This window comes from Vigna umbellata, chromosome 5 (assembly GCF_029865625.1).
Source record: "Vigna umbellata cultivar VRB3 chromosome 5, Vumbellata_1.0, whole genome shotgun sequence".
Lineage (NCBI taxonomy): Eukaryota > Viridiplantae > Streptophyta > Magnoliopsida > Fabales > Fabaceae > Vigna > Vigna umbellata.
Window position 1 is genome coordinate 9,512,397 of NC_142169.1, and position 60,948 is coordinate 9,573,344.

General features: G+C 34.7%; 2 protein-coding genes and 1 pseudogene across 2 annotated transcripts in view; 2 read left to right on the forward strand and 1 right to left on the reverse strand.

The window, feature by feature from the left end:
- LOC124819835 (tropinone reductase homolog At5g06060-like) overlaps positions 1–590 on the reverse strand; it is a 2,689-nt gene extending 2,099 nt beyond the window's left edge. Inside the window, exons 1-2 of the mRNA XM_047291423.2 lie at positions 430–590; positions 143–350 (exon numbers count right to left, since the gene is read on the reverse strand). Coding sequence (XP_047147379.1) covers positions 143–350; positions 430–521 — 300 coding nt within the window. The 5' untranslated portion in view covers positions 522–590. The remainder of the gene's footprint in view (positions 1–142; positions 351–429) is intronic.
- A 32,232-nt stretch (positions 591–32,822) lies between these two features.
- On the forward strand, positions 32,823–39,453 carry LOC124844058 (tropinone reductase homolog At5g06060-like). The gene is made up of 5 exons (XM_088116096.1): positions 32,823–32,980; positions 33,059–33,266; positions 38,145–38,361; positions 38,449–38,561; positions 39,079–39,453. The coding sequence occupies exons 1-5, from the start codon at positions 32,889–32,891 to the stop codon at positions 39,244–39,246; spliced, it is 798 nt and encodes a 265-aa protein (XP_087972222.1). The 5' UTR covers positions 32,823–32,888; the 3' UTR covers positions 39,247–39,453.
- Positions 39,454–41,841: 2,388 nt separating this feature from the next.
- LOC148197653 (uncharacterized) lies at positions 41,842–45,733 on the forward strand (annotated as a pseudogene).
- The last annotated feature ends 15,215 nt before the right edge of the window (positions 45,734–60,948 follow it).

Below are 60,948 nucleotides of genomic sequence, written 5' to 3' on the forward strand. Positions count from 1 at the left end.
ACCCCTTCATTAATAGACTACAACTAAGATTTACCAGCCTCGTTGTATATGTCCAACAAATATACTAATCTTAATTATAATTTCTTAATCTTGCTTCAGAGTTTTTCTTTGGATGAATTTATGATGAGTGGTTCAATATTACCAGAATGTTAAGCCTTCCCTGGAAGACTGAGGAAACAGTTTCCATGAGCTTGAGGCGTTGGTCGCGATGTTTGACATCACAGACTGAACCGGTGACGTTGAATCCCTTCTTTTTCCACTCTTCCAAACACTTATCAATGTCATCTTGCTTCCGTGAACAAACATGAATGGCTGCTCCAAACTCTGCCAATTCCTGAACGATGGCATGCCTAAGACATCGGAAAGGAAGAAGAAAGATGAGAGAATAAAAGGAAAAAGATAAAAGGATGATATGATGAGATGACGAACCCAATGCCTCGAGAGCCTCCTGTCACAAGCGCCGTCATGCCATGGAGTGACCACCTATTGTCCTTTATGCCGCTCAGCTTTGCTTCGGCCATTTTTGCTTCTAATCGAAGACTTCCACAAATAAAGAAACACAGTTTTCACTGAAACAAGAGCTGCAAGTACCTCTCTTTATATATATACTTTTGAAACCCTTTGTGGCTGTGAATGATTTTAATCTTATCGCCAATTACAAGGAGCCATTACCCTGGGTCCGGAAAGTGAGACCATAAACCAAAAAATCTGTTGAAATTTTGACACACTCTCAAGATAGATCATTACCGTGTGAACCAACTGATCAACGTAATCACTAAGAGAATGATTGATTATTCTGTTCTGAAAATTAATTTGATTAGTAACAATTATTAATAGAGAGTTAATGAAAATAATAGTTATTAATTGACAATTAATATGAATAATGTCATTTATAGACAGTAAATGGATTAGACCTAACGGTAAACTCAATATAGTATTTATAAATATATGTATAAAAGGGGAGGTCAGGTGATTAACTCTAATTACTAATCTTTATTACAAGATTATTATGCAAAGTCACTGACTTGAACGTTGGAGTGACTCTGACAGGTACCCTCCCACGTGGCTTGGGCACGAAGGAGAGAGACCAAACAACATAACTTGGATGATAGAGGACCCTCAGACAACTTTAAGTAGATAACTTTGAGTAAGGGATCTCAACCCTACCCGAAACCATATTTAAGCTCTTCAATCGATTAACATGTGTATTGTCGAATGTTAAATTTTTTAAACCTTTACAATTGTCAAAATACTAAAGGATAATGAAAGAGAAAATAAGAAACACCAAGTTTTATACTGATTTAATTCTTTAAGAATCTACATCCACTTTCTAGCAATCTTAACTAGTATTCCACTAGAATATCAATATATAGGATTACAAAATTCACATATATAAAATTTACATTCTAGATATATACAAACACTTCAAATATTTCAAGATTTTCAACCAAGGTAATGTTTCACACAATTACTTTAACCTATCACTTACACTATGAAATAAATATAGAAAAACAATAAACAAAATATATTAAATGAATACACTTGTATGATATGCAGATTTTATCAACCAAACATGACTCAACAAGCAACTAATATACTCTAGCAACTATTTTATCAACCAAACATAACACTAACTATTACAGGCTTGTACCAATCTTTGCTTTGGGCATCATCGAAAACAATAATTTTATCTTCTTTGACATATTAACAACAACTCGATCAATTTTCTAGTGGTGGGCTTGCCTGTTTTGTCACACTTGTATTTACTTACTTCTTCTCTTTATACAAAAACAAATACACACTTTATTTGGTTTTTTTTGTGTATTTATTCGAGAGAATATAAAATGGGTACAAAGAAGATCTGAAAACTCGTAATAAAACTTTTCTTTTTCAAAGATAAAGTCTAGACGGCATGAGCTTAAGAGAGAAAACAACGGCTTAAGAGTTAACAATAATGTTTCTTGATTCTTGTTCTTCTTTTCATGCAATCCTTTTTATATAGACTACATCGGAAAAAAATATTACTCAGAGAATTGACTTTCGCGTAGTGATGTAGCCTTTTAGTACGAGGTCAGATGTTATGTTGCGTCTTATAGAAGCAACTATGTTTCTTGTACAAAAGAGACAGGCAAAAGGACTAATGAAAATATTTCCAAAATGTATTTCTATCTCTTAACATTCTTTTAATCTGATGTAGAACTTTTGAATAAAATTTTGTACTAATTTGATTTACATAGAAAAATAGAGCATAGCACAACAAATAAGTACTATTTCGTACATGCATTAAGAATGTTGGACGTTTCTTAATTATTTAGGAATTGTACGTATGTATGCATTTAGGCATTCTGATGGAGTAACGTTCGACGTTTAGGATATCATTTATACATATAACGTTTAATGAACTTATCTTAGATTATTTATTTGATTAAACGTGATTTCGTTAGATGTTTTTGTTAAACTTTAAAACAAGATTTGCTTGGACGATCTTGTCTTAACCAGTATGAAGGTGTCTAAAGCTCTCAGATTGAGTGAAGGTATGTGAAGCCGATGTTATTGTTAGAGGTGAGATTTCATAAGCTAATAACAGGGAATATGTTCTCATATGCCATAATTAAGTGGATAATCAATTTTTTTCACTACTCTTTCAATGATAATATATAGAGGTGCATGTGAGTGAATAATTTATTCTCCTATTTTTGTTTTACTAAAAAATTGATTTTTCTTATTATGGTGGTATAATATGAACATTGATATCTTCTTTTAGTGAAATTTCTACACTTAAAGAGGAAGAGATCGCTAAAGACCTATACTGCGATCATAAACTGAACAAATTAATAATAATAAGAATTTCATTTTATTTTAATATGATTTCATCAATTAAATTTGTTTTATTTTAAATAATAACTCACATCTCATTTCATATTTAAAGCATTATTAAATGTGAAAGTAAAGTTATAATCTAACCAATTTATCAATTAAAATATATATTTTCTTAATTTATCAAAATAATCAAATCATTCACAAATTTTATTTTTATTTTTATTTATTTCTTATTGTCTTTCTTCTAATACGAATAATATGTCAATTTTTACTCCCAAATCTATTTATTTTCACATTTCTTTAAATTCGTCTTCAAACCCTTATGTAAGCTAAGGAAAGAGAACTCACGATTACAAGTATTTTGACATTTAAAAAGTTAGCTTTTGTATTTATAATTAGAGATAGAAGAATAAAATAATGAATATAAAATATATGTAAAGATTTATTAGGTGTTAAAATGATAATACTCACTACAAAATTGTGGTTGAGATGAATAAGGATGACAAAAATTCATAATGAAATCTTTGTATCTTCATATAAAATTCATAATAAATAATTAGTATTTGTAAATATTTATTATCAACTAATATTGAATAATAAATATATTAATATCGATTTTTTAATAAGTTAATTATAGGAACTATATTATCTATATTTAAAAAGTATCTTTTATTAGAAAAAAATTAAAAAAAAATTACATTTTATTAATTTAAATTTTAATTAAAATTAATATTTAATTTATATTTAATTTAAAATTTAATATTTTATATATCTTTTAATTTATTTTGATTTTAGTTTGAAAAGTTTATTAATTTTTTTTTAAATATCTGCAAATATATACATATGTTTGTAAGTTTTAAAATGTATTTTTTAAATGAATATTCAATAATAATTAAACGAATTATTTTTTTTTTTTCAAAAAGTAAGGGATAGATCGACTCCAACCCAACTTTACGTTTTTGGCGCGTGGACAAGTGAGCTGCAGTGTCAAGTTGCTCTTTCAGAACTCTTCCTTTTGTTTGTATTAAGATAGGTGACGGAAGAAACAGTGTAGAGATAGGAAATTAGGATAACATATTTTAAATTATTTTTAACCAATTAGATTTTATTTTAATAAAAAGATATAATTATAATTTTATAATTTTAAAATCAATTTTTTATTCATCATATTTATTAAATCATTCATAAATAAAAATTATGATTTTTTATTTTGTTATCTTTTAATTCAAATAATATTATCTTTTACTTCAAAGGAAAACAAGTACAATTATTTTGATCTTAATGCAAGTACAACGCGCAACCACTCCTACCTACCCATTTACTACTGCTTCAGAGGAAACAAAACTCGTTGGTCCATATCCCAAGAAATTTGGGGGAAATTTGGATACGGTATCCGTTTAATCAGATTAATCACATATATTAATAAATTGATTAAATCGAATACAAAACACATTAATATTAACATAGGGGGCAAAATCATCTAACACGAAATTAACGTGACACATCTAAAAAACGAAAAAGAAAATTAAAAATACTACAAATTGGCATATAATATATACAAATTGTAAATTTCAATTTAAGAAAATGACCTAATTGTATATTTTTCTAAAAACAAGAAAACTGAATTGCAAAAAAGAAATTTACATGTCTAGTTTCCAAATAAATTATATATTTTTAGAATGAATAAAATTGAATATAATAAATAATGTAGTAAACTTCAGAAAGAACTATTATAATTTTGCTAATATCTCATTTCGATCCAAAAGTTTAATAATTGAAAATTTGTAAACATATTTAAACTTAAATTTTTATGGCATTTATTTTCAAAAGTTATAGTAATAAACTATTTAATGGCATTCTTTACTATAAACAAGTATGATAATCATATATGTGGTATTTTATTAAAGATTTAATATATTATTTTATCTTTTTAAAATTAATATAAGTTTCTTGCTCTGAAAAATAGATTTAGTGGAAGCTAAATTTGAAAAGTCCACTTAATTTAACGTGTAATGCCAATCACCCATATCTAGTAAATCTAATAGATTAAATATTTAAATATAAATCTTAAAATATTAAATTTAAATTATATTGAATCCAAGAAATTATATGCAAATTTAACATAACATCCCCATGTTTGATCTATTTCTAATTTTATTTATATTTTTTTATCAATATTATCTATATTGTTTTGGTACAAATTTATCAACTAATATGTATAATCAACTTTGATGGATTATACGTTAACATTTTACTAATATTTAATGTTTTACTATAATAAAATTAATTAATTAAGATAATAATACTAAAACAAAAAGTGATTAATGAATAAATAAAGTTTAAATTGATTTATTTTCATTTTTATTTAACTTAAATAACCTTTTTTATATTTTTTTTTCGTTCCTTTTATATTTTTAATTTCAATCATCGATCTAAACAACTATTAACATGCATTATTTGCATTATTACAAGAAAATCTCTAAGAAATTAATTTAGTAACCAATCCTTTAATAGTCAAAATTTTAATAATTAATGTAAATGATTAATTTAAACATCAATTTAAGAATTAATTATAAATTTGTATTCATAGTAAAAATTATTTCAGTTTGTTTATAAATTAATATTTAAATTATTAATTATTTTTATTATTAAAATTAATCATTATAAAAAATAGGATTTTATTTTTACATCTAAACCTTCCTCTCCCCTGTATATGTATATTAACTTTTAAATAATACCTCGAAAAAGTCATCGATAAAAGAGTAAGAATATAAATGGATTCCAAATTGGTATCCATTGTGGTTGATATATCTTCTGCAGCGTAACATATCATTTTGCATTATGAGTGATGCTGACAACAGGAAACTACTTAGTTAATGAAGTGACAGAAAAATGAATCAGAAGGAATATGTCGGCTAATAATTGGACATAAGAGATCACACGAGCTTTAAGAAGTAAAATTATCTCGTGCCATTTTAGTAGTGTTTTTCTGTTTACCTATAATTAAACCTGTCTTTCAAAATCAAAAATAAAATATACCGAACCTTAATTGAATTTGACGTGAAAGTTAGAGTAAAAACACAAAACAAATCAGCGATGTGAGAGAAATGATATTTTTATAACAGTTGACAAGTGCTGCACATGGAAAATAATTTTAAATGTTGAGAATGATGTGCAATGGAATTGGGCAGGTTTTTTATTTTTGGATTCATTTTCTCTTTTTTAGATTTTGAATATGAGGAAGCTTCGAGAGAGAATTGAGAGTACGAAACCTAGAGAGAGAGTCTCTTTTTTCCTTTACCCAGCCACCCATTGTCGCCGGAGTGCCGTCATAGTGTCGCCGTGTCAAAGGCGAACCTTTCCTCCACCCAACCACCCATTATCGTCGGAGTGTCGTCGTTCGTAGGCGAGACCTACAAAGTCTCCTCTTCCCTCCACCTACCCACCCATTGTCGTCGTAGTGCTGCCAAAGTACCGTCGGAGTGTCGTCGTTCCTAGGGAGAGTGCCGCTTCCTCCCACCCACCCATTTTCGTTGTTCGTCGGAGTGTCGCCTGAGGAAGTATTGTCTATTCCGGTGACCGACGTCATTGGAAGCTTTGATTGCAACAGCCACCAAAAAAGAGGCGTTTTCGCAAGTGTTCCTCCCACCCACACATCTTGCTCCGTGCCACCCACCGAGAGGTGTAGTGTGTTGCAGGTATCATTATTGATTGTATCAATTAAAAGTGGAGGCAATATTTCAGGATTAGCACTTGTGTTAGAGTAGTTTGTTTATAGTAATGCATGTACCTTATACTTGTGATTACTATGTTGCAGTGAAAACTATCACTTCCATAAATATTCTGTTTTTGTATATTACTATTGTGATAAAGTAAAACTAACTTCACGACTTGCATGTTCTCATGGTAAGAAACACTTTCACATGTCATTAAATGTTTTGTTAATCTGTGTGTTGCTTTGTTGCATTGTCTTGGTGAAAGAAAAATTGGAAATGAATAAAAACATTTTTGTTGTCAAAACTATCTTATGTAGATTGTCAGGTTGTTTGTGGACATTACTCACCGTATATTCATTTCGGGATTTATCCGAATGGTGTATAAGTCAACCTTAACCCATACCGTCATGACCTCTCCCATGTGTGTTAATATTAAAAGCCATTGTCTTTATGTTAACTATGAAAATAAAAGATGACTGGTATAGATTACAGATTCATTTGAACAAGCAGAAAGTTATCCTTCCAGTTTACTTTGTACTTTTTAGTTATTGTTTGTTGTTTATCTTTGTTTGGTTTTGGTTTAGTGTCATGGAGGAATTCAGAGAACACAGTAAAACTTCTCATATGAGGAAGAAGGTATGTAGGGTTGTATTTGATTTGCATAGATTTAGTGTTGTATTGTAATGTATTTAAATAGTAAGCATGTCTTTGTATGTAGTTAGTGTTTAGACACTTCTGTAAGACCAACTTCATAGGTGCTTTGAATGAACGGTTGAATACTGAACACAAGGGTTACATTGAGAAGACTTTTTTTTGTTGGTTGTTATGTTTGCCAGAGTGTATTAAGATAGGTAGGAATTTGTTATCTGAGTTATGTGCTTGATGGGTAGATAACATGAGTGGATTTTATTTTGGAGACAAAGTTATTGAGTTTAGTGAATTTGATGTATGTTTGTCGTTAGGGTTGCCTGTTGTTGGTGAAGTGATAGATTTAAATAAAGTTGGGCATCGTAGTGTTTGTAGGGACTACTTCTGTGATGGGAAAGTAGATGTGAAAATGGTATATGACTTGTTAGAGGAACATGAAAATGTTCCAATAGAACATTTTTGTAGCTTGTATATATTGGTAGGGATATCGGAGTTCTTGCTTCCCAATAGAAATGAAGTAGTATTTCCAATTATTTTTTACCTTGTTTCGGAGTTGGGGTGTGTGGGTAACTACAATTGGGGCAATTTAGTTTTTAAGTACTTTGTTCAAAGTGTGTCTACTGCTTGAACAACAATGAAGAATGAAACAACCAGAAGCCATTTTCATCTTGAAGGATGTGCTTACCTATTGCAAGTAGATGTTTGTTATGTAATTGTTAATGAAAGACAATGATTTCTTATTGTTTTCCATCATTTTTAATGTGAATGTTGTTTGATTTATAATTTGCAGGTTTGGTTTTGTCACCATTTTGTGACATCAAACTCAACGATGTAAAGGTAATACCGTGTAGCCATTAACAATTCGTAAATTTTTGGTTTGTTACGTATGTGCGACGTAAGTAAATATTATCTTAACCAATGTGTAGGTCTTCAAAGCTAACATAGGTCCTCACTCTGAGGAACTACTTAACACTTCCTCAAGACCTGAGATTCGACCCCATCCATCTGCCCAAAACAACAACAACAACAAAGATGTTGGTCCATCTTAAAAGGCTTGTACTTCCACCTCTAATAATGCAACCACAACCCCCATGGAAGATTAATGACCATTTAAAAAATTATGATATGTTTCTATTTGAATCATTAGTAACCATTAATATTAGTCATGTTTTGTATCGTATTGTATGCACTAATTTCAATAGCATTGTAGCCTAACGTTGAAGGTACCAAATTTTGTGTGGATGGAAACCATTCTGTTTTTATATGGTTGGGGTGATTGAGAATGCAAAGAAAAGAACATTTATTACACAACTAAGTAATCCACTGAATTGGTGGACGACCACCATTAATGGGTTTTAAATTGACCATCATTGATGCCAATAAAAATTTAAATTGACCATCATTTATGTTGAACATAGTTTTCATGGTCTAGTAACAAAATTGGTACCAAAGGCAAAATAAGTGGGTACATCATGTGAAGTTTTTGCACAGGAAGGTAAACTATGAACATGAAACTCATTTTGGAGTGTCTAATTTTTTGGTCATCATTTTTTGCACTGATAACTAATGTAGAACCAATTTTTATACAACATATGAAGAAATTGGTGGCAAAGGAACCATATTTACTAAGTCATGGTGCAGGAACAAAACTAGTACCAAAGGAAAAATAAGTGGGTACTTCAGGTGAAGGTTTTGCATAGCAAGGTCAACTATGAACATGAAACTCATTTTGGACTGCCTAATTTTTTTGTCATCATTTTTTGCACTTGTAACTAATGTGGAAAATTTTTTTATACAATTTATGAAGAAATTGGTGGCAAAGGAACCATATTTACTAAAAGTCATGGTGCAGAAACAAAACTGGTACCAAAGGCAAAATAAGTGGGTACCTGAAATGAAGTTTTTGCACAACAAGGTCAACTATGAACATGAAACTCATTTTAGAGTGTCTAAATTGTTTGTCATCATTTTTTCAACTTAAAACTAATGTGGAAATAATTATTATACAATTTATAAAGAAATTGGTGGCAAAGGAACCATATTTACTAAAAGTCATGGTCGAGGAATAGAACTAGTACCAAAGGCAAAATAAGTGGGTACTTCAGGTGATGTTTTTGCACAACAAGGTCAATTATGAACATGAAACTCATTTTAGAGTGTCTAAATTCTTTGTCATAATTTTTTCAACTTAAAACTAATGTGGAAATAATTATTATACAATTTATAAAGAAATTGGTGGCAAAGGAACCATATTTACTAAAAGTCATGGTCGAGGAATAAAACTGGTACCAAAGGGAAAATAAGTGGGTACTTCAAGTGAAGTTTTTGCACAACAAGGTCAACTATGAACATGAAACTCATTTTGGAGTGCCTAATTTCTTTGTCATCATTTTTTCAACTTAAAAGTGATGTGGAAATAATTATTATACAATTTATAAAGAAATTGGTGGGAAAGGAACCATATTTACTAAAAGTCATGGTCCAGGAACAGAACTGGTACCAAAGGCAAAATGAGTGGGTACTTTAGGTGATGTTTTTGCACAGCAAGGTCAACTATCAACATGAAACTCATTTTGGAGTGCCTAATTTTTTTGTCATCATTTTTTGCACTTGTAATTAATGTGGAACCAATTTTTGTACAATTTATGAAGCAATTTGTGGCAAAGGAACTATATTTACTAAAAGTCATGGTGCAGAAACAGAACTGGTACCAAAGGCAAAATAAGTGGGTACTGAAGGTGAATTTTTTGCACAACAAGGTCAACTATGAAATGAAACTCATTTTAGAGTGCCTAATTTCTTTGTAATCATTTTTTCAACTTAAAAGTGATGTGGAAACAATTATTTTCATCAATGCCACTTAAGTGAATTTATTTTCATCATTCTTTGTACATACAACCATATACATACAATATTTCATAAATCCTGAGATCCAAATTTAATGGGGACTGTAGTGCAAACATTTTAAACATTGATCATTGTGATCTTCTAATTTCATTAACAATAAATGTAACAACTACTTTTCTTTCAACATTTTTAAGAACAAATATGTACAGTCAGCATCAATACATATTGAAAAAGTTCTAAACAAACCATAAATAACATTGCAAAAATCATTATTCCCCAACATTCTACACAAAGCCTAAATGGTACCATTCTTTGATTCAAAACAAAACATTCATTACGGCCAACCCAACGTCTAACCATTTCCTTGACCAGAGGAGTGCATAACTCAATTGGGCTGTTCATATAAAGACACCACTTGAATGGAGTCTCCCTGATACATGTCTTATCAATTTGTCGTAGTATACCATTAATGTCGACTATCGGTTTTGTGTTGCTTCATGCCCACAATCACAACTACAATTCATTTTCAAACAAAAAACCATCAAAAAACTCTTTTCAAACAAACAAATCAATTTTCAAAACATTAAATCTACTTACATTGTTATAACCTTCTTCTTCTGTGCAATCCATCACTGCCAATCCAACCAAAGTACAAAAGCAATGTAAAATTAACCAAACAACAACTAAAAAAAATAAAAATATTCCAAAATGCAATACACTGAAATTATATGTCAAATTATAAAGGATAAACAAGAGATGGACAAACAGACAGAGAGTATCAATAATTCTGTCAAACGACCTTCTAAAAAGCCATTGTCATCCGACTGGATTTCTTTCATGTATTATCCTATCAAATATCTATATTCGAAGTCAAACAACGATGGGTAATATAACATTATTTTCGGAGGTCCTGTATTCCTTGAAAGTTGGCACTTGGGAGACAAATTTTGAGTATTGTCAAAGCAAGGGTGTTTATGTTCTCATGTCATAGTACCAATCAGCGCAGATTTTATCTGTTCAATAAATTATATTAACAAACCAACAAAGGCATTGGAGACTAAAAGGTTATAATCTGGAAGGCCTAACTACAGATTCATAAGCTTCCAGTGCCATCTAGCACAATACTTATGCACACCATTGTTCTTATCATATTTATAGTAATAAGGAGCATATCCAACATAATCAACATCATACATCTATTATAGATTCATTTCTCTCAATACAAATAAACCAACCTTTAATGAACACAACGCCTCTCAGTGGGTGGCACGGAGCAAGATGTGTGGGTGGGAGGAACACTCGCGAAAACGCCTCTTTTTTTGTGGTCGTTGCAATCAAAGCTTCCAACAATGTCGGTCACCGGAATGGACAATACTTCCTCAGGTGGCACTCTGGCGGACAACGAAAATGGGTGGGTGGGAGGAAGCGACACTCTCTCTAGGAACGACGACATTCTGGCGGCACTCCGGCGGCAATGGGTGGGTGGGAGGAAGCTCTAGGTTTCGTGTACGAATGACGGCACTATGGCGGCACTCTAGCGGCAATGGGTGGGTGGGTGAAGGGAAGAGGAGACTCTGTAGGTTTCGCCTACAAACGGTGGCTGGATGGAGGGAAGAGGAGACTCTCTAGGTTTTGCCTTTGACACGACGACACTACAGTGGCAATGGGTGGCTGCGTGGAGGGAAGATGAGACTCTCTCTCTAGATTTCGCGCTCTCGGTTCTCTCTCGAAGATTCCTCAGATTCGAAATCTGAAAAGAGAAAATGAACCCAAAAGTAAAAAACCCTGCCCTCAATTCCAGTGCCACGTCATTCTCAGCTTTAAAAATATTTTCCACGTGCACCACTCACATTTTGACACGTGGCCCGTGTCAAAATGTTGTCAAATGTTGTTGTCAAAATATCATTTCCCAATTTATATATATCTAGATCACCATATCAGTAATGTGTGAAAACCTTATCAATATCAAATTTGTTTGATAACTATATCTAGATGCCTGCCCCAATTTCTATTGATTCCTTCACTATGCCGAATGAATTTCAGCATCAAAAATACAAAAAGTGAGAGAAACCAAATATATATATATATATATATATATATATATATATATATATATATATTGTAAAAATGTTGACAATAAATCTGAAAAAAAATTTCTTCAAGAGTATAGATTCTTTATTTTTAGAAACTTATCTGAGTTGTTTTATACAAGTCTTCTTGTAAGATTTGGAGAAATAAGGGTTTTAAAAATAAAGTAGTTTTAAGATTTTGAATTTTTGTTTAAAAATTAGTGCTTTTGAGCATATATTTTGGTAGAACATAATTGTTATGTTATTTTTTTTATTTATATATTTTTGTCTAAGGACAAAATGATCTTTTACCTTTATTTAATTGGAGTAGAAATTAATTAAGGGATGATTTGGTGTTTAAAAACCCTAGAAACTCTAATACAAAGAGAGAAAATAGAGGAAAAAAAAGGAGATTGACGTTTTGGGAGAAGAAGAAAGAGAGCGACGGGAAACTCTTATGATTGTATGTTATATGTGTTCTTAATTATCTTGATTAGTAATCCTTCTTTTGATACATGTGTATATGATTATCTGTGGTTATTGTTTGGTAAGAGTTTATATGAATGAGCATATGGTTTATGTAATATTTGTGATGAGTTTTCCCTATGAATGCATTATGTATGTTTTGTTGGGTTATCCCAACAAAGTGTTTGATGATAAGAGTGAACAAAGTTATGATGCTCTGGATTTTCTATGGAAATAAATATATGTTGTAAGTGTTGGGTTATTTGGATCCTATTATGTGGAGAATAGGCCAAACAATGTGGACCATTATGTCTCACTTTGTAGAGATGGGTCAGATTAGTAGGGCACATTAAAGTCATTTGAAGAGAGAGAAAATACAAGTGAGATAGAAAGGATGAGAAGAAGTCATTCTCGCACAACATAAAACCTACACTGGTGTTTTTATCGTTATGAAGTCGTTCACTGTTGGAGTAGACTAATGTTTAGACAGTGGGTTCCAGAAGTATGGTTTTTCATTCTGACTGTTCGGATCATCAATTGGAGGTCTAGTTTGGGATCAAATAGTCTCGCATCAACAGCTTTGTTTTAGAGAATTTCATAAAATTTGCACTGGTGTTTTCGTCGTTTTGAAGTTGTTGACCGTTAGATCGGGCTAATGTTTAGACAGTGGGTTCTAGGCGTATGGTTCTTCATTCTGACCATTCGGATCGTCAATTGGAGGTCTAGTTTAGGAGAAAACAGCCTCACATCAGCAACTCTGTTTTGGAGAATTTTCATCTTCTTGGTTCACATTTGTAAGCATTATGCTTAGTTAGTTTGGCTAATTGAAAACCCTGTTTGGTGTTTTTATCAGATGCTCTCTTATTATTGGGGGTATAACATGTCAATAATTGAATCTGGATTATTCAAGTGATGTATTATATGTGTTTGAGTATGTTTACATGGGTATGTGATGCTTGAATGTAAGTATGATGTGTTAACTATATTTCCACGTGATCTAGGGTTGAAGTATGTATGTTTGAATGCTTGAATCATGTCTAGGATGTGTTTCGATTTGGCAATAATCGATTATCATTAATTATAATCGATTATCTGCGTGTTGGTTTTGAGTGTGGTTTTGGGAATAATCAATTATTTGATGATAATCGATTATCCCTTTCTATGTGATGTTTTTGGGTAAATTTCACTTAGACAATAGATTATCCTAAGTGATAATCGATTATCACAGTGCATTTTGGTGAAATATGGCGAATTTGATGAAGAATGGACGTTAACCAAGCCTAAGGAGTTGTGGAACATGATGATAATCAGAGATTGAGGTTAGTGGTTATGTTGAGGGTCATTTTGACTTGTGGTTAAGAGTGGAGCATGAGCGAGTGTTGGGATGTACGTGAGTATGTGATTCATGGGCATGAAAGTGAAGGCTAAGTCTACTTGTTGTACCTCATAAATCTTGGTTCTATCTGCTGATAGGTGCTTCCTTTTGCCTTGTGTGCATTGGAAGGAACAATGTGAAGGCTAATCCAAATTCTCATGTGTTTGGGCTTTTATGATGGTAACACACATATATGTTACCATGACAACAACAAAAATGTGTCTTTATGTTTTATACATATGTTGCTAAAACTGATTGTCTGCATACTCACTATAATCATAAATGTGTTTACATCTGTTGTATGCATTCTCATGTTTTAATATATTAAAACCACTTGCACAATGCAAATTTGTATGAAATAATCGATTACACTGGTTTACTAATCAATTAAGTTCATCATATAACTTTTGCTTAAAATTGTGGCAAACTACACAAGTTTCAATCAATTACAATAATTGTAAATCGATTAAAACTTGTGTCCTTGCAAATACCTTTTTGAAAATGTGCAGTGATGATTTTTGAGAAGAAAATTTTTTCAAAACTGTCTAAGTGTAGGACTTAACCGATTACACTAATTATGTAATCAATTAAGTCTAATATTCTTTGAAAATTATTTTCAAGCTAAGTCATAATTGTTATAACGGTTATATTTTTAAATGTTTTGACTTACTGTTACATGTAATCGATTACATTATTTGTGTATTCAATTAAATTTGTTTCAATGTAATCCTGGTATAAACTCTGTTAAAGCATAACCGATTACATTATTTTTGTAATCGATTAAAGTGCGTCTGATATGAGAAATTCTATATAATAACATGTTGCGTGTTGTATTGATAACTTTTGACACTTTGATCATTTCAGAATTTTCGTATCTGATATCACTAAGTTTAGAAAGAGATTGTAGATGCGTCTAGTACTCCAAGAATCAAGATTCCAAGGTTTTAAGATTTTGAAGAATTCTTGAAGGCTACCAATGAACTTGTATTGGTTGATCACTTCTGCACAATTCAAGTGTATTCTTTACTGACCATAATTTGTTTTGCAATCAAGAGAAGATTGTTGTTTCTCTATGCATGTTGCCAGGAAGAAGAACTTGGTGTTCTTGGTACTTTTAGAGGGGTCTCAAAGGGATACTGCATTGAAGAGGATTGTTCTTCTGCATGGTGTTTTGTATGATATATTAGATTGGTGTGAGTTAGAGAGGAGATTTATATTTTGACAGTGGGTCGCTGTAATTCCTTGTTGTAAAAACTCAATCTTTATAGTAGAAAGTCTTTCAATCTAAGGTTGATTGAAAAAGACTGGATGTAGGCATTGAGGCCGAACCAGGATAAAAATACTGTGTTTTTTTTCTACCCTTAATCTCTCTATTGCACTATTTTTATAATTGTATTGTGTACATTTAAGTGATGACATCAAGGGTTAGAGATCAAGGATTGATTACATCAAGGGTTAGAGATCAAGGATTGATGATCGAAGTTCAAAGATCGGGGATCGAGAATCGAGTAATTCAGTATGATTGAATTGTTTATGTTAGATGATTATGAATCTTATTGTTATTACTACTATGTGTAGCGTGTTTGTTTATGATTGATATAATTAGAAGGTATGTATCTTGTTGTGTGTTTAATTATGGTTGGTATAATTCGAAGGTATGTATCTTATTGTGTGTTTGATTATGGTTGATATAATCAGTATGTAATCTTGTGGTTATGATTGTTTTATCGGTAGCTTATCTCATACATGTTTGTGTTTTTGTGTTTGTGAATGAAATTATCGGCGATGGTCGTATAATGTTACAGATGTTCTAGAGGCGTGATTGACTCGAGAGAAGATGAGGAATAACCTTGGGATTCATATAAAGTTATTTTGTTTTACAGGTTAAGACAATATAATTAGAGTAATTCCTTCGTTATTTTATTACTCGAAATAATTTAATTGGATAAGGTTTTATTTAAGTACGTTCCCGCGCTATCATAAATTTTGAATTTTACCAATTTTTAATAACCCGTGACATCTCAAAAAATCAGGGTGTTACACTTCCAAAATATAACAAGAAATTCTTAAAAATTGCGAGAAGACAAAACTAGCAAGAGTTTTGTTTTTGAGAAGAGTGAAGCACGTGATAAAAAGGATAAGAGAAAAAAGAAGAACCGAGAGGGGAAGCTTGTGGAATAATATTTCTTTGAAAGGAGAAGAGAGAACTTATTTTCTTTTTGTATGTTTGGTGGAATGACTGAGGTGTTCTATTTATAGAGTTAGAAACACATGAGGAACGACCAAAGTCCAAGACTTGCTGACGACCTCACTCCTTATGGTTTTGACAAAAACTGTTCAAATAAAACCTTTTCCTAAGCCTTACGGTGAAGAATTTACCATGGAAGGCAACGTTCATCAAGAAAGAACATTCATCCGCTAAAATCAGAAGTCGTATTTTGCAATATAAGTCACAAATTTTGCAACAATCCCCCACATATTGCAAAAACGAAAAAGAAAGATTGTAAGAAAGAGAAAGAAAAGAATTATCATGGGTTTTATAGGATGTAATCCATCAGAGCTAGTATAGCAAGTCAAAAGAACCAGTCCAAGATCGATAAACTTAACACATAATGTAGTTGGTATAACAAGCTATATGAACCAACATTCATCCGGTAAAATTGAAATCAGTATTTTACAATATAAGCCATAAAATTTACAACAATGTGTGGGTGGGTGTGTGTATGTGTGTGTGTGCATTAGCTTCCACTGAAAATGAGCATGTAATGCTTGGGCTTCTAGTGAGGTATCTTCGAGGTCTTGTTGGATCTTTTTGGCCATTCTACGAGTAATGGGCCCTTGGATAAATGTCGATTAAAAGATTTTCAAAAGTAAAGGTTGGGATCAAGAAATGAGAATCATTAATGAAAGGATAAGAGTTCAAAGTTTGGAAAACTTCCTTTAGAACTCTTGACTCAATTATAATTGTGGGAGTGAGAGGTGCCTTGAGCAACACTTCTTCTTTGACTAGGAGTTCCTCCCTCTCCTTTTCTCTTCTCTTATTCTCTCTTTTTCTCTCTTTTATCTCTCCTCCCTTTCTCTTCTAGATTCCTCATCTCTAGCTCTTATAATTTATTTTTCTCTAGCTAGTAGAGATTCTTTCTCTTGCTTTTTCCTAGCTAGGTGCATTTTCTCCTCTTTTTCTCTTGCTCGTCTAGCTAATTGTATTTGCTCCTTTTTCTTTCTTTCAATATCTCTCCTCTTCTTATCCCTTAAGAGCTTCTCAACTTTCTCTTTAAACACCATCTCTTTTTTTAAGGAAATTGTTAACAACATTTTTTATCCCCGGCAACGGTGCAAAAAACTTGTTGTTGGATTGGCAAGTGTACCAAATCGCACAAGTAATATAAAATGGTAAGATCAAGTATCCCAGAAGACTCTCGGCACTAAACAGTTGTGTGGTGACTCGATTAATTAAGACTTAAATAAAATGAAATCATTGGTTTAAGATGCAAGAACATAAAATTAAATATGAATGCAGTTTGATCACTAGTAGAGTAACACAAAGATGAACAGATGTTGTTTATAATGAGATGAGTATGTTGTTGGGGTTAGATTTCACCAAGTTCCCTCTCATGTATGTAAGAATTCTTCTTTATGCATTAATGTTAACGTCACTCACTAAATCACCTAAACCCGATCCCTCGGCGAATAAGCCTGTCTTTAACCACCAGTTCATGCAATTCCTAATTAAATGTGAAGATCAAGAGCTTAAGACGGCCAAGACTCATACCTTCATCCCTGAGAAATATTACTCTTGGGAGAATTCAACAAGAACCTCAATTGTAAGGAACCTCCCGGCACTCATGCAATTCATAAATCATGCAATGAATGAGTTAAACAAAGCATGTAATAGGCACAGATGAATTACTCTAACAACTAATGAAAAAGCATATGGAATTAAGAATCAATCCAAATACATGAGAGTTCACAAGGTTACATCATTCCCCAACAACAAATAGAGTTTAGTTCCCCATAGACATGGAGAAACTAGATGAATAATGGAAAAGCATGAGATAGAAAAACCCTAAAAGTAGAGGATGGAGGCTTCCGCATCCAAATCCGCCTTTAGAGAGTGGAAGAGTGTGGTGTTGTGCTGCTCCAGCCAGAGATTCAAAACCTAGATGCCTAGGTCCTTTAAATAGAACGGAAGCAGAACAGAAACAAAGCCCAAGCCCGGGAGAATGGTGCTCAAGCACCCTAAGTGGGACGCCTGGGCGGTGTGTGGTACCTTCTGGCGCTCAAGCCCTCCCTGAGGGTCGCCCAAGCCTCGCGGAATTTTTCAGCACTGCGTTTTTTTTCACTTTTTCTGTAGTTTTGCTCGCTCCTTGAGTTCTGACTCCTTCATACTTTGACTCCTCTTCCAAATTACTTCATTAACCTACTAAAACAAGGGAATTTAGTCATAAAATCATTAAGTTCAACCTCAACTCTCTTATTCACAAAACTAAAGCAAAAACATGATTCCAAGCAAGTTTCTAAGTAGAAAAGGGTGCATTTAGTGTCAAAATTACATCATAGATAACAGTATTTTCAACCGTTATCAAAAATCCTTTTCACTTCTAATATTTCCTTTATCTCTCTCCATGAGTTCTCCCATTTCATGTTTAAGTTATTGATTTTTCTTGAAAGAAGGTGGAACAAATTTTCTTCTCATACATGCTATCAGATAATCCCAATCTCAAATTTGTGATTTTCTTCCGTTTTCAACATCATATATGTTTTTTATGCCACCGATCACATGCATGCTCTATAAACTTAAAAGAACACAACCAAACTATATGAAACTTACTACACTTAATAATAAATGGACGAAGATTTTCAACCTTTTTTTCCCAAGGTAAGTATGACTTTGGATCAACTTCACTACCAAAATCTGGAATGTCATTCTCAACTCTTAAATGTAACTCATCCTCATTATACCTATAATGCAAATGATCATGATCCCAAAACCTATCATGCATACTAAAATGGTAGAAGTCATGATTGTGATGACTACTATAAAGCTCATTTCTACCAGGAAATGAGGATGTTTCTCTACCTTTTTTTCCTATGTAAGGTTTCCTCTTTCCGTTTTTTTCATGTAATGTGCAAACATATTCTTCAAATCACTTATTTCACTCCTTTTTTGTTGGAGTTCATCTCTAATGTGTAAGCCTTCTTGGCTATCCCTAACTGATAGCTTTGTCCATAGGCATGACTATGCAGAGATCAGCGAGAATGGCACAATGGAGGATAAGATCAAATCTGGCAGCAGAATTCATGGAGATTGGTGATTGTTTGGGATGAAGGAGTGCTTCTATGGTACGACTCTAGCTCAAGCGGCCTACCATCTATGGGAGGAAGCTAGGAGGGTGGAGGAGGAAGCAGTGAGAGTGACTCTCGGTGCAAAGAAAGGCTAGAAATGCATCAACATGATTTCTCTATATACCCAAAAGTGCTTTTACAAGTGAAGCAAAGGTGAATTTATAAGAGATTCCTAGCTTTGTACGGTGCTGATCGTTAGACTATAATTGTGGATCACAAGCCACATGGCAATGCAAGGAAAGTGTGTTGAAACTCTAGAAAAGCACTAAATACACGTGCAGATAAAAAGGAGCTAGAAACGTTGTCGTTGAGCAATAGAGAGGGTTGGTGCTCAACGCCACCCGGTCAACTTATTTCTACAAGTTGGACTTCTTCTACCCTTCTCCATGTGCTGGTATGGGCCTTGTTGGATCATTTGGTTGAGCTTCTGGCTTTCATTCAAAGTGTGCAAAGAGCACTTAGCCTTCTTGAGAGAGATTTTCAAGAGCTTGTTGTATCTTCTTGGTCATTCCACGGGTGATGAGTCCTTGATTTGGCATTGAGCTTGGACCCGTCTATCACTAACACTCTTATATATACTAAAATGATGTGAACGGTCACTCATGTTGTAAAGTAAAACATAGTTTACAAAAGTTTTCAAAACACTTCACAATTATGAATGAAAATGTTTTCACAAATAAAGTTTTTTTTTTATAATATTAATCTCTACTTTCATATAAATCCTCACATGATATCATTTGTTCAAATTTATAGTATTGTAAAATGGAAACAAAACTTTGAAATGATATTTTATTTCATTATAAGAAAATACAATCACATTACAAATTACAATGGAAAATACGTAATAGTTAAACATAATTGTTTATAATATAAAGTATAATTGATTAGGTTGAAAAACATGCCAAGTTAATAATTTTTAAATATTTTGGAAACTTAAAAATAATTCAAATAAATAATTTTCCAATTTTAGAATATATGTTTGATTTAATATGAAAAATCTTGATGGACAATATCTTACAATTTCCTCACGTTACATCTTCTTTGCACATTATACAAATCGATAAATAAATAAAAGAATATTCACACATCTCAAATCTCAGTACATCTTCACATATTAAGAGAAGACAGTCAAACAATTAATCAAATATTTATCTCTTAATCAGGCGTTAATATTAAACACTATATAAAGTATATTAAAAGTGAATTTCATCATTTATCACTCATTCAAATATCACTCGACCCTTAGTCACCAATAATACTTTGTTGGTTTTATTAAAATCACGTTCTTAAAAATCAAAATCATCTATGACACATGAGATATTTATGTTTTGTGAATGAGAGTAAATACTTATATATATGGTATAATAATTAATAAATCAATAATGAGTGTGATACCACAAACGGGTTTTCTTGGACTGGAAGGTGTGACCCTTAAACTTTTAAAATTCTATGAATGTATACAGTGAAAGTTGATGAGAACTAAATTACATAGATTTTTAATTTTTTTTATAAAGTATAAATATAATAAATAATGGTATCGCACTAGTAAAAAATTGGGTTTTTACAGCGCACATTATGCCACGGTTCAACGGAAACCGCAGCATAATGGTGCGCGGTGGCAGTTTTGTAAATAAATCGAACATATATGCCGCGGTTCTACTCCCAACCGCGGCATATACTCCAGTCAACCATTGCCTTTGACGCCACGTATGAATAAAAAATTAAATAACAGAGTATATGTCGCGGTTCTCTGGACAACCGCGACATATACCCCTGCCAATTTATTGCAGGTGCTGACTGGGTCAGAGAATTTGAAAAGTTACAAGGGTATATGCCGCGGTTCTCTAGACAACCGCGGCATATACCACTTGTAACTTCTCAACTTCTCTGCCAGTCAGAGAATTTCAGAAGTTACAGGGGGTATATGCCGCAGGTCTCTGAACAACCGCGGCATATACCCCCTGTAACTTCTGAAATTCCCCATAAGGCAGTTGGGGAGACAGTTGTGTTCAGCACGTTACAGGGGTATATGCCGCGGTTCTACGAGCAACCGCGACATATTCTCTTATCTGAAATTAGTTTAATATATATTTGAAATATTTCGATGTATATGCCGCGGTTGCCCGCTGAACCGCGGCATATAGTTTGAAAATAATTTCAAAAATGCCATTTAGGATAATTTTTTAAAGGTTTAATTGCTTCCTTTGTCCCCAGTTTGGTTGAATTGTGTCAAATTCATCCTCATTTTTAAAAAAGTTTCATTGTCTTCCTCACGTGGTGTAAAAGTTTCATTGTCGTCCTCACGTGGTGTAAAAGTGTCAATTGAATCCAAACATAGAAAAAATTTGTGTCAAAGTAGTCATTTTTCCTATATCTCTGTGTTCCTTTCATACAATCAAGTACAGATATTCATTTTACCTTATCCAATTTAAGGCTTTTCATAGCTCCAGAGAAGTGACATATGAAAGGAAGACACAAATATATAGGAAAAATGACTACTTTGACACAAATTTTTTCTATGTTTGGATTCAATTGACACTTTTATACCACGTGAGGACGACAATGAAACTTTTTTAAAAATGAGGATGAATTTGACACAATTCAACCAAACTGGGGACAAAGGAAGCAATTAAACCTTTTTTAAATTAGTATATGCCGCGGTTGGGGGTTAAACCGCGGCATATACCCCTCTTATACCGCGGTTAAGTATTGAACCGCGGTAGATTCCCCCGTTCAGAGTTAAAAATTAAAACTTGGAACAGTGTCGTCTTCCTCGCGTCTCTGTTTCGCGTTTTCGCTCCCTCCGTCTCTGTTCATCTCCGTTTGCTCATTTTTCACCGTTTAAACCTTATATTGTTCGGTCATTATTCATTTTTGACGAGAAAAAACAGTTTTAGCCGATCAAAATCGTTTGAAACGTGTCATTCCCTCTCCGCTGCGATTTCGTTTTCTTTGCACCAAGCGTTTTCGCCGTTCGTCTTCGAGGTATTTATGCCCCTTTGCATTCTTAACGTGATTTCTTCATTAGTTTTTGCATAATGCTATAGTTTTGGTAATGTATGAAGTTTGTATAGTTTTGGTAAACTTTAATTTTGGTAATGCATGAAATTGCTATAGTTTTGGTAATGTATGGTATGGTTTTTGCTATAGTTTTGGTAATGTGTGTTGTAGTTCTTGTATTATTTATAAACCTTAAAATATTATTCACTAAGTTCCAATGATATGTATGAAATTGTAAGTTTGATTTTTAGTAGTTTATCTTTTTATGTAATATTTAGGAATATGGATCGAAATTGGATTAATTTACCACGTATTAGTGCTGAGTACGAGAGAGGTGTAGAGGAATTTATACAATTTGCGCAACGTAATGAGGGGAGAACCGATGATGAAGTGAAGTTTAGATGTCCTTGTGTGAACTGTTTGAATGGGAGAAAGTTGAACGCAACTCAAATTAGAGAACATCTTATATGTGATGGTTTTCTAAGATGCTATACAACATGGATCTGGCACGGCGAAGAAATGGATTTTCCCACTGACTCTCAAAGTGTAAATGTTACTGATTCCGCCATGGAAGAAGATCGACCGGATGAAGACAAATTGGAGGACATGATCCGCGATGTTGGAGCAGAAAATTTTGCCAAAGCTCATGTGTATGACACGATGTCGACTGATGCAGAAACACCTTTGTATGTCGGTTCAACTAAGTTCACACGTTTATCAGCGGTGTTAAGGCTCATCGATTTGAAGGCGAGCAATGGATGAACTGATAAGAGTTTTACAGAACTGTTGACGTTGTTGAATGAAATGTTGCCAGATGGAAATACACTGCCCACTCGTAATTATGATGCGAAGAAAATTCTTTGTCCAATGGGTATGGAGTATAAAAGGATACATGTTTGTCCCAATGACTGCATTTTGTATAGGAAAGAGTTTGAATTTTTGACAAAGTGTCCAAAATGTGGCTTATCACGATACAAGTCAAAAAATAATAGTGAAGATATATAATGGTCAGATAGAAAAAAATGGATCTGCTTTGAAAGTAGTTTGGTACCTTCCAATAGTGCCCAGACTTAAGCGTTTGTTTGCGAATCCCAAAGATGCTAAAAATCTTAGATGGCATGCAGATGAGAGAAAAATTGACGGGCTGCTTCGTCATCCAACTGATTCAAAGCAATGGAAAAATATTAATCGACAATTCCCCGAATTTGGTAAAGAGTGTAGAAATCTTAGGCTTGGTTTAGCCACTGATGGAATGAACCCATTTGGTAATCTGAGTACCAATCACAGTTGTTGGCCAGTTATATTGATAATTTACAACTTATCTCCTGCATTGTGCATGAAGAGGAAGTACATGATGTTGTCTATGATGATATCTGGTCCAAAGCAGCCTGGAAATGACATAGATGTTTATCTAAGCCCACTAGTTGAAGACTTGAAGGTTTTGTGGGTTGATGGGGTTGAAATATTTGATGCATTCGCTTCAGAGACTTTTATGATGCGTGCAATGTTATTTTGCACCATTAATGACTTTCCTGCTTATGGTAATTTGTCAGGATACAATGTCAAGGGTCATAAAGCGTGTCCTATATGTGAAGAAAACACTGCAGCTCATCAATTGAAACATGGAAGAAAGACTGTGTATCTGCGTCATCGGAGATTTCTAAATCGTAATCATCCATATCGAAGGTTAAAAAAAGCATTCAATGGAGATCAAGAGAGGGACGAAGCACCAAATCCACTTACTGGCCTTGAAGTTCTTGAAAAAGTTAATAAAATACATCATGTATTTGGGAAAACATCGAAGAAGTCATCTGTAACGACCCCTTGGAAGAAGAAATCAATATTCTTTGATCTTCCATATTGGTCAAAGTTAGATGTTCGACATTGCATAGATGTGATGCATGTAGAAAAGAATGTGTGTGATAGCTTGATTGGTACATTACTCAACATTCAGGGAAAGACAAAAGATGGAGTGAATGCTCGTTTGGATTTGGTTGACATGAATATCCGAGAAGAGTTGGCACCCAAGGAGATTGGTAAACGTACTTATTTGCCCCCTGCATGTTACACAATGTCTAGACAAGAGAAGATAAGTTTTTGTGTATGTTTAAAGAGTATCAAAGTACCACAAGGATACTCTTCAAATATGAAGAGTTTAGTGTCAATGCAGGACTTAAAGCTTGTTGGCATGAAGTCTCACGATTGTCACGTCTTAATGCAACAGTTGTTACCGGTGGCTATTCGTGGAATTTTGCCCAAAAATGTTAGGCACACCATAAACAGGTTGTGTTCATTTTTCTCGTCAATATGTAGTAAAGCCATCGATCCTACAAAGTTAGATGAACTTCAAGGCGAGATTGTTATCATCTTGTGTCAACTAGAGATGTTTTTCCCTCCATCTTTTTTTGACATCATGGTACATTTACTTGTTCATTTGGTTAGAGAAATCAAGTTGTGCGGACCGGTATACTTAAGATGGATGTATCCTATTGAGCGTTATATGAAGATTTTGAAAGGGTACGTTAAAAATCCATATCGTCCTGAAGGTTCGATGATTGAAAGGTATATTGCTGAAGAAAGTATCAAGTTTTGTTCAGATTACATGACATCAACGAATCCAATAGGAGTTCCTCGCACAGCATGGTTGAATAAATTTTCTACAAGTAAAAGCATCCGAGGTGTCAATGTGGTGACAAAAGATCGCGAAGAATTGTTGCAAGCGCATCTTTATATATTGAACAACACAGATGAGGTGATCCCTTTTTTGGAAGCACACAAAGCCATTGTTAAGAATAAAAATCCAAGACAATCAGAGAAATGGCAATTGATGGAGCATAACAAAACATTTATGTCTTGGTTCAAATCTGAAATTGACAAAGAGCCACATTCTTCTGAAACTTTATTGTGGCTTGCAAATGGTTTGAAGTTTGATGTCGTGTGTTGTACAGGTTATGAAGTCAATAATTGCACATTCTATACGAAGACTTTGGATGATAAAAGCACAGTACAAAATAGTGGAGTCAGTTTAGAAGCTGAGTCACTTCAATTTTCCACATCAAAAGATCAATCTCCTGTACTTGGATCAATGAGATATTATGGTATAATAGAAGAGATATGGGAGGTTGATTACACCAAGTTTTCTGTTCCATTGTTCAAGTGTAAGTGGTTTGACAATAAGAGTGGTGTGAAAATAGATGACTCGGGTATGACACTGGTTGATTTTCGCAAGGTGGGTTATCGAGACGAACCGTTTATCATGGTACATCAAGCATCTCAAGTTTTTTATGTCAAAGATCCTGCGTCTGACCATTGGTATGTTGCTCTTCAAGGCAAAAAACAAATTGAAGTTAACAAAGACAATCTGATTAATATTGATATTGCTGACAACCATTCATTTCAAACTACAACAAATTTGGATGACCAATCTGTAGTTGACGATGATGTACATGCAATTCGGTCAGATCATGATGAGGGAATATACATATGATGAATCCATATCTTTATGTATGAATTTTCAATTTCTGTACTATTACATGTTTTGTTAATTTATATGATATTACATAAGTCTTGAAAGAAAATTTAATGTTGTTATTTATTTTGACAGATATATGGCTGATCATCCACATTCTTCAGGGGATGAGGCTCCCCCAACCAGATCCACTAGAGGACCCACTAGGATGAAACAACTATTAATCAGGAAAAATAGTGGTGAAAGAACTCCGGTGAATGTGAATGTCACCACGGGTGTGGCAACTGGCCCCCATGCAGATGACTTCCGATCATACCTTGGAGTAGTGGCACGTGATAGGATTAGCATTCTCATTCCATCTTTTGATCATGTGTCCGAGGGTGATCGGAACATTATTTGGCAAGATATATTGGTAAGTTAGTTAATAGCATTTGAATTAAAATTTGTTTGTATTGATAATTTTGTACTAATACAAATTTATTATGTTTTTTTCAGATGACATTTGACATTCCAAATGTCCCAACACTTAGAAATAAGTGTTTGTCAACTGTTGCAGAAAATTTCAGAAACTTTAAAAGCAAGTTGACATCGAGGTACATCTTTGGACACCTTAAACATAAAAGTCCATGTAGTTCATATAAGTCCATTGATGAGGAGACTTGGCGGCTTTTTAAAGAGAGTCGGATGTCAGAGGAATGGCAGGTTAGTGTAGTTCATATTATTCAATTCCTCATTAACAAATATATATCATATGAACTGATTAATTAATGTGTATGTGACAGGCAATTAGAAGCAAAGCACAAGGAACAAGTGCTCAGAACAAAAACCCCCACCTATTATCTCGTGGTGGGTATAGGAAGCTTGAGGAGAAAATCCTCAAGCAAAAGGCAGATGCTATACCACCATCTCAGAGTGGTAGCCCTCCTCAGCCTCCTTCTCCACCGTCTAGACATAAGAAATGGAAGTTGGCCCGTATGCGACCATCGGGCACCTACTCTTCCGACACTGCACAAGAGATTTCTGAAAAAATTGTAAGTTATCACTGTTCCTAAAATAATAAATATTGTCATTATACATACTACATTAAACTATTTAAAGAATAATGGTGTTTTGTAATGTTACAGGACGCCTTGGTTGAGCAGAGCTCCCAAGGCCAATTCACTCCAGAGGGTCGCCAGGATATTCTTGCTGCTGCAATTGGACGACCTGAGCACCCTGGACGTGTACGTGCTGCAGGTCCTGGAGTAGGAATTACAGATTATTTTGGGAGCTCTTCTCGTCAGCCTTCATATTCATACAGCGATACACAAAGGATGACAGAAGAGATCACAAAAAAGGTCCGACAAGACCTTATACAGGAGATCAGGGCCGAGGTGAGGGCTGAATTCCAGATGCTATACCAGGAGCAGTTTCAGAGCATGCGCCCGGTGCAGTCTCCTATAGAGGAACATGTTATCCCTCCCCCTCCCACAGGTAAACTTAATAAACATTTATATGCAATTATTTCTATCTCTTGTATAATCTAACATTTACTCTGACAGGAAGAAGCGGCAAAGGAAGTTGTTCCGCATCAGCCATCCCAGAGGATGACATGGACGATGGTAGTCCATGTCTGCTATACATTTTAGAAGATACTGAGATGGTGCTGGTAGCTCGTGGAACAGAGTTTAGGTCAGCGACTGTATGTCATGGTATGCAACTATTAGAGGATGAGGTGAAGGTCTCAGTGGATGAAATGATCATACCAGATGCCTCGGTTCCACTGTCCATGGAAGAGATTTTCACTGTGGAACAAGCATATAAGTCGTTTATCACTTGGCCTAAATTTTTGGTTAAACCAGTTTCTGACCCCTCGGTATAAAATTCTTCTTTACACTTCTCAATTTTAAAGGTTTTTGATGTCAAAACTTATCTTATCTTTTCATGTAACAACAGACGCAGGCACAACAGAAGATTCCTCTATCTGAGGATGACCCTCTTTCTTCATTGCATCTACTTGCTGACATCCTTGATGATAATCCTTTGGAGGTTGGGTATGATGCTAATGTATTTGGGCATGGCTCTGAGGTCCCAATATACCTTAATAGCCAAGATGTCCGTGAGCTTGCGTCGGGAACACAAGAGTTGAATATTTCAATTATTCAACTATGGACGATGTAAGTCTATGACCAATTATTTATATATAAAATTGATTTATATATCAAGTATCCTTATATCAAAGTTAATTTTTGATTTCAGGTATATGTCTGGGGTCAGTAACAAGTTGGGGCGTTCTGATGATTATGGATTCATTGATCCCCAATCAATTCATGAATCAAATGATTTTGAGCATATCAACATGAGTCTGATAAGGAGTTTTGGAAGGGGCAAGAAAATATACTTTTTGCCTTATATATCCGGGTAAGTGAACTTTGTTAACATAATAATGTTCCATATGTGATTTTAATATTTAATAGTTACGTTATTATGAATTTCAGGCGCCATTGGCAACTTCTTGTTATGTCTATGCAAGACAACTATGCTTTGTGGTTCTGCTCATTGCACAGGCCTCCTCCCCCACAACTCAAACAAGCAATTGATTGGTAAGAACCTCAATGTTTGGACTTTCTTTGTTATATAACTGAATGCTAAAACCTTTTTTTATATACAGTTCTATTCCAGCAACTATGATGATGGGTGGGAGATCAATTGTTAATAGTAGAAAGATTGCTTGGATTTCTCTCAAGGTTTGACATATGCTAAAGTCATACTTTGTTATAATTGTTTTATAACAAATGTTATTCACTAACTATTATCAACTGTGATGATATATTGTAGTGTAACAGACAAAATGGGTCATATGAGTGTGGATACTATGTAATGTATTGGATGACCCATATTGTTCGTTCTCACATCACAAGTCGCTGGGAAACGGTAATATTTAACTTTAACAAATTTTGATTTTTTAACAAATGTTGAATTCATATACACTAATTAAAATGAATTGTCTTTTGCAGAGATTCAAGACTACCACACCAGTTCCTGAGAAGTCACTATTATTCATTAGGAACGCTGCTGCGAAGTATATAGTTAGATTATACAATAGCTCTTAGATTTAGATTTAAACAATGCATTTGATTAGATAGAATTTTCTTAGACTTTGTACTTTATTTGATGTTGAAATACATTTGAACATGTGTTTGTTATGTTGAAATTGAATTTGTGTACATGTTTTTATATGCAGGTCTGTTTTTGTGGTAGTGGATATCACAAAAACAGACATGCAATTTTAAAAAACTGCAGGGGAATATGCCGCGGTTCTAACCACAACCGCGGCATATAGTGATTCGTTTTTTTTAAAAACGAGATATATGGCCGCGGTTTTGACACTAACCGCGGCATATTCTTCGGTCTATATGCCGCGGTTCAACCGCGGCATATAGTGTATTTTTTAATTTTTTTTTAAAAAAATGAATTTACGTAGCGGTTTCCTAGACAACCGCGGCATATTCCTCAAGTTATATACCGCGGTTATAACCGCGGCCTAAAGTGTCTGACTTACTACCGCGGCTGAATATGCCGCGGTTCTTAAACCGCGACGTATAGTGAAAATGAACCGTGGTAAAAGCCCCTCGCTGCACTAGTGTCGTCCTCGACGGCCCCAATGGATTCCTATTGGAACACTCCCTGATATTCAAGTTCAAAGTATCCAACAATCAGGCCGAGTATGAGGCCCTAGTGGCCGGCCTCGAGCTGGCAAAGGACATGGGGGCGAGGAGGATAACCTGCCGGACGGACTCAGAGCTAGTAGTAGGCCAAATGAATGGCAACTTCCAAGTCCGGGAGGAGCGTTTAGGGCGGTATTTCCAATGAGCAACGGAGCTCGCAAAAGCGTTCGACAAGGTTGACATACAACACATCCCAGAGAACAAAACACGAGGGCCGACATACTATCTAAACTCAGTTCGGGAAAAGAAAAGGGACAGTTAACTACTGTCGTACGGCAAGTCCTACTCCAACCTTCAGTAGAGTGCTCGGCAGTGTCCGGCGGAGGACAAGATTGGCGCACAGAAATCAGAGAAGTCATGACTCGCCAGGACGAGGGACGGACGGTTGGCCCGAGCGAAGCTAAGAAGGTCGCCCGTTATCTTATGGTGGGGGACGACCTGTACCGAAGAGGATTCTCCTCCCCCTTTCTTAAGTGCCTGGGGGAGGTAGAGGCACGTTACGTTATGGATGAACTCCACAATGGCATCTGTGGTCTCCATACGGGTTGGCGGACGCTAAGAGCCCGGCTACTCAGAGTCGGATATTATTGGCCCAGCATGGAAGCAGATGCAAAGGCGTTCGTCCAAAAATGCATCCGTTGCCAAGAACACTCCAACGACTCCCATTTACCTCCGCACGCCCTACATTCAATATCATCCCCCTGGCCGTTCGCCCAATGGGGCATGGACATTGTAGGACCGTTCCCAGTAGGACGGGCCCAGAAGAAGTTCCTCCTGGTGGCGGTTGATTACTTCACCAAATGGGTAGAGGCCGAGCCCCTGGCAACCATCCCAGCCGCCCAGGTCCAGAAGTTCTGCTGGAAATTGGTATGCCGCTTCGGCCTCCCTCGATCTATCATTACGGATAACGACCGGCAGTTTATTTACAAGAAACTCGCCGAGTTCTTCAAGGGATTGGGGATTAAGCATGTTACTAGCTTTGTAGAACACCCCCAGACGAACGGGCAAGCAGAAGCGATGAATAAAACCATAATCTCGGAGCTTAAGCGACGTTTAGGAGAAAGGAAGGGAGCGTGGGTGGACGAGTTACCCGAAGTCCTATGGGCGTATAGATGCACACCTCATGGGACCACAGGCGAAACCCCTTTCAACTTAACTTATGGTACGGATGCCATGTTGCCGGTCGAACTGGGGGAACCGTCACTGAGGCGACAGGTTGAAGACCTGAACCTCAACGACCAAGAGCTGAGGATCGAATTAGACTCCCTGGACGAACGACGAGACCGAGCGTCATTGAGGGCCGAAGCATGCAAGCGCATGGTTGAAAGAAAATACAACTCCAAAGTCCGGTCAAGGAGCTTCCAGGAGGGAGACCTAGTATGGAGAAAAGCTGGTGACGCCCGCCGAAACCCAGCACATGGAAAGTTTGCTGCCAAATGGGAAGGGTCTTTCCGCATAGTGGAGGCCCCAGGAAACGGGGCGTATAGGCTGGAGCGCATGGACGGACGTCCCATCCCCAATACTTGGAACGCCACACATCTAAAGTTTTACTTTAGCTAATTTCTATGACTTGATTGCATGTACTCTTACAATTAATGAATCAGGATATTTCTTTTCCACTACGAAGGTCAACTCTCAGCTTGGTTGGGTCACGAAGCGAAGGACCGTCCGCCCCATTAAGACCAAGCTGGCGAAAAAGAGTGTTCCTCCGAGAACAACTCTCAGCTTGGTTGGGCCACGAAGCGAAGGACCGTCCGCCCCATTAAGACCAAGCTGGCGAAAAAGAGTGTTCCTCCGAGAACAACTCTCAGCTTGGTTGGGCCACGAAGCGAAGGACCGTCCGCCCCATTAAGACCAAGCTGGCGAAAAAGAGTGTTCCTCCGAGAACAACTCTCAGCTTGGTTGGGCCACGAAGCGAAGGACCGTCCGCCCCATTACGACCAAGCTGGCGAAAAAGAGTGTTCCCCTGAGAAAAACTCTCAGCATTGGTTGGACCACGAAGCGAAGGACCGTCCACCCCATTACGACCAAGCTGGCGAAAAAGTGTTCCTCCGAGAACAACTCTCAGCATTGGTTGGACCATGAAGCGAAGGACCGTCCGCCACATAAGGGCCGGACCATGAATAAAATTTCAATTAATTTCAAGGGGAACGCCCCCACTAAAAGGATTAGATGCACAAATAAGGAGATACGAAATTAAAAAAGGTAGCTGTGTATTAATCACTTGCGTTAAAACGCATCTAGATTTACAAAAAGACCGTTCGGCCAACCTCTGGACAATCCAAGACGTTGGACGAACGACCACATGATACACATCAAAAATAGAAATAAAAGGAATTAAAAACCTAACTATCTCCCCCAGCCCCGGCCTCCACGGTCGGCTCATCTTCCTCGGCGGCATTCAGATCGACCAGGACGCCATAAAAAACGTCCTTCTCGATATCCACGCCAAGAGAGTATGGATCTTGGACGCCCGCCAGGAGAGTCACTTGGCGAAGGGCTTTGTTGAAACCTTCCTCATGCTCAAACATGATTGTCGACTCCAACTCAGCGATTTTCTCATTGGCCTTGGCAACATCAAGAGTAAGCGCCTCGTTTGCTTTGGTGCGCTCGGCCTCGGCCTCCCTTAGGCGGGTTACCTCCGCCTTCAGCTGGCGCCCTTCCTCGGTCAACCGGTCTCGCTCAACCTGGGCGGCTGTCAAGCTTTCAGCAGCCTCGTCCCGGGAACTCTCGAGGTCGGCCTCCAGCTTCTCAATCCTCTTATCGTAATCTTCTTGAGCCAGGACCATCTGCTCCAAGGTTAGCTGAAGGAGGGCCGAGTTTTTCTTTTCTGCGTCGAGCTCGGCGCGAACCTCCGCCACTCCGGGGCGTTCAGCAAACTCCTTTAGATACCAGGCCAGGGCGGACGTCCGGGTAGACATGTATACAATGAGTAATTTTTTGTTGTTGTGGAATTGTAAGGTAAGTTTAACATGTATACAAGCTATTTGATTCTGTTTCACATCACATTTATTTGTGTAAACGCGTATCGAGAGAGCATTGTGTTTCCGTTTTCTGAGGTCGTTCTGAAAGCGACTATACTATTAGTACCTTACGAAAAGGTGTCCATGTAAAATTTTCCATGTGCAAAATTATAATCTTCATTTCGAAAGTGATTATTATTATATAATTTTATTTATCCAATATTTATCATTCATCAGATCTAAACTGAGAGTGTGTCAAAATTTCCACAGATTTTTTGGTTTATGGTCCTACGAGTTTCCAGACCCAGAGAGTAATTGCTCACTGTAATTTGCGATAAGATTAAAATCATTCACAGCCACAAAGGGTTTCAAAAGTATATATATATAAAGAGATACCTTGCAGCTCTTGTTTCAGTAAAACTGTGTTTCCTTATTTTGTGTAGGTCTTTGATTAGAAGCAAAAATGGCCGAAGCAAAGCTGAGCGGCATAAAGGACAATAGGTGGTCACTCCATGGCATGACGGCGCTTGTGACAGGAGGCTCTCGAGGCATCGGGTTCGTCATCTCATCATATCATCCTTTTATCTTTTTCCTTTTATTTCTCATCTTTCTTCTTCCTTTCCAATGTCTTAGGCATGCCATCGTTGAAGAATTGGCAGAGTTTGGAGCAGCCATTCATGTTTGTTCACGGAAGCAAGATGACATTGATAAGTGTTTGGAAGAGTGGAAAAAGAAGGGATTCAACGTCACCGGTTCAGTCTGTGATGTCAAACATCGCGACCAACGCCTCAAGCTCATGGAAACGGTTTCCTCTATCTTCCACGGAAAGCTTAACATTCTGGTAAGATTCAACCACCCTTCATAATGAGATTAGTTGTAGTCTGAAGCAAGATGAAAAAATTATAATTAAGATCAGTTGGACATATATAATGAGAGTGGTAAATCTTAGTTGTAGTCTATTATTAATAGGGTGGTAGTTCATCTGAAATTCGTTTCCTTTCAAGTACTCTAGTCTATTACTTGTGTTGTTTTAGGAAAACGTTTCTTTAACAACTATATTTTGCCAACTTTTTGACAGTCAGTCTTGTTTCATTCGTTGGTTTTAAAATGTTTTTTTAAAAAAGTGAAATTTGTTTAGAAGAGCAATTTTGGAAAGAATTTGGATAAAAACTCCTTTTGGCAGTTTTTTGTTTCAGATTCACTCTTTTTCGCAACTTAGTTTTCTCAACTCTCTCTCCACAATTGAAGCTTCCATCTCTCTCCACCATTGAAGCATCTATCTCTCTCCATCGTTTCGATCTTCTTCGTTCCTTGATTTTCTTCACTCTCTGTCCACCATTGAAATGTTGTTTCTCTCTCCCCTTTGAGTTTGAGTTCGACTCTTCTTATTTCGTTTCTTGGGTCATTTGGTCACTATCGAGGATTTCGTCTCTCTCTTTACCCATTTTCCCTTTTTTTGATGGTGTGATCGTGGGCTCGTTGGCGGTATATATCTCCCGTTATGGAATTTTGTTGATTTTGACGTGCATTATCGTTGGCGGCATTTCCGTGGTTGTGTAAGTCTTTGGTTTTTGTCTCCCATTGTGGTTGGCGGTATTTCTCTCAAGGTTTGGGCTTTTTCGCATACACCGTCGAGGTTGGTATCACCAAGGTTTGGGCTTTTTCGCACACACCATTGATTCATTACTAAACTTCACATTACAAGTTGTGGAAACCATCAACCATGACCAACAAGGGTTCTTCATTCATAAAATCTTAAAAACACACTCATAACAAACAAAAAAAAATCATGGGGAGCGTGGTTGCCACACCTGCGTAGCACAGATCAACTTTCAGTAGAAAACTACAAATTTAACCTGGTAATCGATTACAACCTTTCTTAAGCGATTACAAGTGCATGTCTTCAGTGCGTATGGTGCAAGACCTGACCTGCATTACTAAGATCACCCAGGATTGGTCTTCCCTACATAGAAGACTTACCAAACTTCACACTACAAGTTGTGGAAACCATCAACCATGACCAATAAGGGTCCTTCATTGACAATATCTTAAAAAGACACTCATAACAAACAAAAAACAATCATGGGGAGCGCAATTGCCACATTTGGGTAGCGTAGATCAACTTTAAGTACAAAACTGCAATTTTAACCTGGTAATCGATTACAGCCTCTCTATAAGCGATTACAAGTGCATGTGTCCAGTGTGTATGGTGTAGTAATATGTTAGGTCATTGAATTGTTGAGAAAAAATGTCAGTTAGGTGCTTTCATGTAAGTTAGATGAGCTCCATAAGCATTTCTGGCCAATTTCTGCCCTGGTAATCGATTACTAGAGGAAAAATGGTCATTTGTACAGAAACTTCAACTATACTCCCCACCTGGATGAACAACACTCTTTAACTTTGTTTTTTTGATCTTTGCTACTTGTTTTGTTCTTAACTTTCTCCATCGAACTCCAAATGACTTGATTCTTGTTTTGTTGGAATCTATACTCAAAGAGCTTTCAAATAGGTGTCAAGTGCACCAAAACAATTTACCCCACTCAATTATGGACAAAATAGTTCATATAGGTGTTTAAACCAAGGTAGGTGAAGTCCATATAAGTGTTTGGCTTGTGCTATTAGAATCACATTACACCTTAATTATACTACTATTTTACCTTGAACTATGGACATTTTATAAAGAAATAAAATAAATTAGAATAATATAAGAAACATGAGACAATAACGTGAAAGTAAACTAATTTATGAAGCTTATAAAAACGTTGCTTTTGGGAAATTAACTGCATCTACTAAAGTGGTCTAAAAATTATGAGTTAGTAATCATTTGAAAGATCTTTGAGTCTACATTCCAACAAAACAAGAATCAACTCATTTGGAGTTCGGTGGAGAAAGTTATGAGCAAAACAACCAACAAAGGTCAGAGGTGGTAGAAATATATAAAACGTTAACTTTAAGGAATTAAATGCACCTACTCAGATGTCCAAAAATTATAAATTAGTAGTCATTGGAAAGATTTTGGAGTCTACTTTATAATAAAAAAGAATCACATCATTTAGAGGTATGTGGAAAAAGTTATGATTAAAATAGTCAGGAAAGGTCAAAGTTAACAACATGTTATCTTATACGTGTATTTTTCCCTCTTGTTAACAGATCTATTATTTATTGAAAATGCCTTTTAAAATTTGTGCATTGTAACAACATTAGATGACATATTTATTAATTAATAAAATGAAAAATTTTCCTATGAGACTTCGAGAAAGGGTGTTACAAAAATGGTCATGCACCCCACCTCAATTAGAGAAAACCAACTAAATGGAATTTTTTTTTTTTGAAGAAATTAATGACCTAACCTCATTATTGGTGCAGGGAGCATACCCAATAACATTAAACTCACTCACCCATCTCAAAAAAATGAAAAATTCAACAAAAATAGAGCATGGGGAGTAGTGTTCATCTAGCTGGAGAGTACAGTTGAAGTTTTTGTACAAATGACCATTTTTCCTCTAGTAATCGATTACAAGACCCCTGTAATCGATTACTAGAGGAAAAATGGTCATTTGTATAGAAACTTCAATTGTACTCCCTAGGGTTATTTTTATGTCCTTATAGGTGATTTTTTCCAGTTTTTGCATGGATGTCTCATGTTGTTGATCATTGATGGTGTCAAGTGCATCAAAACATAATTTATCCCACTCAATTGTGGCAAAATAGTTCATATAGGTGTTTAAACCAAGGTAGGTGAAGTCCATATAAGTGTTTAGCTTGTGCTAGTAGAATCACATCATACCTTAGTTATACTACTATTTTACCTTGATTACAAGTGCATAATTCTTGTGTCAATGGTGCATGACCTCACCTCTCAACCTATAAACACCCTTAGTGGGTCTTCCATCCACATAGGACTCACCAAACTTTAAATTGCTTGTTGTGGACACCTTAAACCATGGCCAACAGGGGGATCAATCCACAAAACTTTGAAAACACATTCGTCAGGACTTCTAGTGAGTGCTTAAGCCATGTGTGGGTAGCAATCCTCAACTTTTGGTGCAAATGGGGATTTTTCCGCTGGTATGTAATCGATTACCAGTGCATCATTCCTGTGTCAATGGTGCAGGACCTAATCTCTCAAACTATAAACACCCTTAGTGGGTCTTCCCTTCACATAGGGGTGACAGAACTTGACATTTCTTATAACATTCACAAAGGTTGAATCTTAAATAATACTATCAAACAACAAATGGAATGAATATAACAATGACAATTCAAATAACCACTTTCTTTATTAACATTCAAAATAATTGTTGCAATACATATACAACTATATCTATACTTGAACATCTACCAATATTGCATTATTCACAAATTACATAAATCAGTCATGTTTGGGACTATTCCTACCAATCTTAAGGTTATCATTAGTTCTAAAAACCATCCAAACTGCGTCTTCAAAATAATGGACTTGTGCTCCTCACTCAAAATTCCATTCAAAGTAGCAACACACTTCGTTTTCAATGAATGACGAACAAACAACTGCAAAAAAAAAATTAATATTTCTTGTTACAAATAACCAACAAAGGTCACAACCCAAAAGTAAAAACCAACAAAGGCCAAAAGCAAAAACCCAACCCCAAAATACGAATACGGAAAAGTGAAAAACTGCATACCCATTCGAAGAACCAATGTCAGCGGACGAACCCATTGCACAAAAAAGCTCAGAACTTCGACACAATCGACACTAAACGAGACACTTTGATCAGACCAACCATAGAGATCGTTGAACGTAAATCATTGAAATCACGAACTCGAGAGAGAAAGAGAGACTTCGAGGCCAGCAACGACGAAACTTCCTCAACGTCGAGAGAGATTGTTGAACGTCCACTTCAAGGCCTTCACCAAATGGAGAGAGAAGTTGAAATGAAAACTAAAAACCTAAAATGGAGAGAGGAGAGAGTACTGAACGAAGAAGGTGGTTTCGGAATTTTCAAATATGAAACACTGTCCCCTTTTCAAAATCAGATTTCTTTAAAAAAAATTATTTAAAATGACCCAATACAACGCTGACACATGTCAGTTATCAAATTGTTGTCAAATAACGTTGTCAACATATCGCGATCCGTTTTTTTAATCACATCACCGTTAAATGTTTCTTTTTTCAAACAGGGTATATGAGTAATTCTCGATGTGAAGGTCTCAATGGAAGAAATTGTCATCAAACAAAATAATATTATCTTTGAGATCTAGTACTAAGGATAGATACATAAGTTAAGTGTTTTTTTTTTAAATTTATCGTGTGAAATTGACTTAAACTTATATACGTGGATCAATCTTTTTAAAAGTTTAATTATAATTTTTTTTATAATTAAATATCTTGAATAGATTACAAAATTATTGAAGTTTTAATTATTTTAAAAATATAAACTCAATTGAATTTTTATTAAAAGTTTTGTGCTATTAAATGTTTAAAATACTTTTTTATTTTTGTCTAAATATTCTAACATTTAATTTGGTCTAAATATTAATGAGGAGATTACTGTTATTTTCATTTTCTTGATAACTTGTTAATCAGCTCACTTCTTTCTTCTCTATAATTTCTTGCTCAGTTAACTAGTTCTTAGAATGAAAAGAAGTGAGATGACCTAGAAGCCTCCATTATTGTTGATTTTGTGATTCATTTTTCATTGTTATATTTGAGGTGATTTGATATGTGGTTGTCTCTTAGGTGAACAATGCAGCGGTAGAAATAACAAAGAACATAGTAGATTACACTGCTGAAGATGTATCGACTATAATGGCTACCAATTTTGAGTCTGCTTTTCATTTGACTCAACTTGCACATCCACTTCTTAAACAATCTGGATATGGGAGCATAGTATTCATTTCATCCATTGCAGGTGCAAAAGCTATTCCAGGTTTATCTGCTTATGCAGCCGCTAAAGGTATCATACTAATTTCTTTTTCTAATTTTCCTCATATATTTGCGAATCTAACTTGTTGATCTGAACGAAATATATAATTGGATTCAGGAGCCATGGATCAATTCACCAGGAACGTAGCATTGGAGTGGGCAAAAGATAACATTCGTGCAAATGCTGTAGCACCTGGACCAACTTGGACTTCAATCTTTGAATCTTTCAGGGTATGTTTGATATATGAAATAGATATTCTTTCCCAATTAAAATTAAGAGCAAGATTCAAATTAGTATTGAATCACGTCCAGATGTATTTTATGTTGGAATGCATGATTACCACAAAGAAACTTGACATAGATTTGACACCATAAACTCTGATTAAAATTATATAAAATATTACATTCAAGCCAAATTTAATAGCTATAAAATAATTCCTAGTAAATAAGCAATTATAGAAGAGCTAGTTTACAACATTGGAGTAAATTGCACCTTCTTCAACGTGTTTATACCCTTATGCTAATGATTTATTCATTAGGTAACTAAACTGAAATATAACCATGAGATTAGATTTATTAGTATATTCCTTCATTAGTTAATAAACTTCGTAAATTATGGAGCATCGATCATTAGGGTACTTGTGGAACTCTGTCTTACGTTTGAAAATGGCATTAACTGTGTGTAATTTCGAATTCCACACATATGTTATGTTTTTGTTTGCTCATATAATAATTGCTATTCTTACAGGAAAATATTGGACCGAAAGAGTGTGATGCTATTGTTACATCCACGATAATTTTGGGTCGTGTAGGAGAAACCAACGAAATATCACCACTCGTTGCTTTCCTTTGTCTTCCAGCTGCATCATACATCACTGGGCAGATTTTCTATGTTGATGGCGGTTTCACATCTTAAATTTCAATTAGTGACTTCGGAATTAAATAAGAGTCACTTTCTGGTGTTCAACTTTCATTCTCCATATTTCATATATGTATCGTTTGAATCTTGCTCATTGGTTCGCCATCTTTTCCATTTATCTTAAGTTCTTAAGCATTAGTAAAAAACTATTATGAAGATATATATTAGTGATTATTATATGTCATGGGTGTTTATATTTTTGTATATTTATTTGTAAACTTCCTTCCGATACTTTTAATTATGAAAAAATATTGTTACGAAACTGCTTATATATATATATATATATATATATATATATATATATATATATATATATATATATATATATATATATATATATATATATATATATATATATATATATATATATAGAACATCACATTCTCAAACACAAAAACAATTTAAGTGGAAATGTAATTATAATTTAATTTATAATTACTCAAAATTCATAATTGAATAAATATATTTTCATTATAAAAATACATAATTGATACGCACGATTAATATTTATTATTCATGTTTATTTTTAATCTTTAATTTGTATTTATTCATGTATGATTTGTTTGTATGATTTGTTTTCCTATGATTTGTTTTCCTATAGGAAGATGTAATATTAATTTTTTGTTTAAATTAAGCTAACTGTTATGTGTTTTTTTTTAGATTATTGAGTAGGAAAATGATATTTAAAGAGCATTGGAGTTTATTGCTAGAACCCTTTCGCTCAGTCATAGTTCTTTTGTCCAGCGAAAAAGAAAGATACTCGCCTAGCGAGTATATGGTCTCACTTAGCAAGACATATAAGTTAAAAGCGAAACAAAAGTTAATTCTCACCCAACAAAAGTGTTTTCTTGCTCATCGAGAGGTTAATTTCTAAAAGTGATTATTTAGTCATGAATGAAAGAAAGAAAGACAGTTTTGGTTGATGGATGCACAAAGAATCTCGTAAATTGGTCGAAAGCTACTATGGGCATCAAGACTACATGCATCCATCAAATTTGTATGTTCTAGATGACTAGGAATAGTTAAACTCCATTTTATTTAGGATTGGATGTAATGTACTCAAAGTGATGTAAATTTCCTGTGCAATAGAATATTTGTTACTTCATATGCTCTATCTCAATTTTAATGTATATGTTTGAAAATTTCATTCATTTGAATGTTAGTAATTACTAGGAAGTAATATGGAACGTAGACATAAATAGAGCACCCAAGAGAATTGGTTTTAGGAATGGCTTTAATCTCTGTTGGTCATTCTAGATATTTGGATTTAATGCAAATTGTATGTTAAATGAAATAAGGAATTAGTAATTTAGCATATCGATTTAGAACTTGCTCGTAAAGAATTAGGATTAGTAAGCTTTTGATATGAATGTTTGAATGAGATAAGAGATAATTTCTATAGAGTATTATGATTCATGAAATCCAATCCTAATGAAGCTTTGACTGAATCACTTTACAATTCTTATAATTTTGATGTTTGCAATCATTTTATCATTATAATTTCAATTACAACTTGTATTAAGGTTGTAATTGGTAAATTAAAATAATTAGACAAACAAGTGTAAATCCTTTGGGAAACAATACTTGGAACTTCCATTTACTATTTGTAACGAATTTGTATACTTGCCAAATTGTTAACAAGCTTTTAGTAGGTTGGGTCCATTTTTAGCTTATATTGAAATTTGCAAAAAAGGTTTAACCCAACCCAGTTTAAACCTGTGGTGGATCGGGTTGGCTTATGGATTTTAACTCGTTTTGACAGCTCTAGTTCTATTTGGATGGTGAACTAACTTCTTAAGATAACATCCTAGGAAATGGAGAGTTGGAAGGAGTACTACTCTTTGGTGACTCTACAAGGAAGGTATGCAAGAGAGGTCAAATAGATGAGAGAAAGAGCAAGGATTACAAAAGTAAAACACCAGGATAGGATTTCGATCTAGTTAGGTATTTTGAAAGAGCCTATGATGTTTTTTCATCTCCTAACTAGTAATCCTTTGTTTTAAATAAAAATGTTTAAAGTCTCGGTAGGTTCCTATTTTCGGCGTGAATCTCAAATAAGTCCCTTTTTTTCGACGTCTCAATGGGGTCCTTTTTTTGTAAAATTGTATCAATTAGAGGTCTGTCGTCAAATTGGACAAATGGAAGTTTAAGTTTGGGTTACGTGGCACGATCAGTGTATTCATTAATCTCACGTGGCATTAAAAACGAGTCTTGTATTAAAAATTTGAATTGTACATATGTGAAATCAGATTTAGAGAAGGGTAAAGTGGGCAAAATCTAAAAATTTAAGTGCAGCCCCCTGCAATTCAGAAATGCAAATGAGATTGGGAAAAAAAATTGAGACTATGGTTAGCGTTCTTTTTTCGATTCGATTCAAAGAGCAGGGTTCTTGGGTGAAAAACATGAAATGCAGAAGTCGCAAGGAAGTTATATATATATGTGTGTGTGTGTGTGTGTGTGTGTGTGTGTTTTCTTAAATTTAACCATGGAAAAGGCAAAAATGAAAATTGGTCCAAAACTCTGCTTCGATAGCAAAAGTTATGTACAATAGTAATTGTGTGTGTGGGTCCAGTGTCATAGATCTATGGGGAAATGCGCAAGTTGACATTCACTAATCTTCTGTTCCAGACGACAAAATCAAAACTCGCTGGAGAGGACTTGCCGCTACCTCCCAACCGCTTCGTTGAAATCCAACTCTGGCAGCAGATCAGGGCAATTGGGGTAGGTAAACCACCGCAATAGCAGTAAAATGGAGAACGAACCTGTAAAATTAAATTGAAAAAAAATCAAAGATCATGGCCTTGTTCATAATAGAGAGACGGTTGGGCCTTGGCTCGAAGGCCGCTCTCCTCCTTTGCTGATGAGAACTGGGTCGAATAAGCGCGGTTAGGGCACGTTTCACCCACTCATCCTTCACGCCTCCGATCCTCACAAGCGAGTTCTTCATCGCGGGTCTGCGCATATTGAGGCGATTTGAGGGGTAGGAATCTGCGTGGTGGTTGTTGCTGGCAGTGTTCTTGTGTAGGCTGCATCGGAAGGAGTCGGGATGTGTAGTAGGGGAACACATGCAGATTTTTCATTATCCATCTCTTCTAACCCAATGTTCTTCACCCATGAACCCTGTGCTTCAAATCGAATAGAAGAAAGAACACAAGAACGCAGGTTTTTCCCCAATCTCATTTGCAAAAGGAGCTGCACTTAAATTTTTAGATTTTGCCCACTTTGCCCTTTCTTAAATCTGAATCCAATTTGTACAATCCAAATTTTTAATACAAAATTCATTTTTAATGCCACATAACCCAAACTTAAACAGTCTTTTGTCCAATTTGATGGCAGACCTTTAATTGCTACAATTTTACAAAAAAAATGACCCAATTGAAACGCCGAAAAGAAAAGGTACCTATTTAATATTCATGCTAAAAATAGGGACCTACCGAGACATTAAACCAAATAAAAATGTTTTAGACGGTGAATGTGTGTTGATTAAGACATTCTTTAGTTTAAGTTTATCTTGTCTTATATTTTAGTTTTGTTGTTTGTATTTTTTTTTCTGATAATCAAATCTTTCTTTTTCAATTAATTTTCAATTGAGAAAAGTTGTGCGAGGAGTATTGAGATAAGTTATGGCCATGAAAGACTTAGTAGTTAAGAAGTCTTAATAACTTATCTCTTTTTCTTTAAAGTGAACTTGTAAACTTATTCACTATTCCTTTTAGAAAACTTTTTTTTGAAAGAAAACAACATTATGTTTAAACATCCTTCTCACAATTACGATAGTGACTCAAATTATTAACCACGTTTAAATCATATTGTACAATAACTAAGTCATTAAAATTATAAAAAAAAAAAGCAAGAAACCTTACATAAAAAAATTAAAAGGAAAGACTCAACTTACTTGAGGATAAACTTAAGATTAAAAAAAAAGTAACAAAATAAAATAAAAATTAAGAGTCACTCTCGGAGGAATTCCAAGTAAGAAATTTAAATACATCCTCATTAGAACAATTCAAATATCATTATTTAATTTATATAATTAAAATCTTATTTTAAATTATAATTATATTTTTATAAACTTGAATTAATATAATAAATAATATAATAATCTTTAAAAGTCTCGTTTCACGGGAATGAATATAATTGCATATTTTTTATCATTTGTTTATTTTATTTTTTATTATTCAATTTTATGGTTTATGTTTGCAAACATACCGTGTTTTCGTTAGATATTTTTTTAGGTTTAATCATTCCATTAGATATTTTTTTGTTAAAATCTTTTATCTTTTGACAAATTGAAATAATCAAATGTTTTTCGTTAATATCATATTAACACCATTAAAGAAGATATCATCATTAAATTTTTTACTTTCTCTCATATTAATAACACTATGATAAATGTCATATGTCACAACATGTATCATGGTATTAGTTTCAGTTTACTTACTGTATTATTTTATCTTTATTTTATTTTATTTTATTTTTTTTAAATTAAATAATTTGTTACTCTTTAGTTAAAACAAAATTTAATTTGTATATAAATGTAATATAAATGTTTTTATTAAAATTGATATTTTTATTAAATATTTTAAACAATATTAATTTTATTTATATTTATATTTGATTAATTATATAAATATTAATTATGTTCTTTAAAAGTAAATAAGAGTTAAAAAATAGTAATATAGAATATTAGTGTAAATTTTTCAAATAACATATTCAGTGAACAAATTAATGACATAAAATTTTTTAAAAGTAAAAAATTAGAGAAAATCATCATTTTAACCCTTATAAATATATTTAAAAAACATATTTAACGTTTACATAATTAACTAAATATAAATATAAATAAATTTAATTTTATTAAAAGTATTTAATAAAAATATCAATTTTGATAAAAATATTTATATATAAATTTAATTTTGTTTGAATTTTAAAAAATGATAAAATGATTTAATTTAAAAAGTTAAGACAAAATAAAAATATATAAAAAAAATTAAGATTAATGCAATAACATCTGTCACACGCTGTTATTTATTGTCAGGTGGGAATATTTTTATTTTAAAAAATTATTAAAATAATAATAATAATAATAATAAGGTTTAATCATTCCGGAGGTTCCTATTTTCGCAGAATCTCAATTTGGTCTTTTTCTTTCTCGGCGTCTCAATTGGGTTCTATTTTTGTAAAAATTGCAACAATTCAGCCCTTACCGTTAAATTGAACACAACGACGTCAGTGTCTTGTTGACGTGGCACGCTGGAAAGAGTTTTTAATTGATGTGTAGGGACTATTCTGTCTGACGTGTATATTTATATTTTCGAAAAAACAAACAAATGGAAAGTAGGATTTTGGTATTTTTGATGATGGTGCTAAAGACGGGAATGGTAGCCGCAGGGGTGGCGGCTGGGGAGAAACCCACTGACCCTGGCGGTGGTCGTCGATAGAGTCTAGAGGAGGCAGAGCTCTTACCTTTTTCCATGGCAGCTTTAATGGCATCCGAGAGATCGGGCGAGACGTTCAACATGTTAATTGGGGATTGGAATTGGGAGAAGTTTGTCCTGACATTGGGGGGGTTCTTGTAGGGTTCGTGCAAAGTTCAATCAATTTCACAAATTAGGGGATGAATTTGGGGATTTAGGTTTTAATTGAAGTTGCGTTGACAGAGAGCATGCAGTTGTCGTCTTCGTCGGAGTTGTGGGAAGAGTGGAGGCAGCGGAGGACAGCGATGCGGACATCGAAACCCAACCTGCCATTTAAAATCCCTCCCTCAAACATATTAGAAAACACAAACCCTTGTCGTTCCACCTTTGTTTTCCGTCTTCCCTCGCTTTTTTCACTCTTCTTCTCTACGCACCACAACAGAGTTTCTCAATTCCCATGTTCTTCAATTCTTAATCGGTAAAACACAGACATCGGTTGCCAACGATCCCAGGCAAAACGAAGCCCAAGTGACGCTAATTCTCGGCCCGAATTCTACTCATCTCGAATCCCTAATTTCACACTTGATGTCCTCCTTCAACGACTAGCGTTCTCAGCCTGACTCTCTCTTCAACCTCTGTAAACCCGGCCAGAATCCCTCCTCCTTGGCCTGGCCCACCTCCTCCACACCGCCCCCAAACCGGAGACCCGAACCATGTCCGTTATCCTCCTCCGCCGCCACCTCACGCGCCACCACAACTCTTTCCTCTCGCCACTCCTCTCCCCAACCGCTCGCTCCTCCCTCCACTTTGTCCTCCTCTCCTCGCTCCAACAAGAGCCCATCAAATCCATCCTCAAGAAGCTTTGTGACACCATCTCCGAACTCACCGCCACAATTCTCCTCGACGACCCCTCCGCCTGGTCCAACCTCCTCCCCCTCATCTTCCAGTGAGTCACTTATCCCGAGCCTAGGCTCCAAGAAGTCTCCCTCCTAATATTCGCCCAATTAGTGCACTACATCGGTCAAACCCTACTTCCTCAATTGTCCACTTTCCACGCTGTCCTTTAACTTTTCTCCTAATTTTACAAAGTTTTTAATCTTAAAACTATCTTAATACACATCATTTATCCACGTCAAGCAAAAAAAATCAGTACAGCGTGCCACGTTTATAAGATACTGACGCTGTTTGGCTCAATTTAACGGCAAGGGCCGAATTGTTGGAATTTTCACAAAAATAAAGTCCAATTGAGACGCCGAGAAAGAAAAAGACAAATTGAGATTCTGCCCTAAAAATAGGGACCTCCGGAATGATTAAATCTAATAATAATAATTAAACAAAATATTTAGAAAGAGGTAAAAAAAATTATGATACGTGTCACTCTCTTTAATTACATTACATTAGTAATGAACTAACATAATAATTTAATTGCTTCAAAAAAATTAAAAAAAACTCGGAAAAAGAAAGCACTGGAATGATTAAATATAATTTTTGAAAATTCAGCTCTTGTGATAACAAATGGTTCCATCATGTCGTTCATCACGCGTTCAAATTCTCTAACACCCGACAGTTTCAAATGGAGTGGAGTTGTTCTCTCTATATTTCACCACTCTCATCTCTCTATTTTTTTTATTCCCCTTGTTAGAACATAGAAAATATTTTGACTACTTTTATTTCTATTGACCCATTCAACATTCACCACTTAAAAGCAACTATCCACTCCTTCTGCCGCATTTCATTGAAATCCTATACGCCTTTCTTTCCTTTCGTCCATTTTTTCCCTGCTGTAGCATGCAGTCCTTCTCTCATCCTCCCCTGCTCCTTGACTTTAGTTTTGTCGCCCCTCCTCCATCAGTTTACTTGTTGCTGCGCATAGAGTTCTTGCGATGGTGGTATCGTGAGTGTCTTGTTAGTTGTTCTTTTCTGTTATTTCTTTAAGTTTGTTTGTATGTAATATTTGTATGTACTGACTGGATGAATTGCATTTCTGAGATGAATGCTTTAACCGTACTGGTTGAGAGCATGTTGTAAGGTTGAAAGCACACCGTCGTTGAAAGAGGGTTAGAAGAGTGGTTGTACAGTTATCCGCATTTGGAAATGCGACTACAGTTTGAAATGCAATCTAACTACAATTTGAAATGCAATCTAACCACAATTCGAAGTGCAGTTAACACTGTGCCGTAAATCGTACTTGGAAGTATGATTCATACCGCGACCTAGGTGAATGTGCGGTGAAGCTTTTTTGGATTCCCCCAAAGCTCACGTATTACTGTTTTAGCATCATTTATTCTCCCAACCTAAGTAGAAATGTAAAAGATTGTATAAAGTGCAACATTATATTTACCAATAATTAAATAATAAGCTACTACCTTACAAAGCCACCGTGGACTATCAACGGTAAATTGCATACCAATCGCAACTAGAATACCTCGGATGCTAGCAATATACAGCATTGTCCTCCACTTGAAATATGTTTTGTGGTTCAAAATTATTATATTTAATTGTTTTTGAATTCTATTTGGTTTTTATATTTTTATATTAGTTTATTTAAATATTAAGCAATTAATATTTTGTAATTTGTATTTTATTATTGTATTTCATATTTATTTAAATATTATTTTGAATATAATTAATTTTTCTGAATTTCGTAAATTTAATTTGTTTTCTAAATTTTTTGAATCTATAATTATTTATTGATATTTTATTTTTTAATATGAATTATTATTTAATTATTTGTTGTATATTTTTTTGTTTTTATTCGTTTATTAATTCAAATTTAATTTGTTGTGTTTTTGTGGTTTTTAAAAAAATTTATATTGAATTGTTAACATTTTTATAATTTTTAATTTTTATTATATTTGATATTTATTTAAATATTATTTATAATGTTATTAATTTAAAATTTATATTTGTTTGTTAATGTGTAATGTTGTTCAAATTCTTTCTTAAACTTAGTTTATGTTTAACATGTAAATATTTTGTTAAGTAACAAATAGTGCAGAAACAAGAACACCAAAATCATAACAAAAAAATCACAAAAAATCGTAACATCAAAAAATTATAGCCAGGCACAGTGAAAATAAAGATGGAAGTGTAGCACCCTAAATAGCAGTTTGAAGTGCGGCATCCCAAAACCGTAGTTTGGAGTGAGTTGGTGTTAGCCGAAATTTGATGTGCGACATTATACAATCGGCGTTCGGCAACTCCAACGCCGGTTAAGTGTTTAATTGAAATATTACCTCTCAAAGAACTCTTTGTTACCATGTTCTTCCTCGTTTTTCCTCCTTTAATATGCACAACACCCCCATGGATCACAACCATCACATTACTGTATACCGTCACCCCATAGACGTCTGTCCTCAACAGTCCCAACGTAAATAATTGACCGGTGGCATATCCGTAAATAAGTGAAATTATCGACGTTCGTTGTGGGGGGACGGACGTCTACATAATTATAGATGTCCGTCCCCCCCTACGGACGTCTAAGAGGCTGGACAATCACCTCTTCAACTCCCCTTTGCCAGCCCCTTAAACGTCCGTTGTGGAGGGGGACGGGCGTCTATAATTATATAGACGTCCGTCCCCCAATATCGGACGTTTCGGGTGCTGACAGGGTGGTTGAAGAATTAATTGTCTTCAGCCCCTTAAACGTCCGTTGTGGCCCTCCACAACGGACTTTTAAGGGGCTGAAGACAATTAACTCTTCAACCCCCTGTCAGCACTCAAAACGTCCGTTGTGGAGGGGGACGGACGTCTACAATTATATAGACGTCCGTCCCCCCATATCGGACTTTTCGGGTGCTGACTTGGTGGTTGAAGAATTATTTGTCTTCAGCCCCTTAAACGTCCATTGTGGAGGGGGACAGACGTCTACAATTATATAGACGTCCGTCCCCCCATATCGGACTTTTCGGGTGCTGACAGGGTGGTTGAAGAATTAATTATCTTCAGAACCTTAAACGTCCGTTGTGGAGGGGGCCGGACGTCTATAATATTATAGACGTCCGGCCCCCTCCACAACGGACGTTTAAGGTGCTGAGAGAGGGGAGTTGAAGAGGTGATTGTCCAGCCTCTTAGACGTCTGTCCCCCCCCCACAACGGACGTCGAGAGTTTCACTTATTTAGATGACAGCACCCTTTTCCTCTCTTCCTTACCGGGAGGGCAATCTTATGGCTTTCACCTCCCGCCCGGCCCGGAAATAGAACTCAGCCCCCCTTCTGATCCATTCATTTCTGCAAGCAGGGGGGATCTTCGATGCTGTCATTTCGAAATGTCCGCTTCAACCGGAGTTTCACCTCCCAAAAAGCAAAGTTGGCTTGACGAGCGCAGATGCGAGGAAGCGGGAGCAAGATAAGCGCTTTTGTTATTGAGAAAGCGAACGTGCGACGGTTCAAGACTTAGCCGAGCGTTAGCGAAGCTAGATTTACCGAGAGGCTTCGAGTTAGCGAAGCGATGTAGTAGCGCCGGCCGAAGAACGAACGTCTAAAGCCCTTTCTGTACTAGTGATTACCTCTCAAAGAACTCTTTGTTACCATGTTCTTCCTCGTTTTTCCTCCTTCAATATGCACAACACCCCATGGATCACAACCATCACACCACTGTATAACCTCTCAACTCTCAACTCAAGAAACAATCAGTAAAAATAAACAAATGCGACGATAAAAGATACTGTAATGCAAGTGTACAAATTGGAAGGAGGAAGGGGGTGCATGTAGGGCTAGGTTTATACAATCAAAATAGAAGTTGATTGTTAGGAGGGTTGTTGGTGGTTAGAACATCATTAAGTCATCATTAATTTTCTATTAACTTTAATAAATGAAAAACAAATATATTAAATGGGAGGTGAGAGGTGAAATATGGGAGGTGCAGGGAGCCTCGCTCAATAGAGCGTCAGCGTATGAGTGGTTTTATGATACCCATGTCAGTCAAAATTGGAGACAAAGAAAAAGGTTAAGGCTTCCACCACATGAAATTCTCACTAGTTCTCTAGGTTGACGGTTGTTTCGGGTCGGTTTAGATAATTGCCGCAATTACCAAGCACAAACACAAATATGATGAGAAAATATGAATGTGATATTTATAATCTACAACCTAAATACATCAATAAATATATATATATATATATATATATATATATATATATATATATATATATATATATATTTTGATATATATATATATATATATATATATATATATATATATATATCAATATATATATATCAATATATTTAATTAAAATTTGATAGATGAATAGTTTTAAATATATAAACTTTTATTACCAATTTGAATTTTATAATAACATTAAGGGCTTAAATGTTTACTTCGTCTATGTTAAGAGGTGAATTTCTGTTTAGTATTCGGTTTTGAAAATGAAGACATTGAGCCCCTATGTTATGAAAAGTGTATGAATAAGGTCCTGTCCGTTAAGTTGATAGCAACGACGTTAAGTCCATGTTGATGTGGCCGTACTTTTTTTCTTTTCTCTTCTGCTGTCCATCTTTTTCTCTCTTTTGTTCAACTTTTTCTCTGATGATTTGTTGAACTTGTTCTTTCTTTGTGGACCTTATTCATATATTTTTGGTTTAAACCCTCCCTTGGTCCTCAAGTTTGTATGAAAATCTCAGTTGGGTCCTCAAGTTTTTTTCTGTCTCAATTGGGTCATATTTTTTGTAAAAATGAACAAATTTTACCCTAACCGTTAAATCGTAACAAACGGCGTTAGTTGGTGCTGACGTGTTGCGCTGATGTCAAAATATTTGATTACGTGGAATTTTTATTTAATTTGAGAGATTATGACATGGCACGTGGTGATGTTTTGACTACCTCCCTCCCCCTCTGCTTCCTCCTCCATTGTTGCTCCACCGGCGCCACCCACCATCTACAACACAATCACAGACCAAAAAGGGGAATCAACTTTGTGTTATTTCGGGATCTTGAATAACCACAAAGATTTATATCTTGAATACCTACAATTGCAGCAAAGGAGGAAAATTTTTTGCTTAGATCAATTTTCATTTCTTTATCCTGCTCACCTATTTCAGCTTTTGGAAGAAATACAGGCAGAATGTTTGAACTTGGACCGGGAATGTTTACATTCTTGAACTGTATATTCATTATAAATTGATTTAACATCTCGATTTTAATCATAACTTCAAAAACAAAGAAAACAAAAAGATACAGAATCTTGCCTCTGAAATTTGAGGGGTTCAGTGTCAGTTGGTGAGTTCCAGCCTCCATTATCCCAAAAATGAATAATCTGTAATCATTTCGTGAAAGAACAAGTAAAGCCCCACCAATTTTGACTATAATAGAGAGTTTCTAAACTAACTCCATCGGTATCTAATGAGTTGTGTTTTTTGATTTGACTATTGGTGTGGTTGAACCAAAATAAAATAATGTTGGAACTGTAATACGTTTGGCTTCCACGCTTGGTACCTCCATAGCCGCCCGCAGGTAGATGACGCAGAAGCACAACTGATAACTCAGAACCCAAGATTCGAGTGCCATCAGTCATAACAGAGCAACAACGCCCACCAATTCAAAATCAAAATTCCATGCAAATAACTGTAAGAGGAAACCCACTTATGCTCTGAAATCAACAACGCACCCCTTTTGTTTTTGTCTCTCTTTCTCTTTCTATGCACTTTTACCATTGAAACTGAACCAGTGATTTCTGGGGTTGTCCAAAAAGGGTGTTTTTATTGTTTTACTGGGGGAAAGTTTTCATCTTTGAACGTTTTTTTTTCTTGTTGGGTCTGGTGTTTTGCTGATGACACGTTTTTTATGATCCTGTTATATTTTTGTTGGGTTGTGTAGGTTGTTGTCAGTGGAACTTATTGTTTTTCCTCATTCGGGTGTGTTGTTACTTTTCGAGTTTGGAGAAAAGTCCCTTTGATTTTTGTTGTATTTGCTTTTGATTTTTGATGCTTTCTGGTTACAGGGTGTTTCTCTCAAGGTAGCACTTGGAGTTTAATTGTTCTCTCTGTTTTCTTGAGATTTACGTTTCGCAATGGAGGAGGAAGGAGAGGGGGAGGGAGATAGTCAAAACATCACCACGTGCCATGTCATAATCTCTCAAATTAAATAAAAATTCCACGTAGTCAAATATTTTGACATCAGCGCAACACGTCAGCACCAACTAACGCCGTTTGTTACAATTTAACGGTTAGGGTAAAATTTGTTCATTTTTACAAAAAATATGATCCAATTGAGACAGAAAAAAACTTGAGGACCCAACTGAGATTTTCATACAAACTTGAGGACCAAGGGAGGGTTTAAACCTATATTTTTCATAACATAGGGATCCAATATCTTCATTTTTAAAACCGGGTACTAAACAGAAATTCACCTTCTAAGATAGGGACGAAGTAAGCATTTAAGCCTAACATTAAGTAACAGCGTTTTATATATATATATATATATATATAATATTATTTTTTAATATAAAAATAAATCTAATTTATCTATTTAATTCATTTAAGATATTTTTTCTTCCTTTATTATCTATTATATTATTCTATTATAATATAAGAAAACAATTAAGATGTTTTTTTATTATCTATGTTTATTTTGTCTAAAATATTCTAAAATTTAGTGTTTTAGTAATTTAACATTCACAAGGGACTTAAATATTAATGTCTTTTAGTCATTTAATATTCTTAATTTAATTTTTATTTATATTTATTTTATTGTTAGATGTGTACATAAATTATTTACTTTTTTATCTATTTTTTTTATTTATAAATTGATTTTTAAAAATAAAAATATATTTCTATATTTTTTATTTTTAATTTTATCCAATTATAAGTTTTGACTATTTGATAAATTAATAAATTGTACAATAATACCTTATAAGTTTTTATATTATGTTGTTTTATTTTTAATAATCATTTGGTTATTTAATAAAATTAAATTTAGAAAAAATATATGCTACTTTTATTTCTTAAAATAACATATTTTATATATATATATATATATATATATATATATATATATATATTAATACAAATTATTTATATTGTCATATAAAAAATTAGTTATTTCTCTATTATATCTATTTGATTTTTTAAAATGAATTTAACATAAAAATAAAAATATTTCAATTCTATCATTTAATATCTAATAAATTATTATTTTATCTTTTAAATAATACTAACAGTATTATGAAAGCTACGTTTAGTCATTTATTAAGCGTAGATAAATTTTATCTATTACTTTTAAAAACAATTATAATTCCATTCTATATTATTTTCAAAATATTTTTTCATCCCTTGACTACTACCAATCAAACATCATCAATTTCAGTATCTATTTTCATAGGAAAAAGTTATAATTTTTCTAGTGTCAAAACGAGGACATTATAAAGGAAAGATTCATTATTTTGAAACATACCTCCACTCTTATTGTAGCTGAGAAGGAGTTGAAGGAAAACAAATAGAATGATTTAAGGGTCTTCTTTGCTCTTTAACAAGTAGTTAATGACACAAATTTTCAAGAATAACAGGTGGCACAAGTGCAAAACAAGAGGAGTTTCAAGGAAGTAATGAGGTACGTAATGTTAAACTTTATTCTCTAAGATGAAAGTTCGAATTGATAAGAATGAAACAATATGAGACTCTTAACGACTATTATTTTAGAATAAAAGAAATAGTTAGTCACATTAGAGCTTACGACAAAATTATTCTTGACAAAAGAAATTGTTGAGAAAATTTTAATTTCTATACCCCAAAAATATGATACAATCACAACCGCGATTGAAAAAACAAAATATTTGACTACATTGTTAGACGTCCAAACACAAACATGTATGGGGTATGCTACCGATAAAACAATCATAACAACAAGATACATACATACTGATTATATCAACCATAATCAATCACACAACAAGATATATATCTTATGATTATACCAACCATAACCAAACACACAAATAGACACATACCTTATAATTATATCAACCATAATCAAACATCCCATACATAGTACTAATAACAATAGGATTCCTAATCCTCCAACATAAACAATTCAATCATACTGAATTACTCGATCCTCGATCCCCAATCTTGAACTTCGACAATCGATCCTTAATCTCTAACCCTTGATGTCATCACTAACATCTCACACATAGACCCTTGGTCTATCCACTCATTAGCACCCATGCTAACTACTTACTATAACCATTATAGTAACACTACTATCAACATAACATAACTTGGAGCATGTCAACTACCATGATTATCATCATAGATACATCACCATCATGACTATCCCAATCATGAACAACATCATGAGCATCACCATAATACCATAGTGGAAATATTTCATCTCACTCATGTACCCTACCTCACCACCTGTAGTCGCTCCTACAACCCACCTGTAGCCTCCCCTACAAGATATTTGCAGCCTCCCCTACAGATCCTTTCCTTCCAATGCACACAAGGCAAAAAGATGCACATATTCGTAGATAGAACCAAGATTTATGAGGTACAACAAGTAGACTTATCCTCCACTTTCATGCTCATCAATCACATACTCAGGTACATCCCAACACTCACTCATGCTTCACTCTCAACCACAAGCAAACTGACCTTAAACATAACCATTAACCTCAATCTTTGATTATCATCATGTTCTACAACTCCTCAAGCTTGGTTCACATCCATTCTTCATCAAATTTGCCATTTTTCACCAAAATGCACTGTGATAAATGATTATCACTTAAGATAATTTATTACCTCAGTGAAATTTGCTTATAAACATCACGCAGGATGGGATAATCGATTATCATCCAGATAATCAATTATTACCGAAATCACACTCAAAACCAGTGCCTAGATAATTGATTATAACTAATGATAATTGATTATTGCTAAACTGAAACACATCTTCGACATGATTCAAGCATTCAAACATACCTACATCAACCCTAGATTACGTGGAAACATAGTTAACACATCATGCATACATTCAAGCATCATATACCCATGAAAACATACTCAAACATATATAATACATCACTTGAATCATCCACATCCAATCATTAACATGTTATACCCCCAATAATCAGGTGCAAAAGAGCCTCCGATAAAATCACCAAAGAGAGTTTTCAATCCGCCAAACTAACTAAACATAATGCTTACAAATGAGAACCAAGAAGATGAAAATTCTACAAACAAAGTCGTTGATGCGAGGCTGTTTTTTCCAAACTAGACCTTCGATTGACGTTCCGAACGATCATAATGAAGAACCATACATCTGGCACCCACTATCCAAAAATTAGGCCAATCCAACAGTGAACGACTTCACAACGACGAAGACACCAATGCAGATTTTATGAAATTCTACAAACCAAAGCTGCTGATGCGAGACTATTTTTCTCAAACTAGACCTCGATGAATTATCTGAACTTTCAGAATGAAGAACCATACTTCTGAAACCCACTATCAAAAAATCAACCCGATCCAACGGTGAACCACTTCATAACGACGAAAACACTAGTGTGCATGTTTTATGTTATGCGGGAATGACTTCTTCTATTCCTGTCTCTCTCACTTGGTTTTTCCCTCTCTTCAAATGACTCTATTATGCCCTACTAATCTGACCCATCTCCACTAAAACAAAGTGAGACATAATGGTCCACATTATTTGGCCTATTCTCCACATAGGAAGGGAGCCCAATAACTCAACACTTACAACATATATTTGCATGGAAACCCCCAAGTATCATAACTCTGTTCTCCTTTAACATCAAACCCTTTGTTGGTATAACCCAACAAAACATACATAATACATTCATAGGGAAAACTCATCACAAATATTACATAAACCCTATGCCAATTTATACACAAACTCTTACCCAACAATAACCACGGATAATCATAATCATATACACATGTATCAAAACAAGGATTACTAATCAAGATAATCAATAACACATATAACATACAACCATAAACAAACAAAGGTAAGCTTTCACATACCTTGACCAATCATAAGGCTTTATCTACAACCCTAAAACACCACCAATCTTCATTTACACTTAGAGTTTCCCATTGCTCCTTCTCTTATTCTCCCAAAACACAAATCTCCCCCCTTCCTCTGTTTTTTCTCTTTGATTTATAGTTTATAGGGTTTCTAAACACAAAATCACCCCTTAATTAATTTCAACACCAATTAAATAAAGGTAAAAGACCCTTTTTCAACACAAACTGATCATACCTACATTATTCATCCAAACAATATTTCAATCAACCATTTGTAACTCAATACACAATATCATGCTCCAACTTTATTAAAACAATCTTTGACCTAAACATTGTGCAATCAAAGCCTACACTCATACACTTGAATCTATTGCAATCATATTTAACAAGAAAAATACACCATTCTCAACTATCATAACTCATACTAGCATGAATCACCTATAATGCATAATGAATCTAGTAAAACATTCATCATCAACTGATCATACTCGAACACACTAACACAATCCTTCACCCAAAGTATTTTAATTTCACAAAGAGCACACTATTCAAATACCTCATAATCATTTACTAATATGCAACAAAGAACTTAATTCATTTACAATTATTTACAACATAAAGTGCAACAAAGAAAACAACATACAATTACCATCACATCATTTGGTTAAAGCCTTGTTCGGTACTTAGGGACATCACAAAGACCATACAATAATCCATAATCTTGCAACACATCAACAATGACGCATATCCATATGTACCTTTTGTAAAATAACACAATAACCAAATGTAAATACTAGAATTTTGTAAAACACCCAGTACTGTTCTAACATCACTACAAACACGGTTTATAATATCGTGCTCAACTAATGCACCCATGCACATTAATGATCAAAACCAACATCCTATAGTACTAGCGTCACGTGAATGTCGCTCTAGTGCCTACTCATCTTAACTGAATGAACTTACTCTACAAGAGCAATGAACCCGAAAGAAAAAACACCCCTTCCAAACCCTCTATTAATAGGTTTTCTCCTTATGCAACCCTAACTACAGTTCTAAATCGTTACTACCCAAATCACCAATTATAATCAAAGCAACACACCCCAAGAACCACAACTACACCAGTAAAGAACTCTACCCCTCATGCGTGAGCTACACCACCAAAAACCCCACCATTTAAACCAAATAACGTGATCTAAGAAATACACAACATCTACAGTCACCAACATAGAGATTTAACTCCCATTACAACATCATCATAACTTGATCAATGCATTTAGAATAATACCAAAATAAACACCAAATCACCAATATAACATTTATATCACAGTAGTTAAGTCCTTTTTACAATTTCATTACATGCAACAATATCAATTCATAAGACTATAACAACCAATGTGATAACCACACATACATTCCTTTAAACAAAATCGTGTTCAACCTATTAGCTCTGCACTATTTTACAATTTAAGGCAACTGATGCGTATCCAACTGATAACTGTTGAAAAACCGTTATTTTTATACATAATTTTGATATTAAAAACACCCTTTTTGACTTAGAAGCTTGCTTGAACTCATGTTTTTGCTTTAGTTTTGTGAATAAGAGAGTTGAGGTTATACTCGATGATTTTATCACTGAATTTCCTTAATTTTGTAGGCTAATTGAATGATTTGAAAGAAGAGTTAAAGTACCAAATAGTTGGAATGCAAAAGTCAACAAGAATGTAGAAAAGTCAACCAGAGTGCAAAAAAGTCAACCAGAATGCCGAAAAGTCAACCAATGCATAAAAGTCAACCATAGTGCAGAAAAATAGCGCGGAGCGTCAGTTAAGTGTCGCAAAGCCACCGCTGAGCGCCAATTTCGTGGGCTTGGACCCATTTTTTGTTATTTTTCTGATATATTTTGGGCTTGGACTCGTTTTCTGTTATTTTTCTGGTCTATTTAAGGAGTTGGACGTCCTAGGGATTGTATCTTTTGATGGCTTGAGCACAAAAACACACTTTTCACCCCTTGGGAGTAGGTTTGAGGATGTGACAGCTCTCCTCTTCTCTTTCTATGGTTTTTCTATCTCTTCCATCCTTTCATTCCATTGTTCATCTAATTTCACCATGTCTATGGTGAACTAAACCTCCATTGTTGTTGGGGATTGATGTAACCTTTGTAAACTCTCATGTATTGAATTGATTCTTGATTATATATGTTTTACTTAATTAATTGTTAGGGTTTTTCCTCTACACTCTATGCATGCTTTGTTTAACTCATTCAATTGCATGATCATTGATTTTGTCGATATGGACACATACAGGAAAATCTAGATATAGGGAATCTCTCCCAAAAGCAGTATTGGCTAGACATAGGGATATGAGGGTTGGTTGCCTTTAAGCTTCTGTGCGAATGTAATGCTGATTAATTGCTAGGGAGACAAAACATTGTGAACTAGTAATTAGGATTAGGCTTTCTTCAACGAGACATCGAGTTTAAGGTAAATTAGAAAGTGACATTAACATTAATGAAGAAGACGAATTCATATATGCATGAGAATAAACTAGGTGAAATCTAAAACCCAACAACAGTACCATCAACTTCATTCATTCATTCTTGTGTTTAGCCTCAATTGATCAAATTGCATTCATGTTTATTTTTATTGCATTTGCATTCAAAAACCCCAAAATTTATTCTTTAGAGTCTTAATTAGTTGGGTAATCACATAACTGTTCAGTGTCGTGAGTCTCTTGGGAAACGATACTTGGTCTTACCATTTATTATTACTTGATACGATTCGGTACACTTGCCGAAGTGTTAACACCGACCATCATTATAAATGTATGTCAACTTTCATACTTCACCGTATCTTTCTTGTTTATCAAAACAAGATGATTCGAGTGGTCTTCCATCGCAGCTTTGGACCTGTCTCCCCTATTCCCAACTGTTTACCCCAGGAATAAACTCAGCACAAGTCGAAACCCTACGGGCAAGACATCCATCCCTTTCTATCCCTTCGCAAGAGAAAAAAGTAGCAATTGAATCTGAGGCCCTTCCACCACCAATCATGGATGAAGAGACTCATCTCTTCCACCGCCCTTTAAAGATAAAGATGTCGATAGGGGGAGCTTTGTACAATTGAACCCATATCTCACATATATGTTTTTGGTGATGACAAAATAAATGTGATATAGTTTCTTACATAACAAAATGACAAAATAATTATGTTATTATATCATTGATTGTGCTTGGACTATGTGATATGTTTATTCATTGATTAAGAATGAATCATTGATTGAAACACTTTGCACATTGTATATCTGCATGAATTAATTTATTACTATGTTTGCATAATCTATTAAATTCATCAGATATCAGTATATGATTAACAAAGGCAAAACACCAAGTTTTAACTGATTAGATTAAATGGATAATCGTGGTTATGTCTTCACATATTTACTGAGTGCATTAGAGTGTAATGAATGAAAAAGTTTTCAAATTTGCTTAAGTATGGAACTTAACCGATTATGTTATTTTTCTAATAAGTTAAAATGTGTTTTATATGAAAACGTTTTTCTTGGAAAGCCATAACTGTCATAACGGTCATATTTTTGAATGTTGTAGCTTGTATGATATGTTTAATTGATTGCATGCACATTTAATCTGTTAAATCCTGTGCAAATGTAAAAGTGTTAAAGTTGAAGGAAATACTTAACCAATTACATTAATTGCTTAATAGATTAAAATGTGTCAGATTTGAGAAATCTATAAATTGACATATTGCTCTCTGTATTCAACAACTTTTATGATTCATATATTTCAAAACTAACTTGTTGTTGAGATTTGAATTGAAGGAGAGTCCTGAAAATTTCAAGAATCAAGATTGCTAAATTTGGAAGAAATTCTTAAAGATTCTCGCAAGAACATTGTGGTTTCAAACTGCTGTCGTATCTGCACTTTAAGGTGTACTTCTGGAGATCAGATTCATCTACAATCAAGGTTGATTGTGTCCCTGTTGCTGCGGTCAACAAAGAGGACTTGGTGAAGTTCTAGGACTTAGAGTTGGTATTACTTTAAGGGTGACAGAAAGTAGGTGATCTTTCTGGGTTTCTATAGTTGGTATTGAGTTAGGAGGGAAAGTATGTTGAAAGGACTGTTCTATGTATGTCTTGCTTGTTAGAACTCTATCAAAATAATGGAATCCCTTCATCTAAGGTTGATTGAAGGAAGATTGTACGTAGGGAGTGGGCCGAACTAGTATAAAACAACTGTGTGAATCTCTCTTTCACTACACTTTTACATTGTCTTTGTTCTTGATTGATTGCATTCCAAGAAAACCTTAAAGGTTTCAAAAATCTTTTTAAAGAACACTTTGTTAAAGGGGAAAACCAATTCACCCCTCCTCTTGGTTAAGAATATTGGCCACACTTTTTGTACAAAAGACATCCACATTTCTACCCCTTCGCAAAAGGAAAGATGACTACCTTTCTACCCCCTCGAAAGAGGAAAGGCAACACTCAAATCTCAGTCCATTCCCTCGCCCATCATAGACGAAGAGACCCATCTTTTCCACACCTCTTTAAAGATAAAGAGATCCACTTTTCTATCCCCTTGCAAGAGGAAAGGTGACTATCTTTCTACCCCCTTGAAAGAGAAAAGACAACACTTGAATCCTAGTCCCTTCCATCGTCCATCATGGATGAAGAGACTCATCTCTTCCACCACTTTTAAAGACGAAGAGATCCACCTTTCTACCCAGTTGTAAGAAGAAAGGTGACTACCTTTCTACCCCTTCGAAAGAGGAAAGGTACAACCCCAGATTAACGAAGTATAGCCAGAAGACATACTTACATATCCATCATCACACCATATGGTTGGTTCAACACCGTGACTCTCTCACTAAGTTAACCAATGATCACGAAAAACCATTACCGCTTTTCTCGTAACCCCTTGATGAATCACTATTTTGTCCTATTCACTTAGGTTTCACACTGAAATGATTTAATGAATTGTGCTTAACTGTCCACTATTTTCTCAATTTTGCTATTTGGGCTTAATTTGACTAATACTTAATATTTTCATTAATTTGAATTATCATAGCTTAATTATTCCCATTATTATTTCCGGGGCCAATTTTGAAATTATAATTTGGACTTCAAGAGGGTTGCCACGTCATCTGTTATTTTCCACCTCAGTATTTTTTTTAATTTAGTTTATATTTCGTTTTTTGTATTTATTGGGTCAGACTTATGACTTGGGCCACTTCATTTTTTTGGCCAGAATTGAGGCCAGAATTCAAAAAGGGTTTTTTTT

Excerpts from the sequence above, each read along its gene's own strand:
- LOC124844058 (XM_088116096.1), top strand. The coding sequence starts at position 32,889 with ATGGCCGAAGCAAAGCTGAGCGGCATAAAGGACAATAGGTGGTCACTC. Across the intron at positions 32,981-33,058 it reads GGAGGCTCTCGAGGCATCGG|GCATGCCATCGTTGAAGAAT; the intron begins GTTCGTCATCTC and ends CCAATGTCTTAG. Across the intron at positions 33,267-38,144 it reads ACGGAAAGCTTAACATTCTG|GTGAACAATGCAGCGGTAGA; the intron begins GTAAGATTCAAC and ends GTTGTCTCTTAG.